Here is a 72,089-nt window from a genome sequence, read left to right as displayed (position 1 = left end):
ATAGACTCCAACTCCCTGTTCACCTATGAGAAGCAAGACAAAATCAGTACATTACTACCTGCACTATTATGTATGGTAATCCACGCAAACTCATACAGATGAGGATCCACAACTGCATTACATGTCCCACATCTTCTCATCTCTGATCCCCTGCACAACACACACTCACAACAACATACCCAGACAACCTAGGCCCTCTATAACATGCATGTCACCTACATCCGGGTAATGTTGTCAGTACAATACACCTGTGAGGTATGCAATATGACAGTGTATGTGACAGAACTACAAATAACACCCAGTACATCTATTGTGACAATGATATGCCAGCTGTAGCAGCAGTCCCTCAGGTATGTACCTTCTTCCTATTGTGTTTGAATGGACATCCTGGAGTAATTGCTGCCTCATGTACAGCAGGCTGTGTAGTTGCTCATAACTATAAGTGCAAACATGTTAATGTTTTTAGAAATACAAACCTGTCATTCCCTAGGCTATACACTTTAGTTAACTGCTCTGAAATGGAACATGCAATTATTTTACTCTGGCTAAGCACAACAGTTGTGCATAAGGCAAAATGGCAGCCCTTAATATTCATAGGGTATATCTGATCTGGCAAAACAACAGTATCATACTTAGCAGGTACAGGGCCATGAACTCCAGCCACACCTGACATACCTATGAAAAGGTGAGGGAAGGTATTGTCAGCAACACCAAATGTTGCAGTTTTACAAGGTAATATGTGCATATATCCACATGTACAATAGCTATTGTAATACTGGCTATATTACTGACATTCTGAGTATGTGTGCAAAACTGTGGAAAAGCCAGCCCATCCCTCCCATGCAGATAGAACTGACACCCATGTACTGGTATGTAGAGCCTGCCACAATGATTGCTAATGTATTATACTGATGAATAAGTAAGTTTACTTGGACATTCCTCTGATGTGGATGCTGTGGCACCCACCTCCAACCATCCATGATATGATGGTTGGCTAGGAGCTGTTGGTTGATCCTAGGTGGGGTTCATTATAACTGTACAAGCATAACTGTTGTGACCTTTTAGATGCGAATTACGTCCTTTGCACATGGCAGTTTGAATACTCTATATTATACACATTCAAGTACCCTCAGAAACATTTCTTTTTACATTTATATATATTTTCCCCTTTTGATGGATTGGAGACATTTTGTGTTTTGGCACAAAAACTAAATGGACATTCCTAATGGAACTTTGTATAGTATAATTATAACTTGTGATTTTTAGAATGCTAATCACATTTTTCGCGTTAGGTTGTTTGATTACTTTATACCACATAAGTCAAAATCCAGTTTTGGGGTGCTTTCATTTGTGTGTAATCCATAGTAACTTGGTCCATCTAATATTTTTGCTTTCAGTGTGCAGTTGATGTATACTGTTATATGATGATTCTAGGCATGATATAAGTGCTTCATTCATATCAGTTAATATATATGTCGTGTCAACTGGTATATAACAATTGATGTTTCGGTGGTCCTGTATTAAATGGAGTGGGCATTTTTATATAGTACATCAGTTATGATAGAAGAGAGCTGCGGTGGTACAGCGGTAGCGTTGTTGCCTCACAGCAAGAGGTTCTCCTATTCAATTCTCAGCTGGAGTGCCTTCTGTGTGGAGTCTGCATGTCCTCCCAGCGGTCGAGTGGCCTCCAAAAATCATGCGTAGAATGCCTTTGTTGAAGGTTGGGCATCGAGTTGGCACCTCGGCACCCATAAAAAATCTACTGCCAATCATTAGCAGACCAGAGTTCTGCTGTGGTGACCCCTAACTGGGAGAAGACAAACAACATCAGTTATGATAGAACAACTTTAATATTTGTAATTTTAGGGCCGTGACATCTTTTGTCTATGATTATTCTACTATATACAGGTATTTTTGTGGGCTTCCCCTGATTCCATCCAGAGTGTCAGCAATATTATATCCTATATTTGACTTGGTTCAAAACAATATTGGTTCTTTTAGTGTCTATTTGGTGCATGATTTCACTACACAAACTTCTTTGGGCATGATACATTTCCCTTAGTTTTAATTTAATGGGTATACCCCTTGGATTATCTACACTATAGTTTTTGACAAGCAATAAATCCTTTTTTATTGGTGTGGGCTATGCAACAGACTGATTATTCATTTGTGTTTTCTTGGGTATTTAATGGTCATTTCTTAACAACTGGGGCTGGGTTTTTTCTATTTGTGTCAGATCTCAGATATATAATATTTGATATACATTTGGATTCAGCACTGCTTGATTTGATTATGCTTATTACAGGGGCTGATACTGTCCTTATGATGATTGCACTTTGATTTGGATATGTTTTACATTGGGACTCAGCACTGTAGACCTTATAGGGGCCATTGGTATCATATTTTCAAACCTCTACAGCATTTGTTTATTAGTATGGACTCAGCACTGTAGAAACTACTGTGGTTCTTCTTACAGGGGCTGATATTGTCCATTATGGTTATACACTTTTTTGTGTTTTAGCTTTAATGTTGGTTTTGAACCAACCCTATAACATGTTCTAACAGGGGCTGACTTTGTTCCATATATTTTTGTGGTTGAATCCGGCCATATGGAATATACTGCATGCCTCCAGTTTGGTTCTCTCTCTCTTTCTCTATACATATATATATATATATATATATATATATATATATATATATATATATTTTTTTTTATATATATATGTTTTGCAAAGTTTTGGTGGTTTGGGGAGGCATATGGAAAACAATTGACTTATGATTGTGGTGTGTCACCCTCACCTGATTGACAATTAATCTATCAGTTTTGTTGCATTAACTTGGACACCAACACCTTATTAGGATAATTGTATACTATATTCTTATTGTTTTGTGGATTTTGCTTGTTCAAGAAGTGTTGGTTGTGATTTCCAATGGATATATCTAATATATTATGGGGGATTTCCTCCGATCGTGATGACCTAACCTTTTTTCAGTCTGGGTCTAAATAATCAATCTGGGAATGATACTGTATCATTACCGATGGATGATAGTTGTGAGTCACTATTTTCTAAGCTTAATAAGAGTATGAGGTCACTCTGTAGCAATGTTTGGAATCTGAAGTTGTTTAAAGCATATATTGCTAAGGACATTATGCCCAGAGGCTTAACGGTCCACATACAGCCTCTAGTTAATAATTTGGATGATATCCTTATGAAACAATGGATGGAGGCCCAGCATAAGGCATACATGAATTTTGTGGAAATTCTTGCTGGACACTACAAAAGAACAACTGATAGTGATATAGAGAATATTACCAAAATGTGTGAGAATGTCAAGGTTTTTGAGGGCCAGTCAGTATACAATGCATGCCTCAAGAAACTAAGTCAGGATTTGCTGAATCTTGAGGAACAGCTGAAGGATAGGAAGAAAAACAAATGTCTTAGTGACCTGGCTGATTATGATAGGGGGGACCCCTTTACCAAAGAGAAGGACAAACAAGTCTGATTTTCACAACCCTATAGGAATGTCTCTAAGAGAAAACGTCCCAGATCCATACTCAAGAAGGCCTCAACATCTAGTTATGAGTCGGATTCATCTTCGGCTTTGGAGCCTGATATATCTTATCCAACAGGCTCTCCAGTATCAAAGAGAAGCAATTATAGTGGTCCTTTAGATCTGCACAAAGGGGGGGGTAGGAAACAGAGATCAGGTAGACACTATGGTAGGTTTGTTAAAGATGTTTGTATGGAAACAATAAATCTTTCACCCACTGAGATTGGTATTTTGAATAAAGGAATGTCTTTTATACCTGTTTTTTTTTTTTTGTGTCTGAGGACAGTTTTGTGGATGATGTCACAGCATTCTGTAGAAATCTTAACCTTAAGTTATTTTTTCAGGGAAGAGACACTTCTGATTTTTGGGATGAATTTAGATATCACAGATCAACATTTATGCCACTGATGCACCATAATGTCGTTATGTTTCAAAATTCCATTCTTAAGGACTTGCATTTTTACTCCAGGGAGACTAGGGCTAGATCCAGTAATATCTCTAAGACCAAGATGGAAGCAATTTCCAAACTAAGCAATAATCACCAACTGGTTATATTGATGGGTGATAAGAGAGGTGGGGTGGTTGTCCAAGACTGGACACAATACGATACTGAACCACTCAGGCAGCTTTCTGATGCATGATATTATTTATATTTAACACTCAATCCGACCCCCCTTTTCAAAAAACAGATTGATGAATTTTTACCCCTAGCCAAGGAGGAGGGCATTATTACAGATACTATTATGTGTCAACTCATGTTATCTGACCCCTGTAATCAATATATCTATTTTCTTCCCAAGATTCACAAAGACCCATAAAATACCCCTGGTAGGCCCATTGTTTCCAGGAGGGGCTCTCTAACTGAACCATTGTCCCAATTTCTAATTATACATCTTAAACCATTACTTAAATGGGTACGGGCCCGACTACGGGACACGACAACATTTCTTCAGGTCATCTCTGAAATGTAACTGGAGCCGGGTTGATTACTCTGTACTTTGGATGTTACAGCATTATATACTAGCATCCCCCACTGGGCTGAGATTGATGCCTTGGAGTATTGGTTGTACAAGTCTGAGTTATACCAACCTGGCATCAATACATTTCTTATTTGTATTGCATATTCTTACTAAGAATGTTTTTTTCTATCAAGATAGATGTTACCTCCAGATTCAAGGCATGGCTATTGGGGCCTCATTTGCCCCAATTTATGCCAATTTATTTATGGCTTATATTGAGGAGCAAATAATTTGCAATAGCTCACATAATCTGTTTCTGGAGGAAACTGATATCTGGAAAAGATATTTGGATGATTGCTGGATGGTATGAAGATCGGATGTGGATTACTTGCAGGAATTTGTCAGCTACCTCGAAAAGAACAAATAGAAGATACACTTTACGGTAAACTATGACATGGATTGGATTACTTTCCTGGGTGTCTTGGTGACCAGGGCTCATAGGTTCATAGGTTCATAGGTTCATACTAGGCTATCCACCCTAGGGCATTTATAAGCCTAGCCAGAGTGTGTTTAGCTTTCACCACCCATTTTAAATTAATTTTGCTATGCCCTTTTTCGAGGTTAGTATACTGTGCCTCTGTCTAACAGTGACACAGAAGTGATACCCGGGGTAAACCTACGATCTCCCATCCACTCATCAAGATTCCTCTTGAAGAGAGTCAATGAGGGACTCTGCCTAACCTGGACTGGGATTTTATTCCAGAGTGAAGGGAGCCTCTGGGTCATGAATCTGTCCCTCCAGCATGTCCTATTTATTTCAGTGCTGAGGTTCAAGTCTCTCGAGCGTGTAGCTCGATGGGATTTGGATTTTCTGAGGTGCAGCATGTCCATTAATTCCAGGTTGGACATGGCTTTATACGTCAGGCACAGATCACCTCTGAGAAGGGCAGTATGCCACTGAGTAGAGCTGGAGTTTCTTTAACCGGGCAGCATATGACATCTGTTTGAGCCCTTTGATCCTCTTGGTGAGGTACTTTTGGGGTCTTTCCAGTTGCTGCAGGTGTCTGGTAAGGTACATCCCAAAAGGGGCATTGTACTCAATTACGGGCCTGATGAGGGATGAGTAAAGAGGCACGATGACCTTCCCTAATCTAGATGTGAATCCCTTCATGATTAGGTGGGCTGTATAAAATGTTTTTCTAACCACTTTGGCCACGTGGTTTTCAAATGAGAGATTGCTATCAACTTGGGTCCCCAGGTCCCTAATTACTTCTCCCATACTTAATGGATTACCACCTATGTGGTAATTTGTGGGCACTTTGTTTTTGCCAAAGGGGATGACTATACACTTTTTGGTGTTTAGCTTGAGGCCATGGCTCTGGCACCAGTTGTCTGTTTCTATGAGGCCCTTTTGTAGGATGCTTGTGTTGGATGGAGAGTCGATTATGGTGCCTAGTTTGCAGTCATCTGCATACTTGGTCAGCCACAGTCCTTCCGTGTTGGCCTGTACCCCCAAGAAATATATACCGAACAAGAGAGGTCCCAGGACTGAGACTTGTGGGACGACACTTGTAACTGGTTTGGAGTCTGACATGGCTCCAGCAATTCTAACCATGTGGGTTCTGTCCTTGAGCCAGTTTGCAACCCATCTAGTAACATAGGGGTTTATATTTAAGCTGGTGAACTTATCTATAATGCCCGAGCGGGGTATTGTATCGAAGGCTTTTGTGAGGTCCAGGTAGGCTGTGTGGACCACCTTCCCCTCGTCAATGGCCTTGGTGACTGTTTCAAAGAAATCGACCAAGTTTAAGAGGCAGGATCTGCCCTTAACAAAGCCGGACTGGGTAGGATCCAGTATCTGTAGGTCCCCAATATCTTTATTTATGAGGTCCATGATGATCCTTTCCATAGCTTTACAGACCAAGCTAGTCAGGCTTATGGGGCGATAGTTTCCAAGATCCATTGAGGCACCACCTTTGTGGAGAGGGACCACTGTTGCTGTACGCCACTCTTTGGGTACATATCCTGTAGTAAGGCTGTGATTGAACAGTAGATTTATGTTTGGGTTTAGCTCTTCTTGGAGTTCATGTAGGATGCAGCCTGGGACACCGTCTGGTCCCATTGATGCTGTGTTTTTTGCTTTGGAGAGGGCGGCTCTTACTTGAGCATCTGTGATGTCAGGGGGGCAGCACTCTGCTGGGATAGATATTTACCCTATTGGTGGGGGGGGAGACTGCGCTCAGCCTGTCAGCTAGGATGTTGGCAATGTCTGTGGGTTCAGTGTATTTTTTGTCATTTTGGACTAATTCTGAGCATATCTGGGAATTCCCACCCAGGTTCCTAACATAACTAAAGAAAGCCTTGTGATTATCCTTAGTGTCCTGTGCAATTTTTCTCTCGAAGCTGGCCTTAGACGATTTTATAAGTGCCCGTAGTTTTTTGCTAATACTGGTCAGAGATGCCTTCCCTTTTTGGGATTTTGGGATTTTGCTCTATCATGTAGTAGCTTCCTCCTTCTATTGTATAGTTTGTTTATGGCTGGGATCCACCATACAGGACGCCTGCCTTTGGAGGATTGGGTCTTGGTTTTATTTGGGATTGCATGATCCATGCATTCCTGAAGGTGTTCATAGAATTCATTTATAAAGGATTCTGCAGTCTGAGCCGTATTTTCCACAGGCCCGGGGGCTTTGAAGGATTCCACCTCGGTTTTGAGGAGTGTGAAATTTGCTTTAGAGAAGTTTTTCACTGTGGTTTTCTGGGCACTGGGTGGGGTCGAGATGTGAATATCCAGTGAGAGTAGTTTATGGTCTGATCTTACCAGTGAGGGATTCTGGTCTGGAGCATAGAGCCCCCATGTTGGTGATGATCAGGTCCAGTATGTTTTCTCCTCTTGTGGGAGTGGTAACAAGTTGTTCCATAGCATTTGAGTTTATAAATTCAAGGAACCTTTGGGCTAGGGTGTTGGAGCTAGAGTAATGCTCCCAGTCTATGTTTGGGTAGTTGAAGTCGCCCAATATAATGGTGTTTGGAGAGACCTTCATATTTTCCAGTGTTCTCAGGAAGGCCGAGTGGGGTTCATAGGTTTGGGAGGGTGGTCTGTAGCAGGCTATAAACTGGAAGGCAGTTTTACTCACTGTTAGTTGCACATGGATAATCTCTGATGCTTCGTGCTGTGCCACCAACCTGGAGGTGTGGGTATCTTTGATGAATATTGATACTCCCCCTCCTTTTGTGGTTCGGTCCAAGTTTTGGGGCAGAAAACCATGGTATGAGGTATAACCTGGTAGTGCTAGGGTGCTCTCGGGAGCCTTGAACCAGGTTTCTGTTACTGCACAGATATCGATGTTCTCCATGCTAAGGAGAGTTTTGAGTGCGTGCATCTTGAGGTTTATACTTCTGGAGTTGAGTAGCAGTACTCTTAGTTTCTTATCCCTTGTGATACCTATGGAGGTGGGTTTGTCTTTTGAGCCTTGCCTAAAAATGGCACTATGGGGGTGGCAAGAGCCTTTGCCAATATCCGAAAGCCCAGGGGTGACAGGTGCAAGCCGTCCCTAGCAAAGCATCATGGCTTGTCGAGCATGTCATCCCAGGCTGACAGGCATTGGATCCCCTTTTGAATGACACCAATACTTAAGCCAATTGTTGAAATTGATCATCTTGTCTTCATATTATGGCATCATTCTTGGTGAGGGTAAGATGCTACTCAAGGTCAGGGTCATACCGGCCTGGGCTACATGCTCAGAGAGCTCCTCTATGTCTCTTTTCATGTAGTCCAGGGAGGTACGTCTCAGGTCATTCACACCAGCATGGACAATGACTGAGTCATATTTGTACTTGCCTTGGAGTGGCCTGAGTGCTTGTGTTATGTGGCGGATCCTAGCGCCCGACAGGCAGCTCACCATGACCTTCTCCTTGTTCAGCCTGGTGAGCAGGACGTCAGTGTGCCTGACGGTAGAGTCACCTATTACAAGTGCATCAGGTGTGTTGTTTAGCCTTAAGGGCTGTGACTGTTCGGCACACTGGCTTTGTGAGCTATATGTTGCACGTGTTTTGTTTTGGGGTAGAGGTTGCTTGGGTGTCTGCTTTGGAGGTCTCTGCTGCTTAGGCAGATTTTTATTTAGAGCCTCTGAGTATGTTTTTGTGTGTTTATGTGTTTGGTTTGCTGTCGTGGTAGGTCTATGTGAGACTGGAATTGTAGTGAGTGTGGTTTCCTTCTCCTCCTGACTGGTTATGCCAGTACTGAGCTGAGAGAGCTTAGCCTCCAGTTTGGCTATATGGTTGCATCTCTCACATGTGTTGGAATTTGTTGGGAGGAGGAGAGGGTTGTCTGTGTACATGAGGCAGTTTTAACATTGCCTCAAGATTCCCAGATTCACCAGCTGGACCGGAGAGGAGATTGACAACTGACCTTTGGACATGCTAGAATAGTATTGGGAATTCCTTTATAATTGAAAAAAAGGGCCAATGGGGAACAAGGTTCTGGTCATGTGCAATTGTTCAGCTTTCTATATAGATCAGACCTCACAACCTGTTAAATTTAGGATTTCTAAGCATTTTTGTGACAATACTTTAACATTTGAGGTTTACAGGAAGTTCCCAAAATACAATTCCCTTCTCCGTGCCACCAGCTATCAACCTCCACATATCTGTAAAAACATCCTGAAGTCTCAATTTATGAGAGTTAAATGCATATGCTCGGACAACAATAGTTATCTGCATTTCAGAGATGACCTCATTACTAGATTCAAGAATAGAGGGTACAAGGCGAGTTATGTTATCCAGGCCAAGAACAGGGTGAACAATATTGATAGAGACAGTCTTCTTCAGTATAAAGATAAGACAGGTGATGGACAATCTATCATATGTTTTGTCACAACATATGGCAGAAACACTGGAGCACTTATGAACAGTGTTCATTGCCATTGGACCACCCTGTTGGCAGACAACAAACTCTCTGAACTCTTGGAAAACAGATGCTATTTTTCCTTTAGGAAGGGCAAAAATATGAGCTCCTACTTTAATCACTATAAACATGGGACCTACCATAAGAAGGAATATGTCCAGACTACACTCCAGAGGGATCAAGTAGTTGGCTGTTTTCCTTATGGTCATTGTACATACCGCTCTAGGGTTATGAAGACCAAGTCCTTCAGTAGCAAAAATACCAGTCAGGTTTATAACATCTCATTTTTTGCTAATTGTCAAACAGATTGGGTGATATATCTGGTCATGTGCAATTGTTCAGCTTTCTATATAGATCAGACCTCACAACCTGTTAAATTTAGGATTTCTAAGCATTATTGTGACATTAAAAAACAAAACATTGTCAATGCTTTATAAAAACATACCACAATACATAAAAATGCCTTTTTCAATTTTACTATTATCAGATTTTGGGTATGAAAACCAATAAGACAGGCTGGCACCAAATATTAAATAGAAAAGAGAGGGGTTTGTTTGCTCATGGACTAAATGAGCACCTTTAACCAGTCACATGTTTATGCTAATATAGTATTGACTATATAAGGAGTTTGTTGTACATAAGATTTTTACACTGATGAAGGCTATGTGATTTGTCAAGCTGAAACTGGTTTGTTCTTCTTTATTCTCATATATGCTTCTTAGCAACATATATTAAATATCATTTATCTGCCACAGTCTGCTGGTTTCCTCATTTTTGTTTTTTTGATCCTAGGTTTGCCAGGAGTTCTTCTGTGGCTGAAAGTGGTTGTTCTGTTGTAGGACCTCTACCAGTGGCAGCACAATCCCTGGCTACAGCAGCTGCCCTTTGATGTGTGGCATTGACCATGTCTGTTGCCCAGTGTCAAACCTGCTTGTAGGTCCTGTCATGTTGGCCAATATCATTAAGAGTCCTCACAAAGTCAGCCCACAGTGCTGCAGACCTGTTCATGATTGTGGTGACCCCTTGAAAGCAGGATGTGATGGTTGAGTCTGAGGGCATCCGGTATAGTGTCATTTTCAGCAGATGAAAATGGAGGATGCCTCCACTGGTACATCATTCCTGCAAGATAACAAGAGGGGAACACATTACAGACCAGATACATGGATGTCCACTATGTACAGACTCTACACACCCATAATGGCCTGCACTATCCACTGCTCCCTCACATGTCATATCCCACAGTTTGGTGACACACTACATGTGTGGCTATCACATATAGCATAGTAGCAATACTGAGTAATGTGCCAGTGTGCTGTGACAGATTCTGCTGTTTGTCTCTACAGCCATCACTGCAGTATACTGCAGTGTGTCCCCTATGGGCAAATGCCCACTAATATGTGATATGGCCACCATCGGACAAATAGCAGTGTGCTATTCCAGCAACTGTATGGAGACAGTCTAGCCACACCAGTGTGCCACAATGACAGACAGCAATGCAAACCCGCTATCATATATGTTCCCTGTAGGCATCATACCTCTCAGCTATGCAGATCTTTGTAAAATGTCACCATGTTTGCCTCATAGCTGTGGTATTCTTTGCACAAACTCATGCATGCCTGACAAATGGTTGTCCACCGATTGATGGTTGTTGTCAGAAAACTGACACAGAATCTGTCACCCCTCAGACCCTCAGACAACACTTATGCTACAGTAATATATGTTACTCTAATCACATTCTTACTTTGTATGGCCAATATGTATTCTCTGTCAGTGAGTTTTGGCCTTTTCCCTCATTAAATATGGCTTTATCCTGATGTCTTACTGTAGGTGGATGAGAAGTATGTTAGGCATAGCTCTCAAGTAGACAGGGATGAATGTCCATGAAACAGGGACTTAGCCAGAGTATATCAGGTGCATTCAGGGACACTTTTACAATGTTAGTACTATTTATGTATGACATTGACAGACTGAGAGTAGGTGAATTACAGTACGTAGTTTGATGTTACAGGAGTGTACACCCTTATTTAGTGTCACTATGTCTTACATATAATCTACTATCTTTACTAAGAGGTGCAGCGGTTAACGTTGTCGCCTCACAGCAAGAGGTTCACCAGTTCGATTCTCGGCTGGGGTGCCTTCTGTGTGGAGTTTGCATGTTCTCCCTGTGTTCGCGTGGGTTTCCTCCGGGTACTCCGGTTTCCTCCCACATTCCAAAGACATGCGTCTGGAGCGTTTCTCCCTGGGCCTCCGCTGAAAACAGGCTCTGTGGAACCTAGTCGGACATTCCCGGTCAACAAATGTTAAATAAAATAAAATAAAATACTATAACAGCTGACCATTGTAGGAGAGATGGACAGGGACAGAGCAGAGATGTGATTCAAAGCAGAGGCATTTGAGAGGCATGCCTGTAGGTGTTGGACAACAGAGTATCACTGACATCATTGTCATAGATCTAATACAAGCCTACTGTTTTAATCCCTTTTCCCCATCCCTCCATCTTCCCATCTGCCTCCCTTTTTATGGGGAAATGTAGTACATACCTGGTAGAGTGATGTATTCCTTCTATTGAAGCATTCCTCTGCAAATGCTTCACAAATGCACTATCTGTGTGAGTAAAACCACATACAGACCTGTTCCCCATAACCAGTTCCTTGCCTTTTGTAGGTAATGCTCATTAACAGGTAATTGCCTGTGCACCAATCTGTGGCTCAGAATTGCTAAGTGCATCCAAAACATCTGAATTGTGGTATCATTAGCCAATGACATGGTACCACAGTGCAATATATAAGACCTTCATGTAGTCCTTGGCCCCTTTCTTAGTTTTTGAGATGGCCATTACTGAGGTGTGGAGACTACAGCTTCACAGAGGGTAAGTAAAAATACTGTCCACTGTAGAGATGTGTGCTGTATGTCCACAGTTTTGCCTCATATGTTTGGTCAGTGTCCCATGACAGTGTGGTCATCTGGCAGGTCACTGGGAAACATTGTGGGTTGAGGTCAGAAGGGGAGAGAGAGACATGTGAGTATCATAACCATCAGAATATGCATGGCAATTCAGTAGCTGCTATTCTATCAACTTACTATCTTTGTAGGGGCAAATTGTGATACATGTACCTGTCTCTGGGCCTTTTCCCCCCTTTATGTATGTTTGTGTTTGAAGCCCTTGTTATAAGGGGTTGGGAGGTATATTTGGTCTGTAGCAGCTACCTTAACATATAATTATGTATGCTGCTGCTGCAGCCTGGGACACAATGGGGGGAGCGTGAACACCTTGGAGGCCTGCAAGCTGTATGTGTAACTTTGGCAGCTGTGGCAGCCCTATCATTACAGCAGACCCAGGGTAATGGTACCCATTACTGTCCAATCAAGGTATGTGCTTAAAGTACATCTGTTATGTAACAGTGCCAATAGCAGAGCAGTAGGTGAGATGAAGTTAGACTATATGAATATGCGCAGTGTGTCTCTACCTGTAGGCCTGTGACTTGCAAAACTGGGTAGCTGATAATTCAGTAGCAGTAACCTCTGGAGATTAAAATTGCATAACTCAGTTATTACTTGCTGTGTTCATAACAATGTAATTGAAGTGCAACACACTGGATTCAAACCCAGGATTGTGTGTGACAAGATGTTCTGTAAGCAAGGTATTTAACAGACTGAGCTACTGAATCAGTGCTGCAGAAAGTGTATTTGTCAAATATATGTGCTGCCATACAGGCTGTGACATGTTGTCTGCAACCATCAGTATGTGCATGTGTCATAGGAAAAATATACTTTAAAAATGATCAAAACACGGTATGTTCAGGTTAAGGCACTTTAATCTTGCAGCAAGGAGACAAAAACGTGCTAATACAGAGTTTGTCTAACCAGAAACAGGAAATGCATTCATTTTTATAGGTTATCAAATTAATCCTGTCCTACCATGCTGATGTAACGAATTACCACCTTTTGGTCATCATCTGCTGACCATCTTTCCCATGATTTTCTGCTGATTTAAACAATTTTTATGTGAAACATCCTGAGGAAAACAACATGGCCTTGGTTACTTTCAGTTAGATACTTGTTATGTTACATTCAAGATGCTATAGCTAAATCGAACACAATGCCAGCAGTTCATTTCTCTAATAAGCCTTTGTCTAACTTATTTCTAAACTACTGCAGCTGCAGAGGTTCCCATCCTCTGAACAAGGCTGTCTGTCTGGAATCATTACATTTATTCAATGGTATATTGTCTATTCATATGCTTCTGACCTAGCAGATTAACACCTGCTTCTCAAGTACATTTTCACAAGGCAAAAACAAGAATATTGCTGTGCTAGCAGTTACTAGGTCAGAGGGCAACTTACAAGTTTCAGTAAGCATGCTGCAGTTTCAATAAGGCATATTTTTGGTCTCATATGAAACTCAATTCATATAAATCACAGTGCATAAGAAATAGAATGAAAAGCATATTAAAACATTTGATTATTAATTTATCATTAAGCATACACATATTAATACATATTTTTCTAACATCTCCCTCCTGTTAATACTTTTTATTCTATTTTCAAAAAAAGATAAACACTTTGCTTCTTTTCCTAACCTCTTCCATTTAGGATTTGCAGTTAAGAAAGTCATTTAGTTTAACCTTTTAACCTTTGATACATAGTTTCAGATACGGATATATCTATGAATTCCTTAATTAATTTCTTCATGCAGGGGATTCCACAACAAATGCAAGCTCCTATTAGGGGTAAACCTACCCCAACAGCAATCAGTATGTTCATAAAGATGGAGCCCCACCCCCCAAAGGCATTCTGAAAAAACTCTGTCAGAGGGTTTGGGCCTGGTTTGGTCATGGCCGACACTTGCTGAATCACCTCGAGATGGTCGTTTATCTCATGCTGGTGGTCAGGAATGAACGCACAGCACTCTTCTTTGATTAAAGCGCAAGTTCCGCCTCTCGCTGCTAGGGTGAAGTCAAGAGCCATTCGGTTTTGAAGCACTACAGTTCTCATGGCATTCAGTTCATCAGTTATCATTTCAAGGGCAGAAAAAATTGCATTACTCATTATTTTGAGAAGTTTAGACAGTTTTCGCAGTTCCCATATTGATTTGACTCCGCCATACATGGGTGATATACAGCATCGCTCAAGTCCATGTGCACAAGTTTGGTTCCCACATTACGATGGTCTTTCCACCCTGCTTCGATTCGTCCCACTGGATTCTCTGGTTTTGGTTACGTCTCGAGTATTTCGAATACTCCCTTGAGGCAAAGCTGCAGTGTGTCAGATGGCCGGAACCAGGTATCCCAAAAAACAACTGCCAGACCAATTCTCAGGTAACCATTTATATGCCTTTTTCCCACATACAAAATAACAGTCCTCTACTTTTGTCATTACTTTGTTACGAAATGACTGCCCTGCATGAAACATTTTCTTATCTATCACTGATAACTGTTTGAAAAGTACAGGATTGTGCTGTACCTGATCAAGAGTTTTATGCATAGATTTCAAAAATGAGTCATAATCTGTACTACAAGATCCGCTCAAATCATTTTGTTTTCTATAACATTTGTATTGTACAGTAACATTACATTTACTCCACCCAGCTTGGATGGAGTCATTCTTATAAAAGCATACAATTCCTTTTTGTGTCACAGGCAAATACAGTGCTACCTTATCTTGTGCTTTAATAGCAACTGTATCAAAAAACAGATTTTCCCAGGTCTCATTGACCCCTGGGGGGATAGCAGTCATTAACAAACCCCCATATGCTGTTGGTATGGCTGTACAGACCCAGCAGTTCGAAACACTGAAAGTCTCTGTGTATACACGTGTAATTGCCTGATAATTGTTAAAGTTCGGATGACAGTCTATGTTTGGTTCATTACGTCTAATCAGTTCAACCTTTGTGGCAGGAAAAAAGTATGGCCAATGCAAAAAGAACAGTGTGATCAATATTGCAACAAAAACAATCGTACAAGTTTTTTGAAATTGCTCAGTGTCTCTACTCACTCTGTATCTGGCCATTTTGTTCTTGTTGTGCGACAGTAACAAAGTTTTTGTCCAGTTCAAAGTTTTTAACCAGTTTACAGTGTGTTAAATGGATCCAAGAAGCTTGTTCCGTGATTTTGGTGGGTGTTGACAGAAGTACCTGGTACAGACCTTCCCACTTCCGAGAGCTCCAATTCTTTTGTTTTGTAATCTTCACCCAGGCCCAAGTGCCTGGGGCTACTGATGCTTCCGATTTCGGTTGCTCTTTATCTGAAACAGAATTTAACTGCAAAAGTTTGTTATTCAAAAATCTCCTCATATATCCTGCAAGTGAACTGTCAGCCTCCTGCTCTGTAGACATGAGAGGTTTCCACTGAGGTGTATAATATGCCCTCCCAAACAAAGTTTCAAAAGGAGTTAATCCCTTTACATTTGGAACAATTCTCATACTCAACACTGCTAAAGGCAAACAGTGCACCCAATTTTTCTGTGTTTCTTCTATCAATTTCCTAAGTCTATTCTTCAGAACCCCATTATGTTGCTCTACTAGCCCTGCAGATTAGGGGTGATACGCACAGTGATTCTTTAACAATATTCTGAAGTAACGACTAAGTTGTTGGATTGTTGGGTTCACAAAATGTGTCCCGTTATCACTATAAATCTTTTCCGGTATCCCAAATCTGGGTATAATTTCTTTAACAAGGAACTTTGCAACCGTAGCTGCATATGGGTTTTTAGTTGGAACATGTCTGTAATAATTAGGCAGTATTTCTTATTCTCACATTTATTCAATTATATGAAGTCCATACAAATAGTATGGAACGGATATGGTGGTTTTGGAAAATTCCCTCGCTTAGGCTTCAATGCCCCTTGTGCATGATGCTTGTTACAAACATGGCATACTGCACAAAATTTTTTTGTATAGTTTGTAAACCCATAGGTTGTAAACACTCGATTCACTAACTGTACCATCCCCCCATGTTAAGACATGGCTCTGCCCATGGCTCAACAACGCTGCATATCTAAATAAATTAGATGACAAAATCGGTTTCTTTTCCTTGGAGATGTACAGTCCCTTCTCGAGGATTGCTCCTCATTTTATCCACTTTTGTTTCCCAAGATTTGTAGTAAGTGTCTGCATTGTTTTTAACATTTCTAAATCTAAAGTCTCTGAGGGTTGTAATTCCTCACTCAAAAGAAAAGTTTCTGTGGCTGAAGCTGCCTGATTTGCAGCTGTGTCAGCCCGTGCATTACCTTTTGAAATTCTATCCTGTTGTTTTGTATGAGCTACGCATTTGCAAATAGCTACTTTCTTAGGTAACTGAATTGAATCTAACAAGTCTAGAATAAGTTGCGCATGATTAATCGGTTTACTAGTAGATGTTATCATTCCTCTATTTTTCCACTGTTGCGCAAAAATATGTACAGTAGAAAAAGCATACTGGCTGTCAGTATAAATGTTCACTTTCTTACCTTCTGCTAAGGTACATGCCCTCATTAAGGCAATCAATTCTACTGCTTGTGCAGATAAGTTATGTGGCAAAGATTTTGCTTCTAAAGTTTCAGTATCAGAAATGACTGCATACCCCACTAGGTTCTGTCCTGTAGGACCCCTCCTGCACGAGCCATCCACATAGCATGTCACCTCGGCATCATCCAAGGGAACATCCATAAGGTCTTGTCTAGGTAATGTCTTTTGCTAAATCTCCTGCAGGCAGCAGTGCGGTTTGCCATCTACAGGGGTCGGAAGCAAAGTTGACGGATTCAAAGTTGTGCATCGTTCAATTGTCATATGAGGTTGGCCCAACAGAATGGTCATACAGTAAAGATGCCTAGCTGGAGAAAGATATGCTACTTTTTCTTGCAGTAAAATAATTGCGACTGCATGAGGCACTCTCAATATGAGAGGGTGGAATAATACTATTGAGGCTGAACCCTGCACTGCCATTGCAGCTGCAACTACTGCTTGTACACAGTGGGGCAAAGACCGCGCTACTGGATCTAACTGTGATGAATAATAAGCTATGGGGCGTTGTTTGTCCCCATGTTGCTGTGTCAACACTGATGTCATATAACCTTGCTTACAATCTACAGTTTGAATAAACTGCTTGTTATAGTTTGGTAATCCTAAAACTAAGGATGATGCTATCAACTGTTTCAGATTACAGAATGCTGCTTCTGCTTCAGGTGTCCATTGTAATAAATCCTGTGCAGCCATCAGCTTTTTAAATATTAAATCAGCCAGCGGAGCAGATTCCAAAGCATAGTTTGGTATCCAACTCCGACAAAAATTAGTAGTTCCCAGGAAGGACATCATTTCCTTCTTGGTAGATGGTCTGGGTGCTTGTAAAATCGCTGTTTTTCTATCTTCATCTAATATTCTACCTTCTTTGGATATTACATATCCTAAGTATTTAACTTGTTTTCTCCAAAGCTGTAACTTGTCTTTGTTCGCTTTGTGACCTTGAGTAGCTAAAAATTGTAACAAAGCTATCGTGTCTTCTTTGCATTCTTGCTGGGTGGGGGCTGCCAGCAGAATATTGTCTACATAAAGTAGAATCTGACTACCTTTCAGTGGGATAAATCCCGCCAGGTTGCTTGCCATTTCTTGTGCAAATATCGTTGGACTTTCACAATACCCCTGCGGTAATCTGGTATATGTGTACCACTTTACCTGAAATGTAAATGCAAACCAATATTGGCTGTCAGGGTGTATCGGTATTGAGAAAAATGCATTACTTAGGTCTACCACTGAAAAATATTTCTGTTCCTGCTTTAAATCATTCAATAAGGTGTGTGGATCTGGCACCGTTAGTGCTCTGGGTATAACTGCATTGTTCACTGCTTGTAAATCTTGGACCATACGCCATTTCCCATTTGCTTTCTTGACAGGAAATAAAGGTGTGTTACATGGTGAATCAGGGGATTCTATTAAGACTCCTTCCTTGAGTAAGGCTGCTATGATAGGTTTGATTCCTACCTCTGCATCCTTTCTCAAGGGATACTGTCTTTTCTGGGGTCTAAAAGCTGACTTTGGCATTATGGTAACTGGCCCTGCTGTTCGTATTAGTCCTACATCAACCTTTGGATGAGTCTGATGGTCGATCACTATCAAAGATTCTGGATTGCCTACGTGAGCTTAAGATATGGATGGTGGAAAATTTCTTGAGTCTTAATGAAGGAAAGACAGAAGTGGTGCTTTTTGGTTCAAGGCATTATAATGATTCCATTATGACAGATTGTGGTGAATTGACTCCCTATTTGAAGGATTCTGTTATTAATTTGGGGGTACAAATGGATAAAGATCTCTGTTTCAGAGGTCATATTAACAGGGTAGTGGCATCCTCTTTTTATCAGTTAAGATGTTTGGCTAAGGTTAAACCTTTTTTGTCTAAGTGTGATCTTGAAATTGTGGTGCATGCTTTTATAACTTCACGTCTAGATTATTGTAACTCCATTTTATTTGGAGTGAGTCAGGGTGCCCTGTCCCGTTTGCAACTTGTTCAAAATGCTGCTGGGAAGTTTTTGGAAGGCAAACGTAAATTTGATCATGCTATGCCCACATTGGCAGTCTTACACTGGTTACCTGTTTTCTATAGAATTCGCTTTAAAATTTTGTTATTGGTATTTAAAGCCCTAAAGGGGTTGACCCCAATTTATTTATCAGAGATGTTGCATCCTTATGTCCCTGCTCGGGCACTTCGTTCAGAAGATTTGTCTTTACTTGAGGTCCCAAGGTCACGATTAAAGACGAGGGGAGATAGAGCTTTTGCTGTTGCAGCTCCAAAACTTTGGAATGAGCTTCCACTTTATATTCGGCAGTCTTCTTCAGTGGCAGTTTTTAAATCAAATCTTAAGACTTATTTTTATGATTTGGCTTTTAGTAATGTATGTTGATTGAATTTGTATTTTATTTTTTGTAACTTTGTAAAGCACTTTGGTGGCATATTTTGTCTGTAAGGTGCTATATAAATAAAATTTGACTTGACTTGACTTGACTACATCCAATTTCCCTGCTGATCAGAGAATGTCTGGTATGTCTCGCAAGGCTTTTTCCTCTTCGTCCAATAATAGTAATACTCAGCTATCCTCACTAGCCTGTGAGTGTACAGCTGGGTATGTCTGTGTGATCCAATTCAATTTCTGTTTCTGTACTCCTTGTTCTGAGAGTTCTAGTTCTGTCTGTTTTTCCCACCTCGTGACTTTCTCACCTTAGTCTGCCCATTTTAAAGTTTTATTCTTAGTCAAACTAACATGGGGCAGTCAATTAGATTTGTAGAGTGTTAAAAATTCCTGGGGCAATGAACAGCTTGCTACACTGTTTCCTTCTGCATCCCAGTACAAATTTTGCAATACCAGCCTGTTTGCATGGTTCTGAAACAATTCTTGTTCATAATCTTTATCAGGACCTGGTCTATTGCAGTAATATAGAGTACAATGCAACAAATGCTGTTTGTCAATGTCAAGGGAGGGGAACTTGCTGATAGCTACATTCATTAGTTCTTCGGTTACTGCCCCAGGACCAGTCATAACCAAGTCCTGGCTGTACCAGTAATGCATTTCACCCTCCGGTCGCACTACAAAAGTGTCCATTTGTCGCTGTGCTTCCATACCCTGCATGGTTGGTACTACTGCTATACCAAATATCTGCATTAAATCTCTACCCAAAAGATTCACTGGGCATTTTGCAGAAACTACAATTTTACTTTTCTGAGCCATCCCTGAAACAGGGTCTATTATTGTAATGTCATGGGAGAGTGGCTCCCGATATAGTTGTCCATTAGCTGCTTTCACTAGTATATAGTCTGGTGATTCTGTATCTTCTGGTAGTTTGGAAGGGTGTATCAGGGTGCGTAAAGCCCCTGAGTCACACAAAAATTTAACTTCCCTCCCCTCTACCAGAAGTGTCACTTCCGGTTTTGTGTCTGCTAAGTAAAGGTCTAAGCTCAAAAGAGCTAGGTCCAAAATTTCATTTTCTTCTACGTCTGTGTATTCATATACATCCTCTACCCCTTGTGTCACATCCTCTTCTCCTGCTATCACATTTACACTTACCTTTCCCTGCTCACTTTCACCCAATGATTACTGACTATCATATAGTCATTCCTCATCTTCCTTATTTTCTGTAGTCGCCTTCTTATTTAGCCTGCAATCCCTTGCTAAATATCCTTTTTTCCCGCACTTAAAACACTCACCCTTTTTCTTTCTTTCTTCGAAATCTTCTGATCGTTTGTCAGATTGTTTATTTCCCTGGGTATTTTTCTTACCCTTTTTCCCAGTTTGTACTACAAATACTTCTGACCCATCTTCTGCTGAAAATACTTGGGTTTTCTTTTTCTTTTTACTATTAAAATGCCTTTCTGCATGTCTAACATATTCAAGTAAGGCTTGTAACCTACTTGTTCGGTGATCTATCATATGCTTCGTAATGAAGCTACTAATAGGTGCAATGCACCCTTTCAAAAATGCGTTTTTCAATTGTTGTTCATACGGGGAATCATTCGCTTGATTTTCAGGAACTGTCATGCCACTATGATTGTTAAAGCATTCTAATAATCTGGCATAGTATCCATCTACTGTTTCTTTTTCCTGCTGTATGCATTGATTAATACAAGTCCAATCAGCCCTAGGCTTCCACTTTTCAGAGATTCGGTCTGTCAGACCTTTCACTCTGCCATCCAGTTCTGCGTCAGTATGTGGGAGTGGTCTAAGTTGTGCGTCACAAGGATTCCAGCTGCCACAAATCATGTGCCAATCTGGTCCTACAATTTGTCTAACTACTTTTTCTACTTCCTCTCCATTCAAATGGTAACTTAATCTCATACCCTGTAAATCTTCTAAAAATTTCCTAAAATTCACTTTTGGGTGGGGAATATCTTCTGTGGCTTTCCAGATATCTTCTGGTGTCCACGGTCTATAAACTAAAAGAGTCGGATCCTGTCCTGCCTGTCCTGCCTGAGGATTCGGTACTTCTATGAGCGGACATATCTCTTCTTCACTCATAGCTTGTGATGCTCTATTTAACTCATTTAATTCAATTTCCCTCCTCAAGTCGTGTGTTCAAGACCTTGTCTCGATGGGATCCCTGACAAACGGTTGTGCAGGGACAGCTGGGTATAGTGGAGGTGGATCAGCTCGTCCACTCGTTTCATATTCTGGTAACGGAAGTGGAGGGGGTGAAGGTGGGGCCGTTGCTATTACTAAATTATTATCTTCTTTGTCTAAAAATATCGTTTTTGAATTTTTAATTCTTTGCTCCCTGCGATTTGCTTCCTCAAGCCACCTGTGCACCTGAGGGACTTCTAATTGTCTCTGCTTTTTTAATTTTCCTTTCGCATCTATTTTTAACTGTTTTACAAGTTTCATAAGTGCGAGTTTATCTAAATTACCCTCAAATTCGTACTTATCGACCCATTTGGTATAATATTTAACATTATCGGAACACTGTAATTGCATATACTTCATGTCTTCAGTTAGGGGCGTGTCCCGGGAACTTTTTGTACATTGATTTCCCATTGGTGTCTTAGCTAAGCTGTAAATTGTTACGTAACCCTTTCTGTCATGTGGTACCACAAATCTACACCTTTTTCACAGTTTATCTAGAATAACTGTCTACCTATTCTGTTTCCCTGATCTATGACAAAAAACAGTAACACCTTCTTCTGTCTCTTATTTGCACAAGCAATTTACCTGACAAAAAAAGAATAGTTCTGTAACTAGTCCCTGATCTTGAAACAAAAATAAAGTAATTCCTCCTTACCTGACCCTCCATGAGTTGATCCACCAGATCATTGACTCGTCCTCCAATCCCAGATCAAAAACAGTGGCTGGCCTCTTTCGAACGACAATTCAGTCGGAGGTCTTTCAAAGCAGAAGAACCGATTTGGCCTCTTCTCCGTACGGATGCATGCCACCGGGCCCAATTCTGACCTAGGTCCAGAGCGACAGATGCGTATTCTGGTCCGAAGGACCAATTTGTCAAAGGAAAAATATACTTTAAAAATGATCAAAACATGGTAGGTTCAGGTTAAGGCACTTTAATCTTGCAGCAAGGAGACAAAAACGTGTTAATACAGAGTTTGTCTAACCAGAAACAGGAAATGCATTCATTTTTATAGGTTATCAAATTAATCCTGTCCTACCATGCTGACATAATGAATTACCACCTTTTGGTCATCATGTGCTGACCATCTTTCCCATGATTTTCTGCTGATTTAAACAATTTTTATGTGAAACATCCTGAGGAAAACATGGCCTTGGTTACTTTCAGTTAGATACTTGTTATGTTATATTCAAGATACTATAGCTAAATCGAACACAATGCTAGCAGTTCATTTCTTTAATAAGCCTTTGTCTAACTTATCTCTAAACTACTGCAGCTGCAGAGGTTCCCATCCTCTGAACAAGGCTGTCTGTCTGGAATCATTACATATATTCAATGGTATATTGTCTATTCATATGCTTCTGACCTAGCAGATTAACACCTGCTTCTCAAGTACATTTCCACAAGGCAAAGACAAGAATATTGCTGTGCTAGCAGTTACTAGGTCAGAGGGCAACTTGCAAGTTTCAGTAAGCATGCTGCAGTTTCAATAAGGCATATTTTTGGTCTCATATGAAACTCAATTTATATAAATCACAGTGCATAAGAAATAGAATGAAAAGCATATTACAAATATTTGATTATTAATTTGTCATTAAGCATACACATATTAATACATATTTTTCTAACAGCATGGCTTTCAAAGGCAGTTGTTCTGCAGCAAGGTCCCATTTGAACATATGTACTCTGCCATTGACACCTTAGCAGATGTATTTGAAGATGTTGCAGGTAAAAGCATACATTTACCTGCTATCCCAGGCCTCACATAATGTCATTATTATTTACTTGGCTGTCTACTGGTATATTTCTGCATCAGAGTCCCAGATACACTCCCATTTGTCACATAAAGTTTGATTTCAGTCTGCCAGTGGTAGTCAGTATGTATTGCTGTAAACACCTGCTTTAATTAAGATCTGTGTGGCCTAGTAGGTTAGGAAAGTAGCCTGTAGTTGACAGCGGCCTGGGTTTGAAACATGGTGGAGGATATTATTATATACATGTGCCTAACACTGTGAAAAACACAACATAGGATCATTAAGGCACTTTAAAGCTAATTTAAGTGGGTCTGCATGGTGCGGTGCATCACACCATATCACAGTGCTCCTATTAGCTTCATGCAAACCCATGCTAACAATTTAAAAAGAAAAGAAAAAGGGGGTAATAAGGCAATGGTGAAATGTGGGCAAGCAGGGGGGGGGACATAGTGAAAGGCAGGTAGGGACATGCAGGATGGGTGTAGGGAAGGATCACAGCTTTCCATGTGCAGTTTGACAGATTGTGTGGATGAATATGGACTCTCAAACCCCAGATAGAGGGATGAGGACAACATAAGTGTGTTGTCAAGGCAATTGGACCAAATTAGTTGTGTCCAGTGGACATACAAAATCTAGAGCACTTGATAATAGTTTTCAATCTTACTCCCAAACACTGGCTAATCTACAATGTATGTAGTGTACCTGTGTACTATGTATGTATTCTACCTATGTTCCAAATTTCAGCTGTACACCACAAATCTATTAATTACCTTTATTTTTAAAATTAATATTTTTTTGTTTGTTCTCTCCACTGTAACTCTTTATGTGCCGCATACCACTGTAAAAACATGTCTCTTGTAATTTGTGTGTATACTGATCATGTCTAAATAACTAAATGTGTCTGTAATTTTTCTTTGTGGAGCTTTTCTCCCTGGGCCTCTGCTGAAAAGGGGCCTTTTCGGCTCAGTCAGACACCCCTGAATTAACAAATGTAAAATAAAATAAAAAATAAAATAAAGTGTGAGAAATGGAGAGCTACATATAGGGCGATATTTTTGTGGGACAGATGCCCATTTTTTTTCTGTACGGTAAGAGCGGAATGTTGGGGAAGGGATATAAGTATATGTGGAGTGGGAAGTTTGGTACGTGAGGATGCAATTGCAGACAGACAAGACAAACAAGACAGCAGACAAGGGTGGTGTGTGACACATGAGTGGGATAAACACCTTGGATGGGGAGGGTGTTGTAGAATCCGAAGTGCATGTGCCTCCAGATGGCAGCAGCATGACTGAGGTCATCACCCATGGGCAGTCCTCTCTGATCTTTCACTGTCCCAAAGGTGGTTGTGCTGGAGGCTGGGCACCAGGGCCCGCATGTTGTCAAGTCTGCCCTCAATATGGTGCAGGTGACATTCATAGCTCCTATAAAAAAATCCTGTGCACCAAGGCCAGGAGACAATCCTGGGTGGATACCACCCCCTCTGCCACCGCTCCCAGGGGGGGCCTGTCCCCTGAGGTGGTTCTACCCAAAGGTGGTGCAGGGCCAGTGGAGGGGGCACCACTGGCTTTGGTCCCATATATGCTGGGACCCAGTGCCATGGCTGGCTGAGGTAGAGTAGGTAGATCAGCAGGAACCGGCATACCCTGATGTTATGGAGGTGAAGCAATACATTTAGGTTAGTTATGAACAAAACCATTGTTAGTAATAACAGCATGCCAGAACATTGGAAATATCTGCATTACATTTCAATTCATATTATGTAAAACACATCAATGAATAACAGAACAGGCAGTATATTAACAACATGCCAGTAACAGTTACTGCATATGGCCAACAGAATAGGTAATTCAATAAGATACGTTAACATGCAACCATTGTAATACATAATAATAAAACACATGCCCCAAAATAAAGTTTATGGGATAACATATGTTAATAGTAACCATAACCAATGCATAACAATAATTGACATTTGAAGATAAGGGGTGGAGAGAGAGAGAAATGCAGTCCATTAATACTGTTATAGGCTATATAGTTGACAGCAATACTGTTATCTACTCTACAGGTCTGTCCTTTATTTATGTGTGAAAGTGCCCTGTAGCTGCTGCAGCATGTACTTACCTCTCAAGCTATCCACATGAGACAGTATGGGCCAAGCAGTAACAACTGCAGGTACACAACTACACAGAGCACTTTCACATCGGGTGTACCTATATAACTACCAAGGTGTACTATGGGCTGATATAGTGTTACTTTGCTATTCATATAATCATGTTGATGATACATCTGTGACAGAGGGATTACACAACAGTAATTACAGTCCATGACAGTGTGACACTTGAGAGATATGTATATGTACAGTACAGACAATAAATAACTATCATGCCTTGCTTGGCAGGTGTGGGGATAGAACCCAATAGCAGTGACTACAGAGGACATCTGCATCAAATGTATTAATTGACTGCAGCTACATTTAACACACACTCCAGGTATGCAGCCATACCAAAGCTTACACATTTTATTTATTTTATTTTACTATTATTGCACTTATATCCTGTATTTTACGCTGTATTTTCACATTCCTGGTAATGATTGTTACAGTCTGTGACATGTAAATACACAATAATGTACTCATAATATGGGATACCTCACCCCGTTAATGGTAGTTTCTGTGAAGAGAGTATCTGTAAACATTACGTGACTGATACTGTATTATTTAGATCTACATAGCACTAGATTTGAACCCTGGTCTGTGTGTGGCAAAAATTTACTTTATACATAGCATTTAGCAAACTGAGCTGCTGAGTCACTGCTGATTACTGACTGACTAATATTTGCCTAGAGCTCACCTGCCACCAAAATATGACCTGCTAATAGTGTACAGTTTTATACTTGACTGCAGTGACAGTTGAACATGGATGCATGACATTCAAGCATGACAGAGATACTAGGTAAAGTATACATTACTACATAGAATTCAGGTGTACACAATACATTGTTAGTATGTTGAAATATCTGTGAAGTCAACAAACAGTATCCAATTATGGGTTATTATTTGCCGTCTACAATTAGTACACTGTTATGCCTGACTGCAGCACCGTACCTCACAGCCTTAATGCTTGTAGCTGACATGCAATGGTGAAAACAAGCCAATCCTGCTGTACACGTTTACCTTGGTGTTATTGCTATTGGTACATGTGTTGTTGCAGACCAGTTGTCATAAGTCATTTCTTACAAAACAACTCTGAACCTACACTTATTGCACAACAGACTTTACTAGATATACCTTCATGCAGGTACTGATACTATTTGGTGTTGTAATTGCAGGACAGTTTTAATAATTGATTTATTGCAAAACAGCCCTATTGCACAACAGACTTTATTAGACATACCTTCATGCAGGCACTGATACTAATTCATGTTTTTATTTCAGAACAATTTTAATAATTAATTGCATGCAAAACATCTCTATTGCACAACAGACTTTATTAGATATACTTTCATGTAGGTACTGATACTATTTCATGTTTTTATTGCAGAACAGTTTTAATGATTGTTATCGTGCAAAACAGTCATACATCCACAGTCATTGCACAACAGACTTTATTAGAGAAACCTTCAATCAGTTACTGGTACAATTTCATGTTTTTATTGCACAACAGTTGTCATTATGCAGGTGCTACAACACAGCTGTATTTCCACAGTTATTGCAGTACAAACTTTTATTGCATGTATTTTATTACAGTTAATGCTTTAGTGTTCTCTGCTTATGGCAGTACAGTTGGCAGTATGCACTTCATGCACTACAGGTGTAAATCCACATTCATTGCAATACAGTCATTACTGTATATACCTAATTAGAGTTAATGCTTTCCTCTGTCTTGCTTATTTGACTATAGGCAGCAAAATACACCTATATTCACCACACTCATGGTGCAACCTGGCCAAGCACTCAGCATGCACCTCGATGTTGTGAGCCCTCTCCTCTGCAACTGTTGGGTGAGAAGCACACCATTATGCATACCAGTTTTGCAGACATTCAAGATTAGATATTGGTGAAACACAGCTAATGGTACTTACATACATGTGGGACATTCCCAGCCCAGAATTCTTGGATCCTGGTGTCCAAGACAGCCCCCTTCCATCTTTGTAAGTCATCATGGTGGTTACAGCACTGCTCACCTGTGCAGGGGGATACCAGCTGCACTGGTGAGGTCCCTTGCCAGCTGGTCCCAGGCCTCTGCCTTGCACTCTGAGCCCTAGTAACCACCCTGCATCAGCCGGCCCTAATGTTTTTTAACAAAAAGCACAACCATGATCCTGGACTCCTGAATGCCCCACTGCTGCACCTGAAAGTGAGAACCCTCTATAACATCTGCCATTGTATCCATCAGAGACAGAACTCCAGTGGATTATGCTGTATTCCCACCTATTGGGCTTAATATAGCTTGTTTTCCCACCGTTACACAACACTGGCAATATTTAAAAAATGAAGTACATCACTTAGCAACTCACAAACCAGTACAGCTCGTCTGAGCAGTGCTAAAACCCGTGTGCTTAGCAGTGCTTAGTGGTGCACAAACCAGTTAAGGAGAGATGAGCAGTGCATAAACAATTTCAGCCATTATTGTCTTTATGCAGTGCTTAGCAGGTCTTAACAGAGCTTAGCTGAGCGCAGCAGGCCAGTATTTAAAAATAATTTGCATAATTTCTATTTCGAACAAAAATGCTAAATTACTCTTCCATGTATTCAAACCCTGCACCTACGTCATCTGAGGTCATAACTCTAACCATTTAGCTATGTGGAGATGTGAACTTTTGCTATACCTTTACAAATACCTCTGAGCTACCTTTAAGCAGCGTTGAGCACCGTTGCATGCTACACAAACCCACTCAGCTGCTCTTAAACTTGACCTTTACAGACTACTCAAATATATTCGGTTTATATTTTTAGATCTCTAGCAGGTGTCTTGGCACCATTTAGCACTGCTGCACTCCACCCTGTACAAACATGTTTTTTTAAAAAAAAAATTTTTAAATTAAGTTACATTGCTATAATACAATTGGACAGTGCAGGGAGTGTGTTACTCATTTTGCGGACACAGCACCACACTCTCTACATTGATTCTATAACCTTAACCCATGGCTCTCCCTCAGCAATGCACCATGATTAATATACATAGCATGCTGCCAAGGGGGAACCATGTACACGGACATGGTAACATTCTGTGTAGGCTCTATGCTATGCCAACATGGATTTTATTAAATCTAGGGCACATCTTTTAACTTTTAATCAGATTTCCTAAAGTAAATGTGTACAAAATAGCAAGACTGTGTTATAATATTAAATCTGGATTTAATTTGTGAAAGTAAAAACATTATAACTGCCGTCCACCATTTGTCAAACCACTGAGTCACTAAGTGTGTAAATTCACAATAATAAAAATAAATTAACATTAAAAACTAGACATAATTTCTTGAAATTTTCATTAATATATTATGTTAATCATACATGAAAATAAAACATGTCTTTCAAAAACATCCTGAAATGATCTATCTAAAAGTAAAGCTTGATGACTTAAGATGATTGATTAAAAAAACAATATTGGGATAATAAAACAAGGCTAGAAAATAAATATCCAATATCATCCAGTTGAACACTTTTACTCTCATGTTTTATACTAAAGTATTCCATCAAACACGTTTATCTTGTGTCTGAATTTAAAGTTCTCTTCATCACTGAAGGCCAGAAAAGCTTATGCAGTCATGTAAAAAAACAAATATAAGCTCGGCTCCTTGTAATTTGCATTCATCAATTGTTTGTGTCTTTCGGCTTATCCCGGTTAGGGGTCACCACAGCGGAACTCCAGTCCGCTAATGATTGGTAATGGATTTTTATGTGCCGAGTTACCAGCTCTGACGCATAACCTTCAATGAAGGCATGCCCCATTCACGTATGCCTCCACACAGAAGACACTCTAGCTGAGAATCTGGACTGTAATTTTGAACAAACAGTTTGCTTAAGAACCAACATTTTCAGCCTGAATGGATATGAAATTCCCTGATATCTTCTGAATTTATACTTAGCCAGCATGTCCTCAAATTAATATAAAAGTCATAATTTTGTAGTAGTTCTGTGTCTTCTTATATCCCAAATAATGTATTTCACTGCTATTGCACCAACATCTTTCTTTCAGACACTACCTTAGGAAACATTTCAAATTCATTATGAAATCATAACTACTTAATATGTGAATACTATTAGCATGTAGATAAATAAATGTAGGACTTGTATTTATATTTGTTAACTAAAGTGCATTGATCTCACAGACCTTTTTCAGTCTCAGCTTAAGAGTGCTGTCTAAGTGACTTGCTCAGAATCACACACTTAAGCAATGGAGGCTAATGAAATCAAACCCTAAACCCCTGGAAGCAGTTCGTTAACACCAGCTGAATCCTCTGTGCCAACTTCCAAATATTACAAGGGTCGTGATTTTTTAAGTATTAAGCGCCCTGCACTTTTAAGTATACACCACCATATGAGCATGCAGATTATTATAGCAATAACCCATGGCTAGGTATGGATAATGCTGGATTTAATCCTCAAAAATTACATTAAAAGCACCAGCAGTCACTCGAAACAAAAGTCCAAGGTGCCCAAGGAAGCAGGAAACAAGCACGATTTATTGCACAAAACCACAGCACAAAGAAATTCCAATACAATGTATATTGGGATTTCTATGTGCTGTGGTTTTGTGCAATAAATTGTTTTTAAAAGTGCTTGTTTCCTGCTTCCTTGAGTACCATGGACTTTTGTTTCTAATGCTGGATTTACCTACAGTTGGTGTGGTTTGGTCACTTTTCTTAAATAAAGTCTTTGTATAACAGCTCCATGGTGTTCTTCCACTTAATTGGGATAGCCTGCTGCTTTTTTGATGTACTAAGCATGCATATGAGACTTATGTTCCCACGCTTATGCAGTACATCTGTAGTTTGGAATGGAAGCAACAGAGAAAGGAAGCTCTCCTGTGCTTCTTTTTTTCTTTATTTATTTAAAAAAAAAAGTTTGAAATCCGGACAGGTTACAGGTACAAGAGAGATGGGGCAGAAATACAAGGGAAATCAGGGATGTTTCTTTAGATTTGCATGATGTACCTGATTTTCCTGTATTTCTGCCCCATCTCTCTTGTACCTCTAACCTGTCTGGATTTAGATTTTGTACTTCTCAGCCCAATCTGTAGCATATATTAACTGAAGAAAGTCTGGGGAGCAAGACTTTTTTCTATTGGTATATGTTGGATTTTACAACAGGCACACTGGTGGGGCTGACCAATCAGCATGCACGTTTTTTAAATGTTAATGGCCAGTCATTGTATAATCAGAAAGATTTACTCTACAATGCTTTGCTATGGGATAAATGGCGGGTGAAACTACCTGTAATAGCTAGATTCTATTAGTTGCATTGTACATAGATACTGAAAAAGCATTTGACTGCACTGATTAGTCAATTTTTTTTCAGCTTTGAGAGATTCAGTTTTCCCAAACTTTTCATCAGTGTTATCAAAGCCTTATGCACTGATTTCACCTCTGCTGTAAAATTAAGTCTTTATATCTCTATAGTTTATAAACTTATATATGGTTACCTGGCAGGGATGTAATATGTCCTCCATACTATCTGTCATTGTAAATGAAATTCTAGCTAATTATGTATAGCATGACTTCCACCATAATGCAATAGAACCAGGCAAAATGAAGATTAGGAAGGCAAGAATGTATGCAGATAATATCTTATTGACCTTTACTGATTCATTTTTACTATGCAATAGGTATTAACCTGGAATGTTTTCATTAGGGAATCTTCAAACTTTAGGAAAGCATCTGCCTTTAGTATGTGATTTACTCTAATTTAATTTTCTATCCTAAGTCTATAGAGAAACACCTTCTTCACTGACTAATCACTCCAGTTTGAGATCTTCAGACTTGGTCATTAGATGTATCTTGAAATAGAGACAAAACTGAAGCAGAGGGTATCACACTGGCAGGCATTGATACATTTCACTGATTTTTTCTCTGGATTTAAGCCGATTAAAATATAACAATCATTTAGGCTTGCCCTATGCTTAAACTACTTTACCTACTGTAAATACAACAAATTTTTTCTGCAATGCTGAGTTATCAAGAAATAGACATGGAACATAATGAGATTATTCTTGATCCTGTTATAACCTTGAGTTAGGGCCAAAGTTATCATGAGGAGCAAGTATTATGGTCATTATGGTTATTCAGTATCCCAATATTGGAGTGTATTTGCATATAGCCTCCCTAAATAACTTAGCGTTGTTCTGTTCCTCTCCTGTAAGATGGTCTAGAATCTTTTAGATCTAGAATCTTCAGATGAAAGCCCATAGAAAGTTTTATCAATGGATGAAAACCTCCCTCCTAAAGGATAAATGGCTTAAACTATATGTCTTTCCCAGAAGTTCAGTGCCCAGTTAGCAGATAATGCTACTTTACATACTGGAAACACTGAATTAATTATGCACATTTACCTTCAGACATAAGATATCACGGCACTGATTACCTATAATAAAGAAGATTGCCAATACGCTTATGGGTTTACTACCATAAGCAGAAAAAGTGCATGGACAAAGCCCTTAATCATCAGCTATATGCGGCTGAAAAGGAAAGTTTCTTTTGCATAGACTAGTTCACTCTATGGCCTAGAAAAAGCTTACTATTTATTACAATAAGGTTTGAGATAATCATTGTTAGAACAAGCAGCTTATGCCAGAAAAAGACATTCTAGCTTCCTTCTGGGCTTGCAACTTTTGAGAATAAGCCAAGTTTTGATTATACACAGAATGAGAATAAGACATAAAATGTATTCCAAAATGTATTCACACATCAAGCAAACTCAAAATAAGAAACACAAAATATAGAAAGATGAAAGTCCAAACATGAGAAAGCAGTGCACTTTATAATACTGCATAGCATAAGAAGGCTAGTAAGCGACTGGAATACAAGCAATCATTTTTTATACTGAGGGCTGTGCCACATACCCCATGCTAACTATATATCCTAACTCCAAGATCATCCTGCTGTACAAGCAGTCATTGGTTTTGTTTCAAAACCTATTATTCACTTTATATTACTTTAATGTGACCTCAGAATTTGTATCTGTAGTTAGTGGAGGTGTGGTTTCTGCCAGTTCTTACATCAGGGGTAGCTTGTGGGCAAATTCTTCTTGCTAAAATATGTATTAGCATTATCATTTATTGAGTTATTGAATTATGAGTGACCAGTATTAACTGCTGCACTGTACACATTTAATACTTCTTTACCTTCTTTATTTTTATATAACCTGGACAGTAAAGTAAGGATTGTTATATATGTCAAATTAGAAATATATAACATTTGTACACGTCATATAAACTTTACAGCTTCATTTATAAACATTTGTGGTATCTTTATTCACTACCATTTAAGTGTAAAATCATTGTTGCTGAGAGTTTAGTATCTTAAGGTGAGAGGCCAAGTATGAAAAGACAGCTTATTCCACAAATTCAAAATGTGGGGAGGGGTGATGATAGGAAGGTCATTGGAGAGCAGCTGTGGTCCAGCTTCTTGGGGAAGATAAATGCTGTGGATGACTTTCACAGATCTGAACACATGAGACTGAACAGAAAAATATTAATGACATGCCTAAATGGCACTGCAATGAGTGTGTTAAAGGATCTTATGAACTTAGGTTTCAGGCCATCAGTTATAGGTTCATAGGTTCATAGGTTGGTACTAGGCTATCGGCCCTAGGGCCTATACAAGCCTAGCCATAACAATTCCCTGGATATTTCTTCCCACAATATTTACTTCCCAGAACCCCTGTCTAGCAGGGCGACTGACGTGATCCCTGGGGTGAATTTCCTATCTCCCATCCAATCATCAAGGTTCATTTTGAAGAGGGCTAAGGAGGTGCTCTGCTTGACATGTATGGGCAGTCTATTCCAGAGTATGGGGAGTCTCTGGGTCAAGAACCTATCCCTCCAGCATGTTTTGTTCATTGTGATGACAAGGTTAAGATCCCTGGAGCATGTGGCTCTGACAGATTGGGATTTCTTTAAGTGGCGCATGTGCAACAGCTCAGGGTTTGACATGGCCTTGTATGTTAAGCAGAGATCGCCTCTGAGTAGACGATATGCCAGAGAGTATAGTTGGAGTTTTTTTAGACGGTCAGCATAGGGCATCTGCTTTAGGCCTGTGATTCTTTTAGTGAGGTATTTCTGCGGCCTTTCCAGCTGTTGCAGATGTCTTGTGAGGAACATACCAAACGGGGCATTGTACTCTATAATGAGTCTAATGAGGGATGAGTACAGTGGGACATTGACCTCCTTTTTTCTGGATGAAAAGCCCTTAGTGATGAGGTGTACCACATAGAAGGATATCCTGACTGTTGTGTTGATGTGGTTATCGAAGGTGAGACCACTGCACACCTGTGTCCCTAAGTCTGTCATTACACTTTCGGTGTTTAGTGTACTGCCACGTATGTGGTAATTCATGAGTACATGTTTTTCCCAAAGGGAATAACTATATATTTCTTGGCATTGAGCATGATCCCATGGCTCTGGCACCAAGCATCTCTTTCTGTAAGGCCCTTTTGTGGAATATCCACATCATTTGGGGATTCAATAATGGCTCCCAGTTTGCAGTCATCTGCAAACTTTGTTAGCCAGAGTCCCTTAGTGTTGGCCTGTATGGCAGAGAAGTTGATGCCAAACAAGAGTGGTCCCAGGACTTAACTCTGAGGTAATCTGTGTGTCACTTGTCTGGAGCTGGAATTGGAGTCAGCTACTTTTATAGTCAGGGTTCTGTCAGTAAGCCAGTTGGCAACCCATGGAATGATGTAGGGATTTATGCCCAGCTTAGTAAGTTTATCTATGATTCCAGAGTGGGGGTGGTGTTGAAGGCCTTGGCGAGGCCCATATAGGCTGTGTGGATTGCCTTACCCTCGTCCACAGCCCTGGAGACTGATTCGAAGAAGTCAATCAGGTTCAGGAGACAAGATTGGACTTCAAGAACCCAAACTGGGTGGGGTCCAGTGTTTGAAGGTTGCCAATGTCTTTGTTTATAAGTTCCATGATAATACGTTGTTCCATGCCCTTGCAGATCAGGCTCATCAGACTGATGGGACGGTAGTTCCCGGGATCCAAGGTGGATGCCCCCTTGTGGAGTGGGATACTGTAGCTGTGCATCACTCAGTGAGCACGAAGCCTGAGGTAAGGCTATGATTAAACATGACACTTAGGTGAGGTGCCATTTCATTTTGTAGTTCATGTAGTACACAGCCCAAGATGTCATCTGATCCCATGGATGCTGTATTCTTAGCTTTGGAGAGTGAGGTTTCTACCTGTGTGGCTGTGATTACCGGAATTCAGCAATCCTTTGGTATTGAGATGGGCCCTTTAGGGGGTGAGAGGGGGTGAAGTTGGCACTAAATCAATCTGCCAGGATATTGGCAATATCCTTGGGTTCAGTATATTTAATGCCATTCTGTTGTAGCTCAGAGCAGATCTGAGCATTGCCATTTAGATTCTTGACATAACTATAGAATGCCTTGTGGCTGTCTTTGGAATCTTTGGCAATTTTATTTTCGTAACTAGCTTTGGAGGATTTTATCAGGGATCTCAGCTTCTTACTGAGGCTTGTAAGGGAGTTTTTTGCATCCTGGGATTTTCCTCTTTTCTGCAATAGTTTCTTCCTTCTGTTGTATAGCTTGTTTATGGTAGGGGATCACCAGATTGGCTTCCTTTTTTTGGAGGAGAGCATCTTGCTTCTATTTGGGATGGCACGATTCATGCACGAGTGGATGTGCTCATACAGTGCCTTAGTGTAGGATTCAGCAATCGAACTTTCAGCTCCTGTCTGCATGGGTGTCATAAAGTTTTACACTTCTGACTTGAGTAGCATAAAGTTGGCTTTGGAGAAGTTTTTTATGGAGGTTTCTTTACTGAGGGGTGGGGGTGGGATGTGGATGTCAAGGTTGATTTGCTTATGATGTATGCAAGTCAGAAAAGACCGAAACTAAAACTATAGACCTGCAAAGAGTGCCCACATTAAGGTCGGAAACCGAGACCACTTGTATGAAAATAAGCACTTTATTCACAAACACCAATATAACGCCAAAAAACAGTAAATGCGTTTTCGACCCAAAATTCAAGTCTTCATCAGAAAGAAACTCACACTTGACAACAATCTCCAAACCACTTAAATAGCCATTCAACTATATAAATTCAAAAAGTAATAATTCAATAATTTGTTCCAATGAGAATTAATAATACCATTCTTAAAAACATTTTACAAACCTTCCAGTTTAAAATGAATGATTTAAAATACTTTTCATAAATTGATATTAATAAATAGTTAAGCAATGGGTTCTTAAAAGCATTTAAATATATTTAATAAAAAACAGGAATACATTTAATAGAAATAAAATTTGTTTTTAGTTGCTCAATAGTTAAACATATGTCACAAACCCATATGTATACTGCCACCATGTGGCTTTAATTTGAAATTACAATTTGGCTGCCCTTAATTTTAAAACTGAAGAAATGGAAATCATATCATTTAAACCTGGTGATTTCGTGGAATCTAAAACAATTTGCCAAAATAACTCCCTATATTCAAGTTTGGCCTCCCACATACCACCTCTTATTTCCTTAGGTACAATTTTCAAAATGAAAAAAAGAAAATTAGCCTGAGGACAAGTCAAAGTATGTCTGTATAGGGCGTTTTTGCTGTTTTGTTTCCTAATCTCATAACAATGCTCATATATACGATTCCTTAGCTTTAATGATGGCAGTATTTTTGTTGCATCAAGAGACAGGGAGATCACCAGTAATTGTTTTTCTAATCGTAACACCAATGGTGTGGTTTACATTGCTACTTGTAAGGTTTGCACTTCATTTTATATCGGAAAAACCGAGAGGAAGCTAAGGAATCGTATATATGAGCATTGTTATGAGATTAGGAAACAAAACAGCAAAAACGCCCTATACAGTCATACTTTGACTTGTCCTCGGGCTAATTTTCTTTTTTTCATTTTGGAAATTGTACCTAAGGAAATAAGAGGTGGTATGTGGGAATCCAAACTTGAATATAGGCAGTTATTTTGGCAAATTGTTTTAGATTCCACCAAATCACCAGGTTTAAATGACATGATTTCCATTTCTTCAGTTTTAAAATTAAGGGCCGCCAAATTGTAATTTCAAATTAAAGCCACATGGTGGCAGTATACATATGGGTTTGTGACATGTTTAACTATTGAGCAACTAAAAACAAATTTTATTTCTATTAAATGTATTCCTGTTTTTATTAAATATATTTAAATGTTTTTAAGATCCCATTGCTTAACTATTTATTAATATCAATTTATGAAAAGTATTTTAAATCATTCATTTTAAACTGGAAGGTTTGTAAAATGTTTTTAAGAATGGTATTATTAATTCTCATTGGAACAAATTATTGAATTATTACTTTTTGAATTTATATCATTGAATGGCTATTTAAGTGGTTTGGAGATTGTTGTCAAGTGTGAGTTTCTTTCTGATGAAGACTTGAATTTTGGGTCGAGAACGCATTTACTGTTTTTTTGGCGTTATATTGGTGTTTGTGAATAAAGTGCTTATTTTCATACAAGTGGTCTCGGTTTCCGACCTTCATGTGGGCACTCTTTGCAGGTCTATAGTTTTGATTTGCTTATGGTCAGACCTGACCAATGAGGGGGTGACCACTGGTGTGGAGCATCTATCTCCCATGTTGGTAATGATCAGGTCTTGGATATTGGTGCCCCTGGTGGGACAATTGATTAGCTGATCCAGAACATTGGAATTTATAATTCCAAGAACCGTTGGAAAAAGGTGTTGGTAGTTTTCCCAGTTAATGGCAGGGTAGTTGAAATCACCCAGTATTAGGGTGTTTGGTTGTATCTTAATATTTTCCAGTATGTTTAGAAAGGTGTAGTGAAAATCTTGGGGCATGGTGGGGGATCTGTAGCAAGCTACAGTTTGGATTGCAGTCTTACCTAGTGTTAGTTGCACCTGCAGAATTTCAGATGATGCTTTGTCTTGGGCAACTAGCCTGGAGGTGTGAATATCCTTGGTGAATATGGACACTGAATATTTTTTGCAACCATTTATATGCTTCTTGAATTGAAATGGTGTAAAATTGAAATATAGAGATGCAGTCTTTTAGGAATACTTCCATCTGAGTAACAGCAATATTGGTATGACTCAAAGGGGGTTGATAAATCATTTGAAAATTGCTGAGTGAATATGCTGGTTATTTCTGCACCATCAGAGAGGATATAACCATTATGTTTCACTCTAAGAAGAAAGGAAGCTTTTGAATTGTGTTTTAAATTACTGAATGCTGACTAGAACCCTTTTAAGGTGTTAAGAAGCCTTTACTGCTACACCTGTAAACAAGTGGCTTAGTTTGCTAAAGATTTTTTTCCATTAGTTTCTTGAGAGCAAAAGTTTATCCAGCTGCTATGAGGATTTCATTTCTTTTTAACCAGAATGACTTTCTTAACTGTGTTAATCCAAGGAGCAGGATTGTGTTTGATTTTGTATTCTAAAAGGGTAAGAAAAGTAGAAATTCTGTCCAGTGAAATGTATACTGAAATGCACAGTCAAGAGAAGCCATACTTATGCATACAGAATCCGAATGTGTTTACAGAACGCGGAATCTGTGTGGCTTTTGGTCTCCTTGATAATATCGTGGTCCAGTTATCACATGCTGATATTATCTTTCTATTAGCTTTGGAAAGGGTTTCTCTGCAACTGTTAACAAATTCCCCAAATGAACATCTTTCTTTAACCACTATGTTTGCTTTTCTGATATCCATTCTGCTCTTGTGTTTTCCCTTTATACAAGGAATGTATTATCGCACTAAACCACTTTATTCAAGAAAGTTTCTTAACTTTTATTTGTAAATTTTCATTTTTTTAAGAGACTGAAGAGGACTGGAAAGATGGGAGTGTATTCAGTTTCTGCTTGGTTTTCTGATGTTAACAAATAGCTTTGCAAGTTTCAGCCTAAATTTTCTGTTTTGAAAAGATGAGATAAAAAAGCAGAAAGTTCTTGACATTTTACTGTCAGATGCTGTGCAGTATCTAAGCTGTATTTGTTCTTCTGTTATTCACTCAGGTTAGAGAATACATAATGTAATATACATATTTATTATCACAAAAATGAAATCACAAAAAATTTGCATTTGATATATCTGTCCTTCTGTCTCACTGTCTCTCTGTACATCTGCCTGTCGTTCTTTTTCATACTTTTGTCTCAGCTTCCCACTGTCTCTCTAATCTATACTCCCACTCTGTTTTTGTCTCCCTGTCTCTCCCTTCTCAGGTAAATTCTTGACAGCCTACCTCTCATCCCATCAGACACTGTCACAGCCCTTTGTTTACCTACTTGTCCTGTTCTCTTATTATATCAGTGACTCATGTAATCTCAGTATGATGCCTTTCTTGGGCTGTTTACCTATCTGTATGAGACATTCACTGCTTGACATAGTTTCTTCCTGTGATAAAGATCCTTGTCATTGTTTCTCACTGCTTATGTCTGTCACACTTTGGTTCAATTAACCTCTCTCCTGACAACTTTCTAGTCATTTCCTTTTGTTTTCTGTTCACGGTTTTTGGATCATTTTTGTCACTCTTTCTTACTTTTTCGCTTGAATAAATTGTTGTTTAAAAGTATGGTATCATATACCAAAGCAAAGATGAATGCATTAACTTGTAATGAAAGTTTTTAAAGTCAACATTTCAGCCTTCCTTTCTTTGCAGCTATCATATGACTAAGGAATGAGATTTTAATGCTAGTTTAAATCCCTAGGCCTAACTCTCTGGGCAAAGCCTATGTAAATAAACCTTCTTTCCCCAATCATTACTACATCATATAACAGTATGCCACTGTTATATTGGGTATAGCCTTTCATACACTCTACAGGTAATCCTAAGGGAACAGCAAAGGATTTAATAGATGTGAAAGTTAATAATCATCTGCAGTGCAGCAAACCGTATCTTAAAAATAAATGATGGGAAATGAAAACTTACTGATACAATGAATTCTGCAAATGAACATTACCATGAATATTATCATCAAGAAACCTACATATATGATCATAATTTCTACTAATTAGCTATGCTTGTTGACATTCCAGGCAATAATTTTAATGTCATTATTTTTTCTTTCACTTATGCTTAGTAGCAACTTAGAAAAGCCTCAGCATAATACTTAATAATGATTCTCCGACAGCCTCACAAATTTATGAAATGATGTACTGCTATACATTCAGAACCACTTACTGACAGTATAAGTGAATTCTCTGGTGTATGTCTACCTTTTATACAGTCATCACAGTTCAATAACTTACACATAGCATGTATACACACACACACACACGCACACACACACACACACACACACACACACACACACACACACACACACACACACACACACACACACACACTCACTCAGTAAGTCTGTTTGAATCCTCCCATAGTCTGACTTAAAGACAAAGTACATATTTAAATGTATTGGAGAATATGCTTAAATGCCTTTGTTTACATTCTGGTAGCAGGGTGACTTCACAGGGCAGGCAGTACCCTTCCCCATGTGAAAAATGAGTTACTTAACAGTGTCAAATGTAAGCATGATAAAAATAAGGACTTAGATTAAGACAGGAAAAGCATCCACATAAATTCCTTTTATTCAAAACAGACATTACAAAATGGGATTCACACAAAATGTCTCTTTTTCTGTAAAAATGTGTGTGTGTGTGTGTGTGTGTGTGTGTGTGTGTGTGTGTGTGTGTGTGTGTGTGTGTGTGTGTGTGTGTGTGTGTGTGTGTGTGTGTGTGTGTGCGCATGTGTGCACGTGTGTGCATGTGTGTGCGTGTGTGTGTGTGTGCATGTGTGTGTGTGTGTGTGTACGTGTGTGTGTGCGTGTGTGCATGTGTGTGCGTGTGTGTGTGTATACTATGGAGTGAACTTTTCATACCACAGGATGAGAGCAAATACTCTTTGATACCCTTACTTAATACAACCAGCTGTGAGGTTGCTTTACCTTAAAAGAAAAACATTCTTCACACAGCACATCCTTGGCTCCCTCAAAAATATTAAAATATTACCCATTGAACGCCTGTACCTATTTAGCTGTCTAGCTGATCGGTATCCTGGTTTTGTGTGTGTGTGTGTGTGTGTGTGTGTGTGTGTGTGTGTGTGTGTGTGTGTGTGTGTGTCTGTGCCACAGAATAAATCATCTAAGCAAAAGGTAAAGAATTGTACATTATCTGTTTAACTGGCATAGGTTATGACCCAGATGAATAAGGTTTGATTAGCAGCCTGTGAACTGAATGAGTTCACTTGGGAAGGAAGGGATTTAAAAGGTTTTACCTGCCTGACTCTGTATGAGGAGATGGATGGACACATGTACCAGAATGATTGCTGATAGACAAGAGACACCAGATGGGCACATAGGCCTGCAAGGACATCAGCCCTTTTTGAGGGTTATATTATCAATGGAAGTGAGTGACTGCCTCCACATAGCTGGATGCATGCCTACCTCTTGTAAGTTACTGAGTATCCTAAGGAGTGAACAGTAGGACTTAGGACCCCTGCCAACAGCTGACCAGATGATGGCCTTAGTATGGAACTGTCAAGTGCTCAAATGGCCAGAAGGTGCAAGTAAAAATAGAGTAAAAAAAAGTGATAGAACAAGTAAGCTGTCTATAAATTATAAAGTTTAAAGAGAAGTAGAGTATATATTTGAACTGAAATACTAATGATGCAAAAACTGTGTTTTGGGAGAGGTGAGTCAAAATAGTAAGGAAAATATATTTGATGACTTTTAGTCGAGGGGCAGTATCTTTTATCCTGTTTCATATCTCTCTTGTTTAAATTTTGGCCTGACCAAGACTCACAGTGGACCTTCTTGCACCGTGATGGTCCTTGGCTTATGCTCTGCATGCACTACATTAATCATCAATGGCCTAGATGTAGCCTCTGCTTTATATTCTGGTGAAATGTAACAAGACTGTGCTGTAGAGCTGCACAAGTACTGCATCCCCTCCCTTTCCCAGTATAACACTCAGCAATGTTCTCAACTACAAAAAATAACAGAAACAGTTATTCTGGACAGAAAAATCCCACAAAAAAACGACCAAAAAACAGAAAGCAGGAGATGTACCAATGCACTCAAAATGTATTATAAAACTTAAAAAAACAATGAAGTAAGCATGTTCAGCAATGATGTACTTTCAAACTAAGACTTCATCAGACTTCTACCTTCACAATGAAATAAATTCATTAAATATTTTAATTGTTAAATCACATGATGCATCAGTTGGTTAAAACTAAACATTTCTGAAACTGTTTTGATACAACTTTAAAGTTAACAGCTCCATTAATATCTTGCCCATGACAGGCATCCAGTAAATTCTGCCATTTGATTTCACAAAAATCTAAGTCTTCTCTATTGCTCTCTCTTGCACTTAACAAAACCTAAAACAGCAAACTTAAAATTCTAAGTACATTTTTGTGAGTGCCTAAACAGTGCATTAAAACTATCATTTCTTTAATTTGCATATAACTATTCTGAAATCCTCTTACTCAGCTTCCTTTTAGTTTTACCTACAATAAAAAAGCTGCATTCTCCCAACATAATGCTATATAAACTACATATGTGGAATCAAAGGGAACTCTACTCAGAGATATAATATGCTTACCAGTGTTAACACAGTATACTGGTCCATTTGTTACTATATTTACAAAACTTGCATCTATTACATTTGAAAATTTCCCAGGCAGCTTTGTCATTACTTGCTACACTTACATTTCTCCTTTCTAAAATCTGTTTTAAATTTCTGTTTCTTTTGTAAGTAAACCTTTGTTTTAGTTTTACTACATTTTGATGACCATCATTTTTTTCCAATTAACTTCTAATACATTCCTAATCAGATTACTATCATCTGAATAAAGTAAACACCATATTATTCATCTTAAAATTCTTCTCTTTTGTTAAAAATTTTCTTTCTCTTAACTTCCATATTTCTACCTACTCAAATAGTAAATATATATATTTTAAAAAAAATCTCACTTAATGACTCGGTCCTTTAACTTTTCTATGATCATTAACCTCTCTTCTGGATCCATGATTAAGTTATCCCCTCTATATTTCATACTTTAATATAAATTATTTTAACCATGGTGGATGCATACTACCATAATGCAAAACTGTATTACTACCTTCTTTTGTGTAACTTACTCTAGTTTCGAGTTTGCTAGCATCTTTACTTTTATACTCCAGAGTGTCTAAAAATTAATTTTGTCTTTATTTCTAATATATTTGAATCTTTAAAAAAAGTAGTTGCAGTATTTAAACAAGTCATAAAATGTTTTAAATCAGACTCCAAACCCTCCCACACTAAAAATATATCATAATAAAGCTACCAGAAAAATAATATAATTGCTGTATAAACTGTTCTTAATATATTTTTCTTCCCAAAAATTCATAAGTGAAATTGATGAAATTCAGGCTACCCCATCACCTGTTCCTTGTTGATAACAGTTATTGTCAAACATAAAAATATATATTTTTAATACTTTATCTATAGCTTCACTAATAAACCTTCCTTCCTTTAATGTATAATTACCCTAATTCAGTAACAAATTGTTGACCCATGCAAGACCTGTTTTGTGTGAAATCACAGTATGTAATGATCTAACATCAACACTTACTAAAATGTCTGTACCTTTTAAAGTTACTTCTCTTGCTTTCACTTTAAAATGGAAAGTGTCTCTTAAAAAAGACGATCTCACTAAGATTAAATCCTTTAATACCACATCCACAAAGATGGACACAGGTTCTAATTTTAATTTTTTGCAGACACTATTGGTCTCATAGTGGGATTGCCAAGCTCTATTTGTATGTCGAGAATATCAAAAATATACCTGTATTCAGACTTTTAACCACAAAACTATTGCACATTTTTTCAGTAACGTTCACCTCAATCAAATTATCATATAACCAGGAATAATCATCCCTCTAACTTCTGTTTATCTCAACAATGGTCATTTTGTTATAAAATTCAGCATCATTCAGCATATCGTACCTTTTTCTTTTATACGCTTCATTCTCCATAATGACAATATATCCATCTTTGTCTGCCTTTATAATGCAGATGCTACTGTCCTTAGAAAGTTCCATAAGGACTGATTTCTCTATAAAAGTCACATTAACACATCTACCTTTGGATTTCTTCAACATGTCTGCTTCACACACATTTTAAAGTGTTAGCAACAAAGAATGCAAAACTGGGTTAAAAACAATCATAACTGAACTTTTTGTCAACTGCATCACTATTAAGTTCCTTTCCTAAAAACAAACTTAAATTTAATTGACAGGAATAAGGCTTTACTCTAATTGAAAGCATATTTCCACTTGTTTTTCCATTTAGATCCATACTGCAGCATTGCATCGATGTACAATTTAGTTAGAAACTAACAGCAGTAGCATAATGTATGATGAGCGCATTTGGTGCACTTCTGTGGAAAATTTGTCTCACTACAGCTGCCATCCTGTTTCTGAATTACATGGTTCATTTTTCTCGATGACATGACAGTGCATTTTAGGAATTCTCATTTGAGTCGATTTACTCTGAAGTCATACTCTTTTAAACCTCCTGTGACTCTTCTTAGGTTGTCTAGATAGTCTACATCATTTCCTTGTCATTGGGATTGTATCCTGGCTATACTGTATGTTAGGAATTCCTTGTAGTCCCTGCCAGATGCAAAATGGCAGATTCAGGCAACATTTCAGAATTAGCTAGTTAGGCTAGAACCTTTTTTTTTATGTGTACCAATCATTGCACAATCTTGGAAGCTTTGTATGTTTTTTTTTTTTGTATGAATATTTATAGGAAGACAATTCTTGTGATTCTGCTTCCTTTCTGGGATACAGAAATGCATTTAGCTCTTGAAGGGGATACTACAACTTCATCTGTACAATGTTTAGACTTCTGCAAAGGTAAACATCTCCTGTCCTCTCTCTGCTAAACATTAGTACTATGACTTACAGTATGGGTGCAACCTATTTCCACTTTATGTAAGAAATTCCCAAATCCCCACTGTACTGCAGTCTTGCATAATACAGCTACTGACTCATATGGTCAGCTGAATTTCAATGTGCTACGCCAGCAGTTTGCCGGGTTTGACAAGTTGCCATTTGACAACTTGTCAGGAATCCAATATACACATATCACAAGCAAATTTCTCTGTTAAGTATGCAGTTTCATTTTATTTGCATTTGTTTTCCAGGGTAGAGCACTGATCTCCACGGACCATTTTCAGACTGAGCCTGGGAGTGATGTCTGGTTAAGTGACTTGCTCAGAGTCACACAGTTAAGCAATGGAGGCTGACGGAATCGAACCTTGCACCATTGAACCACAGAAAAAAAGTTGTCAATAGCACCTTAACCTTCTAAGCCGACTACGAAACTCAAAACTATACTGATGTTCTTATTTCTGATAGTATCATGTGTTATCGCCATGGCTACAAAGTTCAGAGTTCAGTTGTCACAGTGTAAATATTGTACATGTGAACATATCTTGGCCATCGCTTACATAATGTTGACGTGTACCTGTTTTCTTCATTGTCATAGTCCACAATGTCCAAATATTTTGCTTAGGCCAATCTCTTTGTATATTTATGTTGTGGATGTTTTGTTTAGTAAGTTTTGTATGTCTCAAACTTTTCCTACCTGAGCTGCCACTAACAATGGATTCTACTCATTTGGACCTACCAGTCAGTAAACAAAAATGAATGAATACAATCTAATACACAGACCTTTTCATCCTATGTTATATCTTTCTGATATGCCTTCCTTGTTTGAATAATGTCAGAGCATTCATTTAAAAAAATGCTGATATTTTTGCATGCTATACATGTTGCACCATATTGGTATTGTGTATTTTGTAATCATGCAGAATGTTAACCAGTTCGTGGCATGGGGATTGAATAACAGAAACACTGTCTGGCATGCCAACTCTGTATAATTTCAATACAGTTTTAATAAAACATGGGCATAGTGCCCTGCTAGGAGTAGTGGCCATGAGGAGGACATGTCCACTGCCAGCCTGTCATTTCTCAGATTCAGTCTTAAGGACAGAAATGAAATGCTGGCTACAAGTACGTTTCCTGAAACATGACAGCAACTTCTGTAATGGAATAACCTTTAACTGTGTTAGCCAAAGCATTCTGGGTATTCTGATAGTAAAAGTCAATACAATGAGTAAGACATAATGACTGCATTTGCTTGGTTGCTGGTGTTCCCACCTTTCTTAAACTAATGTGGTGAACAGTCGGCCATAGCTGTGAAGGTCTTCGATCCTTTGCATTCTTTATAGACATGATGAGAATGTTCTCTGTTATTCTAAGCCTTCCGGGGAAAAAAAAGAAGCAACATTGACAGTTGGTAAACTCAGAAAATTTGTATGAGAAAGATTTGTTCATAACGAGAGGTACCTTCATTTTGGACAACGTTAGACAATGCTCTTTTCACATCAAGGCTTGTAACAAAAAAAATGTCTATTGAAAGCAATGCCTATCATTAAAAAGTGTCTTCCAAAAATCAAACATCAGGTTAGTTAAAAAAAGAAATAGCTACATAAGGGAACAAAAAAGCCTATCAGTCAGAAAGTTTGGATTCTGATCTGGAAATGGAGTCTTGATAAAGTGTTTTTGACAGAATTGGATTAAAGAACTACTTCACCAATAAAAAATACTAAGAGATAGTCCTTGCATGCACTAGTTTACAGAAAGCCCAAAGGGCCCTAACTGATAATGACTGACATTGACTGCAAACTAAAACATAAATATGAGCATTATCTAAAAATAGAGAGATGGTCCTGAAAGGGCATTGATGGGTGATATTTTATTTAAAGTTTAAGCAAAACACTCCTTCCTCGTGTCATTGTAGATGGGGCTTATGGGTAAAAGGAAAAATGAAACAGGAGTATAGCTTCAAAACTGAAGAAAGAAGCCCTCTATTCCAGTGATTAACACCCAGGTGTTGAACACAGAAAAATGTCCAATAGAGATTAATGAGTCTGAAGCCAATGACAATGAACCTTTCACACATTATAGGCTCACTGGTTTATTGGTGTGCACTAGGCTAATGGCCACTGGGATCTTTTTTAATACTAGCCATGTATCCCAAATCTCTGACAGGTTCTGGCACCCTTGATAGTGTAAGCAGAGGCTTGGGAGATAAAACTTGTACAAGCAGGGGCCTTGGAGATGAACCATTTGCAGGCAGCCTGTGCTCATTAGAGACATGGTTGCCAAACCAGGGGTAAATTTTCTAGCTCCCATTGTAGTTTTCCAAGTTACACTTGAATTGAGTTAGGGAAGAAATCTGCTTCACATGGATGGGAAGCCTCTTCCATAGAAGGGGTAGTCTCTGTATTACATACCTGTCTCTCCAGCAGGTCCTATTTACATTACAGGCATGATTTAAGTCATTAGAATGGGCAATTCTGGTGCTTTTTGTGTAGAGATGCAGAAGGGCCATCACAGTGGGGTCCATAAATGCCTTGTATGTCAGGCATAGATCTTTCCTCAATAACCTGTAGAAGACAGAATACAGGAATAGATGCTGAAAAGGAGCAGTCCCAGAACAGACCATGAGGGACTCTGCTGTTGATGGGACACTTTGCAGATGTTGACGTATTGGTAGAAAATTTCAGCAAGTACTTTGAAGAGCATTAGCACATTCAGTCTTAGCAAGTATAGAAATATTTGTAGCCTTAGCACTTCAGCAAGAGCAAGCAGCCATGTTTCTGACTTTTGAAAATTTGTTTAAAAGGAAGGCAATGCAATCCTCAGTGAAAGCAATGACATGGCATGACTGGATATGAGGACAACTTCTTCCATGTTATGCGGCTATTATGACTGGAACAAGGAAAAGGCTTATAAATAAACATTATGAAGCTCATAGACAGCCTTAGGCATAGGCCAACTAGGTGGCTGCCTAGGGTGCCACTGTAGCAGGGGTGCTTTTTCAGTATTTATTTGGTGTATGTAGACCAGTATGGGGGCACCAGGTAATGTGGTGGGGTGTGCCGTGGAGCCCTTTTGCCTAGAGCACCAGTTGACCTAAGGCCAGTGCTGATGAAGCTGCAGACATCTTGGCTTTGGCTGACCAATAAAAAGTTCCACAATTTAACTGTTTTTTTTTTTCAAAGCCATATTCCCAGTCACTTCAAACACAGTAATTCCAAAAAATGAATATAAACGTTTAGTAACACTAGTACATTGCAGAAATACAACAGTCTTACAAAAAATATTAAATAAAATATGCCACTTCATTGACCTTGCAGATTATAGTACAAACTACTTTCTCTTGTTAATTAATGCTCTATCTAATAATGATAGACATTGGTGATGAATGCATTTCTCCAGAATTTTAGAGATAGGAGAGAGAGTAGGAATGGGTCTGAAGTTAGATATATCTGTATTGTTATCACTTTTATAGAGTGGGAGAATGTATGCTTATAGGTTCATAGGTTCATAGGTTTATACAAGGCTATCTGCCCTAAGGCATTTATAAGCCTAGCCCAAATTTTTGTGGCTTATGCCACCCCTTATATGAAAAAATACTGTGCCCATTAGTTTGTTGTGCCTCTGTCCAGCAGTGACACAGAGATGATTCCCGGGATAAACCTACGATCTCCCATCCACAGGTCAAGATTTCTCTTGAACAGAGCCAGCGAGGTGCTCTGCCTCACATGGATCGGGATTTTATTCCACAGCATAGGGAGTCTCTGAGTGATAAATCTATCCCTCCAGCACGTCCTATTTATATCCGTGCTAAGGTTTAAGTTGCTTGCTCTAGTGGTTTTGGTGGATTTGGATTTTTGAGGTGGAGCATGTCCATTAATTCCGGGTTGGACATGGCCTTGTATGTCAGGCACATGTCACCTCTGAGCAGACGGTATGCAACTGAATAGAGCTGGAGTTTCTTCAATCTGGCAGCATATGACAGATTTTGGAGTCCCTTTATCCTTTTGGTGAGGAACTTTTGGGGTCTCTCCAATTGCTGCAGATGTCGGGTGAGATACATCCCGAATGGGGCATTGTACTCGATCATTGGTCTGATAAGTGAAGAGTACAGGGGAACAATGACCTCACTAGATCTGGATGTGAATCCCTTCATGATCAGGTGGGCAATGTAGAAGGTCTTTCTAACCACTTTAGCAACGTGAGTGTCAAAAGAAAGGCCACTGTCAACCTGGGTCCCCAGGTCCCTGATAACCTCTTCTGTGCTTAGTGGATTGCGACCTATATGGTAGCTTGGGGTTACCTTGTTTTTCTCAAAGGGTATGACTATACATTTTTTGGCGTTTAACTTCAGGCCATGGCTCTGGCACCAGCTATCTGTTTCCGTGAGTCCCTTCTGAAGGATATCCGTGTCCGATGCACTTTCCACTATGGCACCCAGTTTGCAGTCGTCTGCAAACTTTGTCAGCCAAAGTCCTCCCATGTTGGCCTGTACTTCTGAGAAGTAGATGCCGAACAATAGGGGGCCAAGGACCAAGCCCTGTGGGACACGACTTGTGACCGGCTTGGAGTCTGACATAGCGCCAGCAACTCTAACCCTGTGGGTTCTGTCCTTAAGCCAGTTTGCAACCCATCTTGTGACATATGGGTTTACATTTAAGCTGGTAAGTTTTTCTACAATACCCGAGTGGGGTATTGTGTCGAAGGCCTTTGCAAGGTCAAGGTAGGCTGTATGGACTGCCTTTCCCTCATCAATGGCCTTGGTGACTGTTTCGAAGAAGTCGACCAAGTTCAAAAGGCATGATCTGCCCTTGACGAAGCCAAACTGGGTCGGGTCCAATGTCTGCAAGTCCCCTATATCTTTGTTTATGAGCTCCATTATGATCCTCTCCATAGCTTTGCAGACTAGACTTGTTAAGCTTATGGGGTGGTAATTACCAGGGTCCATAGAGGCACCGCCTTTGTGGAGTGGGACCACAGTTGCCGTACGCCACTTCTTGGGCACGTATCCTGTGGTAAGGCTGAGATTAAACAGCTGCCTTATGTGCGGGTTTAATTCCTCATTTAGCTCATGTAGCACACAGCCGGGGACACCATCCGGTCCCATTGATGCTGTGTTTTTAGCTTTAGAGAGAGCAGCTTTCACCTGCACATTTGAGATGTCTGGGAGGCTACACTCTGCTGGGATAGTTATCTCTCCTTTAGGGGAGGGGGGTGAAGTTTGCACTGAACCTGTCTGCCAGTATGTTGGCAATGTCTGTGGGTTCAGTGATTTTTGTATCATTTTGGACTAATTCTGAGCATATCTGGGAGTTTCCACCCAGGTTCCTAACATAGCTGAAAAAGGCCTTATGATTGTCCTTTGAATCCATGGCAATTTTTCTCTCAAAATTGGCCTTAGTTGATTTTATGAGTGCTCGTATTTTTTTACTAATAATGATCAGGGGTGACTTCCCTTTTATGGATTTTGTTCTATCATGTAATAGCTTTCTCTTCTTATTGTAAAGTTTGTTAATGGCTGGGGTCCACCAGACTGGACGTTTGCCCTTTGTGGAAAGAGTCTTGGTTTTATTTGGGATTGCCTGATCCATGCAGTCCTGGAGGTGTTCATAGAAGGCATTTGTAAGGGCTTCCGCAGCTTGGGTTGTGGTTTCCACTGGCTCAGGGGCCTTGAAGGATACCACACCAGTCTTGAGTAGTGTGAAGTTTGCTTTAGAGAAGTTCTTCACTGTGGTCTTTTGTGTTGGGGTGGGGGCGATGTGGATTTCCAGTGAGATTAGTTTATGATCAGATCTCACCAATGAGGGATATACTTCCGGTGTGGAGCATTTTGTCCCCATGTTTGTGATAATGAGATCTAGTATATTTTCTCCTCTCATGGGAACAGTGACTAGCTGTTCCATGGCATTTGAATTTATGAACTCCAGGAACCGTTGGGCTAGAAAGTTAGGGCTTGAGTAATGTTCCCAGTCTATATTCAGGTAGTTGAAGTCACCCAATATGATGGTGTTTGGAGATACATTTATACCCTCCAGTGTCTTCAGGAAGGCTGTGTGGGGTTCCTGAGTTTGAGAGGGTGGCCTGTAGCATGCTACAATTTGTAGAGCAGTTTTGCCTATGGTTAGTTGCACCGGATGGTTTCGAAGCTTAGTGCATTGCCACCAACCTGGAGGTGTGGGTATCCTTTATGAATATGGATACACGCCCTCCTTTTGTGGTGTGGTCCGGGTTTTGGGGCCGGAACGCATGATATGAGGTAAAACCTAATAGTGCCCGGGTGCTCTCAGGAGCCTTGAACCAGGTTTCAGTTACAGCACAGACATCGATGTTCTCCATACTGAGAAGGGCCTCGAGTGCGTGCATTTTGAGATTTAGACTTCTGGCATTGAGCAGCATTACCCTCAGTTTCTTCCCATTTTTGTTTTCTAGGGTGGTAGGTTTAGAATTTGAGCCTTGCCTAAAAAAGGCACTATGGGGGTGGCAAGAGCCTTAGCCAATATCCGGAATCCCAGGGGTGACAGGTGCAAGCAGTCCCTTGCGAAGCAGCGTGGCTTGTGAAGCATGTCATCCCAGGCAGACAGACACTGGATCCCCTTTGAATGACACCACACATTAAGCCAATTGTTAAAGCTGATCATCTTGTCTCTATATTGTGGCATCATTCTTGGTGAAGGAAGGATACTGCTCAGGGTCAGGGTCATACCTGCCTGGGCTACATAATCAGAGAGCTCCTCTATGTCTCTTTTCATGTAGTCCAGGGAGGTACGTCTCAGGTCGTTCACACCAGCATGGACAATGACTGTGTCATATTTGTACTTGCCGTGGAGTGACCAGAGTGCTTTTGTTATGTGGCGGATTCTAGCGCCCGATAGGCAGCTTACTGTGACCCTCTCCTTGTTCAGCCTGGTGAGTGGGACGTCAGTGTGTCTGACTATGGAGTCACCTATGACAAGTATGTTTGGTGTTGTATTTGGCCTTAAGGGCTGTGACTGCTTTGCACACTGCTTTTGTGGTTTATGTGTTGCTTGTGGGGTGTCTTGAGGTAGCAGTTGTTTGGGTGTCTGCTTTGGAGGCCTCTGCTATTTAGGTAAATTTTTACTCAGAGCCTCCGAGTATGTCTTTGTCTGTTTATGTGTTTGATTCAGTGGTGTGGTAGCATTATGTGAGGCTGGTTTTGTGGTGTGTGTAGTTGCCTTCTCCTCCTGTCTGGTCTTGCCAGTCCTGAGTTGAGAGAGCTCAGCCTCCAATTTGGCTAAATAGCTGCATCTCTCGCAAGTATTTGTGTTATGTGGGAGGAGGAGAGGGTTGTCTGTGTACATGAGGCAGTTATAACATTGCCTCAAGATTCCCAGATTCACCAGCTGGACCAGAGAGGAGATTGACAACTGACCTTTGGACATGCTAGAATAATATTGGGAATTCCTTAATAATTGAAAACAAGGGCCAGTGGGGAGGGAGGGTGTAGTGCTTTTAATTTTTAGTGCTGACTTATATAATTGCTATAGTGAGCAAGTGCCAGGTAACTTGAGTGCAATGTGTTACAAGTAACTAAATGCAAAAACGACAAACAGTAACTTTCTTTTAAGTGAAACAAGGAACTAGTACAGTAAGCAATGCAGATATCACTAGTGATCCACAGAAGCGCTGAGAAGCCGCGTATTAGGTGGAATTAGCTTCCAGGAAATAACAAGCAAACAAACAACAAGCATATAAACAAAGCTAGATTCAGCAGGCCTGGATCTAGTCTATGCTAGAGCAAACAAGGTGTACCAATTTCAGTAAGATACAGTTCAAATATTCAGGCACTATAAACCTTTAACCAGAAATTCCCAGCTCAGAAGGGCAGAGTCCAGCCTCTTCTCCCACAAGAGTGCAGACCATGAACCTTCTTAATGTAAAATAACTGGCCTGAAGCCCAAGTGCCTAAACCAGAACTAATACCCTTGGACACTGGGCTCTCAATCAGCAGTTCCCAACTTAGAAGGATGAAAGCTACCTGTCCTGCCACCACAGTGCTTGCCACAAACCTTCCTAATGTAAAACAACTGGTCTGAAGCCCAAGTGCTTAATCCAAAAGACTTAGAATGATAGCTACACTTTAATCAAGTTACAACCAAGCAGTAATAAATACAATTGAATACTTTAGAGAATGTCTGGATTAGTGCTCAAGTTACACAAACAAAGCCAGATCCAGCAGGCCCGAATCCAGCCTATGCCACAGCAAACAAGGCACACCAACTTTGGTAAGAAGCAGTTCAGATATGCATGCACTATAAACCTTTAACCAGAAATTCCCAGCTCAGAAGGGCAGAGTCCAGCCTCTTCTCCCACAAGAGTGCAGACCACAAACCCTCTTAATGTAAAATAACTGGCCTGAAAGCCCAAGTGCTTAAACCAGAATTAATACACTTTTAGAATAACAGACACTGAGCCCTCAATCAGCAGTTCCCAACCTAGAAGGATGTAAGCTACCTGTTCTGCCACAACAGTGCAGACCACAAACCCTCTCAGTGCAAAACAACTGGTCCGAAGCCCAAGTGTTTAAACCAAAAGGCTTAGAATGAGTTACACCAAGCAGTAATAAATACAATTGAGTATTTTTAAGATGATGCAAAAGTAAAATGAAGTAGGTAGAAACACAAGTACAGTAAAAGCACATAAAAACATTTTTTTTTTTTTTTTTTTTTTATCTGAACAAGTGCTGAGATCAAAGAAACAGATTTGAGTGCTGAAACTAGAAAACTGGCTAGTTATAAGAAAAAAAACAAGCTAGAAGGCTTCCCTCAAACACCGAAGGGCTTGGGGGCTCAGAAACCTACAAATAGTCTATACCACTTAACAGGAAAGGCAGGAAATAAGCTTAATTTTTTTTGTCTGTTTCCCAGATGCTCTCTTTGTACACAGTAGGAGTGCCTGAAATCAGAATACGATCTCACTGCACTCAGTTGAGTGAGCAAATGAGATGGGCCCAGAGGCAGGCTGAGGGGCGGGCAGTTTCAAGGCCACTAAGATTAACACCAAAACAAAAACAGGGAGGGTGGGTGGGAATAACTGAAGAGCAGAATAACTGCAACTTGAGTTCAATATTCCTTCAACACAGTTTAAATCAAATTAAATACTGTATTTTTTTTTTAAAAAGTACAGATAAAGGTACTTAAATTCTCTTATACGTCCAGTGGAATATAACCAAGTTCTTAGCTGGCCAAAGCTGAGGTTTTTAAGCAATAAAAATTTCACAATGCACCACTTAAAAAGGCAAGGACAGGAAATCAAAGAATGTGGCTACACCCACACCTGTAATTACTAGCAAATAACACACTAGCTTCAGTTCAAGTTACTAAAGAGCAGAATAACTGCAACTTGAGTTCAATATTCCTTCAACACAGTTTAAATCAAATTAAATACTGTATTTTTTTTAAAAAAAGTGCAGATAAAGGTACTTAAATTCTCTTATACGTCCAGTTGAATATAACCAAGTTCTTAGCTGGCCAAAGCTGAGGGTTTTAAGCAATAAACATTTCACAATGCACCACTTAAAAAGGCAAGGACAGGAAATCAACGAATGTGGCTACCCCCACACCTGTAATTACTAGTAAATAACACACTAGCTTCAGTTCAAGTTACTAAAGAGCAGAATAACTGCAACTTGAGTTCAATATTCCTTCAACACAGTTTAAATCAAATTAAATACTGTATTTTTTTTAAAAAGTGCAGATAAAGGTACTTAAATTCTCTTATACGTCCAGTTGAATATAACCAAGTTCTTAGCTGGCCAAAGCTGAGGTTTTTAAGCAATAAAAATTTCACAATGCACCACTTAAAAAGGCAAGGACAGGAAATCAAAGAATGTGGCTAACCCCACACCTGTAATTACTAGCAAATAACACACTAGCTTCAGTTCAAGTTACTAAAGAGCAGAATAACTGCAACTTGAGTTCAATATTCCTTCAACACAGTTTAAATCAAATTAAATACTGTATTTTTTTTTTAAAACGTGCAGTTAAAGGTACTTAAATTCTCTTATACGTCCAGTTGAATATAACCAAGTTCTTAGCTGGCCAAAGCTGAGGTTTTTAAGCAATAAAAATTTCACAATGCACCACTTAAAAAGGCAAGGACAAGAAAGCAAAGAATGTGGCTACCCCCACACCTGTAATTACTAGCAAATAACACACTAGCTTCAGTTCAAGTTACTAAAGAGCAGAATAACTGTAACTTGAGTTCAATAATCCTTCAACACAGTTTAAAACAAATTAAATACTGTATTTTTTTTTAAAAAAAGTGCAGATAAAGGTACTTAAATTCTCTTATACGTCCAGTTGAATATAACCAAGTTCTTAGCTGGCCAAAGCTGAGGTTTTTAAGCAATAAAAATTTCACAATGCACCACTTAAAAAGGCAAGGACAGGAAATCAAAGAATGTGGCTACCCCCACACCTGTAATTACTAGCAAATAACACACTACCTTCAGTTCAAGTTACTAAAGAGCAGAATAACTGTAACTTGAGTTCAATATTCCTTCAACACAGTTTAAATCAAATTAAATACTGTATTTTTTTAAATAAAAAATTCAGATAAAGGTACTTAAATTCTCTTATACGTCCAGTTGAATATAACCAAGTTCTTAGCTGGCCAAAGCTGAGGTATTTAAGCAATAAAAATTTCACAATGCACCACTTAAAAAGGCAAGGACAGGAAATCAAAGAATGTGGCTACCCCCACACCTGTAATTACTAGCAAATAACACACTAGCTTCAGTTCAAGTTACTAAAGAGCAGAATAACTGCAACTTGAGTTCAATATTCCTTCAACACAGTTTAAATCAAATTAAATACTATATATTTTTTTAAAAAAGTGCAGATAAAGGTACTTAAATTCTCTTATACATCCAGTGGAATATAACCAAGTTCTTGGCTGGCCAAAGCTGAGGTTTTTAAGCAATAAAAATTTCACAATGCACCACTTAAAAAGGCAAGGACAGGAAATCAAAGAATGTGGCTACCCCCACACCTGTAATTACTAGCAAATAACACACTTGCTTCAGTTCAAGTTACTAAAGAGCAGAATAACTGCAACTTGAGTTCAATATTCCTTCAACACAGTTTAAATCAAATTAAATACTGTATTTTTTTAAAAAAAGTGCAGATAAAGGTACTTAAATTCTCTTATACGTCCAGTTGAATATAACCAAGTTCTTAGCTGGCCAAAGCTGAGGTTTTTAAGCAATAAAAAATTCACAATGCACCACTTAAAAAGGCAAGGACAGGAAATCAAAGAATGTGGCTACCCCCACACCTGTAATTACTAGCAAATAACACACTAGCTTCAATTCAAGTTACTAAAGAGCAGAATAACTGCAACTTGAGTTCAATATTCCTTCAACACAGTTTAAATCAAATTAAATACTGTATTTTTAAAAAACAAAAAGTGCAGATAAAGGTACTTAAATTCTCTTATACGTCCAGTTGAATATAACCAAGTTCTTAGCTGGCCAAAGCTGGGGTTTTTAAGCAATAAAAATTTCACAATGCACCACTTAAAAAGGCAAGGACAGGAAATCAAAAATGTGGCTACTCCCACACACACTAGCTTCAGTTCAAGTTACTAAAGAGCAGAATAACTGCAACTTGAGTTCAATATTCCTTCAACACAGTTTAAATCAAATTAAATACTGTATTTTTTTTTTTAAAAAAGTGCAGATAAAGATACTTAAATTCTCTTATACGTCCAGTTGAATATAACCAAGTTCTTAGCTGGCCAAAGCTGAGGTTTTTAAGCAAGAAAATTTTCACAATGCACCACTTAAAAAGGCAAGTACAGGAAATCAAAGAATGTGGCTACCCCCACTCCTGTAATTACTAGCAAATAACACACTAGCTTCAGTTCAAGTTACTAAACAGCAGAATAACTGCAACTTGAGTTCAATATTCCTTCAACACAGTTTAACTCAAATTAAATACTGTATTTTTTTAAAAAAAAGTGCAGATAAAGGTACTTAAATTCTCTTATACGTCCAGTTGAATATAACCAAGTTCTTAGCTGGCCAAAGCTGAGGTTTTTAAGCAATAACAATTTCACAATGCACCACTTAAAAAGGCAAGAACAGGAAATCAAAGAATGTGGCTACCCCCACACCTGTAATTACTAGCAAATAACACACTAGCTTCAGTTCAAGTTACTAAAGAGCAGAATAACTGCAACTTGATTTCAATATTCCTTCAACACAGTTTAAATCAAATTAAATACGGTATTTTTTTTAAAAAAAAAGTGCAGATAAAGGTACTTAAATTCTCTAATACGTCCAGTTGAATATAACCAAGTTCTTAGCTGGCCAAAGCTGAGGTTTTTAAGCAATAAAAATTTCACAATGCACCACTTAAAAAGGCAAGGACAGGAAATCAAAGAATGTGGCTACCCCCACACCTGTAATTACTAGCAAATAACACACTAGCTTCAGTTCAAGTTACTAAAGAGCAGAATAACTGCAACTTGAATTCAATATTCCTTCAACACAGTTTAAATCAAATTAAATACTGTATTTTTTTAAAAAAAAGTGCAGATAAAGGTATTTAAATTCTCTTATACGTCCAGTTGAATATAACCAAGTTCTTAGCTGGCCAAAGCTGAGGGTTTTAAGCAATAAACATTTCACAATGCACCACTTAAAAAGGCAAGGACAGGAAATCAAAGAATGTGGCTACCCCCACACCTGTAATTACTAGCAAATAACACACTAGCTTCAGTTCAAGTTACTAAAGAGCAGAATAACTGCAACTTGAGTTCAATATTCCTTCAACACAGTTTAAATCAAATTAAATACTGTATTTTTTTAAAAAAAGTGCAGATAAAGGTACTTAAATTCTCTTATACGTCCAGTTGAATATAACCAAGTTCTTAGCTGGCCAAAGCTGAGGTTTTTAAGCAATAAAAATTTCACAATGCACCACTTAAAAAGTTAAGGACAGGAAATCAAAGAATGTGGCTACCCCCACACCTGTAATTACTAGCAAATAACACACTAGCTTCAGTTCAAGTTACTAAAGAGCAGAATAACTGCAACTTGAGTTCAATATTCCTTCAACACAGTTTAAATCAAATTAAATACTGTATTTCTTTAAAAAAAGTGCAGATAAAGGTACTTAAATTCTCTTATATGTTCAGTTGAATATAACCAAGTTCTTAGCTGGCCAAAGCTGAGGTTTTTAAGCAATAAAAATTTCACAATGCACCACTTAAAAAGGCAAGGACAGGAAATCAAAGAATGTGGCTACCCCCACACCTGTAATTACTAGCAAATAACACACTAGCTTCAGTTCAAGTTACTAAAGGGCAGAATAACTGCAACTTGAGTTCAATATTCCTTCAACACAGTTTAAATCAAATTAAATACTGTATTTTTTTAAAAAAAGTGCAGATAAAGGTACTTAAATTCTCTTATACGTCCAGTTGAATATAACCAAGTTCTTAGCTGGCCAAAGCTGAGGTTGTTAAGCAATAAACATTTCACAATGCACCACTTAAAAAGGCAAGGACAGGAAATCAAAGAATGTGGCTACCCCCACACCTGTAATTACTAGCAAATAACACATTAGCTTCAGTTCAAGTTACTAAAGAGCAGAATAACTGCAACTTGAGTTCAATATTCCTTCAACACAGTTTAAATCAAATTAAATACTGTATTTTTAAAAAAAAAGTGCAGATAAAGGTACTTAAATTCTCTTATACGTCCAGTTGAATATAACCAAGTTCTTAGCTGGCCAAAGCTGAGGTTTTTAAGCAATAAAAATTTCACAATGCACCACTTTAAACGGCAAGGACAGGAAATCAAAGAATGTGGCTACCCCCACACCTGTAATTACTAGCAAATAACACACTAGCTTCAGTTCAAGTTACTAAAGAGCAGAATAACTGCAACTTGAGTTCAATATTCCTTCAACACAGTTTAAATCAAATTAAATACTGTATTTTATTTAAAAAGTGCAGATAAAGGTACTTAAATTCTCTTATACATCCAGTTGAATATAACCAAGTTCTTAGCTGGCCAAAGCTGAGGTTTTAAGCAATAAAAATTTCACAATGCACCACTTAAAAAGCAAGGACAGGAAATCAAAGAATGTGGCTACCCCCACACCTGTAATTACTAGCAAATAACACACTAGCTTCAGTTCAAGTTACTAAAGAGCAGAATAACTGCAACTTGAGTTCAATATTCCTTCAACACAGTTTAAATCAAATTAAATACTGTATTTTTTTTTTTTTAAAAGTGCAGATAAAGGTACTTAAATTCTCTTATACATCCAGTTGAATATAACCAAGTTCTTAGCTGGCCAAAGCTGAGGTTTTTAAGCAATAAAAAATTCACAATGCACCACTTAAAAAGGCAAGGACAGGAAATCAAAGAATGTGGCTACCCCTACACCTGTAATTACTAGCAAATAACACACTAGCTTCAGTTCAAGTTACTAAAGAGCAGAATAACTGCAACTTGAGCTCAATATTCCTTCAACACAGTTTAAATCAAATTAAATACTGTATCTTTTTTAAAAAAAAGTGCAGATAAGGGTACTTAAATTCTTTTATACGTCCAGTTGAATATAACCAAGTTCTTAGCTGGCCAAAGCAGAGGTTTTTAAGCAATACAAATTTCACAATGCACCACTTAAAAAGGCAAGGACAGGAAATCAAAGAATGTGGCTACCCCCACACCTGTAATTACTAGCAAATAACACACTAGCTTCAGTTCAAGTTACTAAAGAGCAGAATAACTGCAACTTGAGTTCAATATTCCTTCAACACAGTTTAAATCAAATTAAATACTGTATATTTTTTAAAAAAGTGCAGATAAAGGTACTTAAATTCTCTTATACGTCCAGTTGAATATAACCAAATTCTTAGCTGGCCAAAGCTGAGGTTTTTAAGCAATAAAAATTTCACAATGCACCACTTAAAAAGGCAAGGACAGGAAATCAAAGAATGTGGCTACCCCCACACCTGTAATTACTAGCAAATAACACACTAGCTTTAGTTCAAGTTACTAAAGAGCAGAATAACTGCAACTTGAGTTCAATATTCCTTCAACACAGTTTAAATCAAATTAAATACTGTATTTTTTAAAAAAAAAGTGCAGATAAAGGTACTTAAATTCTCTTATACGTCCAGTTGAATATAACCAAGTTCTTAGCTGGCCAAGCTTCTTTGGGAAGTTTCTTAATCAAGTGTCTTGCAAAGGGTTTCTTTGAGTTTGTTAATCCTTGAGACTAGTTTGAGAGGAAAGGTCATTAATTTAGGAAGAAATATTAGGCAGGAGGCATTTATGGAGACACTAACTGGGCAGTGATCACTGATGGATGGTGGGTGGATATTAATGTCAGTGACTAGGGAAGGGCTGTCAGTGAAGATTAAGTCTTTGAGGATGTGGTTGTAGGTTATGACGTTATGTTGGATGAGACCTTGTACTAGTTCTCTGAGGCTGTATTTGGTTAAGATGGCTGTGATTTCATGTTGGATGGTATGAAGCAGATTTAAATTTAGATCATCTAATAGAATGAAATTGGTTTTATCACCTGTGTAGGAGGTTATTTCATAGATAGTGATTTGGTACTTTTCTAAAGTAGATGGAGGATAGAGATAGGATACTGAGATTTAAAGGATTTTCTTTTTATTGGTGGAAATTTTTATTAGAAGCCACTTTGAGAGAATTATCTGAGTGTGTGTTATTCTGGGCTATAAGCAGCACATTTATATGTGATTTGTATGGAAAGAGAGTATCACCACTGATCTTAGGTCAGGTCTAGCATCTAAGCAGAACTTATGTTGTAGGAAAAATTGTTGTAAGAGTGGGTTGTCCTTTTTAATCTAGGATTCAGTTACAGTATCTGGATTGTGCTGTGAAAGTAGTTTATTTACCTGGATTAGTTTGTTTTGGTGGGGTTTTTTTGCATTTATCAGCAGACATGAGAGTATAGAGGGACCTGGGTTTAATTTGATATTGTTTTGCAGGAGTAATACTAGTATAATTGGTCACAGGCTATATTTAGGTTGCTGGAATGGGTAGCTATGGCCTGTGACTTGAATAGGATGTGCTGGAGGATCAGATTTGTTTCCCAGAGACTGACACATCTTTGGAAATAGGCTGCCAATTCATGTGTAGCAGAGCACCTCTATGAGACTGTTCAAAAGAAACCTGAAAGACTGCATGGTTAAGGTGTTTACCTTGCCAACACAAGGTGGAAGGTTTAATTCTCACATGGAATAATTGGCTAGGCTTAAAATGGCCCACAAGGGCAGTTAACTTAGTACTAATCTATGAACCTACAAAAAACATTTGATCTTCATGTATGATGGGGCACCATGAATTCTTACTGGGGATAGTGCACACAACCCTCCTGGACATGGGTAGTCATTATTAAATACAGTCCTGGATATTGACAACAGGACCTGGATGTTATACCTCTGCTTATGAGCTGGGCAATATAAAATGAAAAACTCAAAACCTGAAGATTAAAGAGCCCCAAGATAAAACAAGCCAAAACCAAATAAAATGACAGGGCACTCGGAAACTGCGGAGTAAAAATTTAAAGTGATAGAAGTTAAAACATGGCTTTGCAAATGACTTCCATGAACCTTATTAATGATGAACTGTTATCACCACATTTTCATCTAAAGCATAGGGAAAGGTAAAGGAATAGTATTTAAAGAAGAAGGCTGTGTTATGGGTAGATATCTGATGAAGTTCTGTGCTTTGGATGCAAATGTGGTGGCAACAGTTAAGTGTTAATAAAATTTGTGGAAGTCATTTGTGAAGCTGTGTTGAATAGAGTTTTAATTTGTGACTTCCATACCAATCATTTTTTGTGTTAGATCCTCTTATAGGAAGTTGGTGTCATGGGAGGAAACTATAGTTCTCACTTTACAGTTATCTGCGAACTCGTCGAGCTAGAGGACTTTGATATTAACCTTAACTTCTGAGAAGTGGCTGCCAAACAGGAGTATGCCAACTTGAAGCAAAAGAAGAGGTACCCCACTGGTGACCAGTCTCTTGGTGGAGGTGGTCTCACTGTTCCTGACTTCTTGGTTCCTATCTGTGAGCCACCCGGCAATAAAGTAAGTTATGTAGAGATTTATGCTTTGTTCTGAGTGTCTGTCAGCAATACATACATACATACATACAAATATTTCAAGCATGGGCATTAATGCCCTTCTATCTTGCCAATATACCAGAGCACTTGTTCCCATAATAAGTGTCCAGGCTGTTCTTAAAAATATCTTAACTAGTACTTGCTTTAATGTAATTTGGTAGTCTGCTCCATGCATCAGCTATTCTGTTACCGTTTTTCTTCCATATAAAATATAATTAACCTTCTGTGCATTGGTTTAGATTTCAGTTTGGCAGAATTATCTAGCAACAAATTAACCTTTATAACCCCATGATCACTGCCCATCAACAGTGGCAAAACTTGAATTGCAATAACAGTAATTGCTTTAGAAACACAAACAGTTTATAGTATGCTCAATTCCTTGGTAGTTTTTTTTTACAATCTGAAGCAATTGTTGTTCCTGAATATATGTTGTGAATAATTTCATTACTAACATTGTTGAATCAATATTATTCCAGTCTGTTTCTGGTAAATTTAAGCCCCCAGCTAATATTATTCTTCCCTCCTGTGTTTCATGTAAGAAATGTATGAATTCCTCTAGGTCATCTGCACTTGACTTTGGTGGTCTATGCACTCCAACAATTGTTATGTGTTCCAGGGTTGTCTTTATTGTCACAGTTACGCAGGCTATAGTATTGATGTTATCATTGAACATGTAATAATCACAGGTCTCATAACTATCTTTAACCCCTGTCATAACACCTCCAGCTGATTTTTTGTTAGAATGTCTGTTACAGTAAAAACGTTTACAGTATACCCTGACAGAACTGGTTTCCAGTCATTGTTCTTTAAACATGTTTCACAAACAATAACATAAATCCTGGTGGGAACGTAGCAAATATTCCAATAAAAAAACTTTATGATTAATGCTCCTAGCATCAACAACCATCAGAGATGCATCAAATGTTGCTATCTGTGAACTGTTACATTTTTGACCTGGCAAAAATCCTGCCTAGTGTTTGCCAAATATCACAAAATAGGTAGGCAGTATGCACCATTTCCCACCCAAACACGGCCATGGTGACTCTCTCAAAGAAGTCTATCAGGTTAAGCAGGCAAGACCATGTCTCAACAAAGCCAAACTGGGATGGGTCAGTGTCTGTAGGCTGCCCATGTCCTTGTCGATCATTTCCATGGTAATTTATTCCATGGCTTTGCATATTACACTTGCCAGACAGCTGTTTCTGTAGTTCTCAGGGTCATTTGATGGTCCACCATTATAAAGATGGATGGCTACTGTGGTCCTTCATTCACCTGCCATGTAACCTGTTTTGAGGCTGTAGTTGAAGACTGTCTCAAGTGTTTCTGCTAGGTCATGTTTTAGGCTATCTAGGAGAGAACTGAGGATATTGTTGGGGCTCATTGAAGCAGTGTTCTTGTTCTTAGCAAGCAGCTCTAGCACCTGGTCCCTACTGATAGTTGGAGGGGACATGCTAGAAGGGATTTCACATGGGGTAGTGGGGTGATGTTAGAGCTAAATTTATCAGCCACTAGATTTGTTATGTCACCCTGGTCAGTGAAGGTTCTGCTGTTTACCACTGGGTCTACTCACTGCTGAGTACTACTCTTAAGGTTCTTGACATAGCTGAAGAAGGCCTTGTGATTGTCTTTAGCCAGGGAGTCTAGCCTTGTTAGACTTTATTAGACCTCTTAATTTCTTGTTTAGTTGAATCAAAGAGCTCTTGTCTCTGTGAGAGTTGCTGTTTCTGAATTTGGCCATGCTTTTTTTATTTTGTTATATATAGCCTGTTAAGGTAAGGATTCCACCAGTGTGGTTTGTTTTTTGTTGCTAGATCTGGGCTTACTTCTGGTAGGTACAGCAGCCTCAATGCAGCTGCATACATGCTTACATGTAGTTTAATATAATGTTGTCTACCATGTAGAAGTAATGAGTAATATAACATAGCAGGTGATTGGTCTGGAGTGGTTCATGGTAGTTGTATATGCTATACATCTATGAATTCAGTTTTATTTTCTGCAGAAATAAAGGATTTTTTGACTGACAGTTAGTCCATAATCCATCTATCCATCCAGCCATCCATAACCCTCTTTTTTTCCACCTTTGCACATGGGGTCGGGGTGTCACATCTGAAGTGCCACCATCTAGAGCAAATGTTCACACCACTGGGTGGCCAGCCCGGCTGTGTTTGTTCTTCCATTCCACACCCATGCACATCTATTGCCAATTTAGTGTGTCCAGTCTATTTACTGCACACCTGTGGAGTGTGAGAGGAAACCAGAGCACCTGAACAAAACTTATGCAAACACAGGAAGGACATGCAGACTCTGCACAGAAGGGACCCCAGGTGAGAATTGAATCAGAAAACCTCTTGCTGTGAGGCAACAATGCTAACTGCTGTGCTACTGTTCCACCCAAATTGGTCCACAATGTTGTTACTCAATTAACACTACCAAAGAAAAGCGGCAACCTCCTTCAACCAAAAACCAAAACTGTACAAGGAAGGAATGCCAAGGAGAAGCGGTCCAAAGATAGAAACGTTTAATGCACAAAATAAATGAATGAACGCTGTTACAAAATCATGCGTTTTCGTCCTCCATGGACTTCATCAGATACAATATGTTTAAAAACAGTTGACTTTTATATGTACATGCCTATACTCCAACCAATCACAAATTCCATTCAATTAAATAATTTAATAAATTGATTAATTAATTAAATTCTTAAAAACTTGTAAATATAAATTACTGTAATATTTTAAAATCCTAAGATGTAAAATGTAAAATATAAATTTACTCTATTATTTCTAATCTGTTCAAATTAATTGTTGCTTGAAAATCTGCATTGTGAAAACATATTCTTAGTAAATAGATATAATGCCATCTAGTGGCCATATGGATAACTGTTATTCCCTACTAGCTTTCAATTTTAGAAGTGGCTGAATTGAAATGTATTCATTCAAACCTGGGTCTTTGTTTGCTTCAAGAAATAATTGCCACCATAACTCTCTATAACCAATACTTTCTTCCCAGGGCCCACCCCTCAATTCTTTTTTGATTTGTTCTAGGACAAAGAATCTAAATTTATATTCCTCACATATTATGGTGTGCCTGTAAAGTGCATTCGTCCCCTTACACTTTTTTATGTCGTACATATGTTCATATATACGTCTCCATAATATGTGAGGAATATAAATTTAGATTCTTTGTCCTAGAACAAATCAAAAAAGAATTGAGGGGTGGGCCCTGGGAAGAAAGTATTGGTTATAGAGAGTTATGGTGGCAATTATTTCTTGAAGCAAACAAAGACCCAGGTTTGAATGAATACATTTCAATTCAGCCACTTCTAAAATTGAAAGCTAGTAGGGAATAACAGTTATCCATATGGCCACTAGATGGCATTATATCTATTTACTAAGAATATGTTTTCACAATGCAGATTTTCAAGCAACAATTAATTTGAACAGATTAGAAATAATAGAGTAAATTTATATTTTATATTTTACATTTTACATCTTAGGATTTTAAAATATTACAGTAATTTATATTTACAAGTTTTTAAGAATTTAATTAATTAATCAATTTATTAAATTATTTAATTGAATGGAATTTGTGATTGGTTGGGGTATAGGCATGTACATATAAAAGTCAACTGTTTTTAAACATATTGTATCTGATGAAGTCCATGGAGGACGAAAACGCATGATTTTGTAACAGCGTTCATTCATTTATTTTGTGCATTAAACGTTTCTATCTTTGGACCGCTTCTCCTTGGCATTCCTTCCTTGTACAGTTTCAATTAACACTACACTGCCAAAGAATATTTATAACCTTCTACAGGTAACCCAAGAAACATGCGTCTGAAAACTAAACTGCTTTAAAGTATTTAGTCTTGGTAACTCTGATCAGTTTTTGCTTAATTATGAAAAATCAACTATCAGAAAAAGAAGGAGAAGCCATGTTTATTACAGACTCAAAATATCATAGAAAGCAGCATTCAAATAAATTATTTTCAAAGCATTTCCAAGGTACAGGAGTGTATTCTTGTCTCCTCTGATGATATACTCACCACAAAACATTAAAAAGACTCACTGCATAAACAAGTTTGCAGTAATGATTCATTATATCATCAGTATGAAAGCCTAGGTGTTTTAATATGACATTCCAGTCCAGCCAGGTAACACATTCTGTAATACTATAGCAATATCATCAAATATTGTACATATGCACTAAAAGGAATAAACACTGAGTCAACAGCTAGTTTATAATTATTTTGCATGGCCAAAAGTAATAATAATAATAATAATCTTTTTTGCAATTTTCTTACAAATCTGCAGTATGTCAAATTCAGGCCTACTTTAAACAGTATAGGCTTTGCCTTTCTTGCAGTGCCATTGCATATTGAATCTGTGATTTCTTGATTAATATCTTGCCTATCATCGTATGTTTTAATGCACTGCCATTTGCTGATAGCATTTTAGATACTAAAGTGAAAACTACTGAACTTGCCCCAATAACTGACTTATTAATAATGTAGTTATTAAAAAAGTCACAAGAAAATATAAGTAAATTGAATCTCCTGTAGTATTATATAAATAGAAGAAAATGAAATTAATAAAAAATGGCATTTTTGCACTGGGTGCCTTTAGATTATGAAATCCCCCCTCCTATGCTAAGATATTTTACAACTGAAAACTAATAGTCCCAGTGCAATAAGTCTGATCTGAACTTCAGGAAGTAAATTAAATATGAAAGGCATTCCTTTCCAAGTTAACTTTAGTTCATCTTGAAAGTTGAAGATTGAGCTGACATTTTCCCAAGGTGTCCTGTGAATTGAAACAGATGAATGCATTTGTCATACATCCTCAGAGGGAAGATCAGTGCAAAGGGAATGTGTTTGTTATATATGGATTGTTACTGTCAATTAAAGAGCCTTATTCTACAGTTTTCATGAATTTTACTATCAGCGAACACAGACTGGAAAACTTCACTGCTGAGAGGATATAATGAAATGTAACAAACTGTATAGCTTTTGAAGCTTCCTCTATGGAAACATTTTATTTCTTTCTTAACTTGATAATGACAGTCTCAAGACAAAATCTGGATTCTAAAAGTTTAGAAATTCATACTACATGTAAGTTTTTGCATCTAAGACCTATACTCCTCAGCTGTTGAAAAGTTCACGAAAGCCCAGATTTCCCTGTAAAAATGTTTTGTTTTCTGGCAAATCCTTGAGGACTGAAATTACTAAATAATGACAGACATTTGAATTTCAGACTTCATATCCTTCAGAAAATGCAAACAAAATCTTTTATTTGATGAACTTTAAGAGTAATATTTAAAACCTGTCACTGATTTGGGGCATTTGCTACCCCTCATTATTTTTGCCTTTCATCCAGAATTCTTATGCTAAGAGGTTGAGAAGTATGTTTGTACCTCATAGTGAAGATCCTTGAATTCAAGATCTCGTTGAAGTTTTTTGCTTGCATTTATTTCTTCCTACAACTTTTCCTGTTAAATCACATGCTTTTCTAATTTATACGTAAGCTCTGATAGCTTGTGTATGTGTTGGTGCTAGAATACAGTTTCCTGCTACTCCTCTTTTGTGGCTAGAGTATTTAATTCATGATAGTTCAATTTTTGTCCCAGATATTAGGCATTTGCAGAGTTAAAATCTTCAATAAAGGATCATATGGGAAAATTATTATATTAAAGATCGTTACTGCATCAGAGTATGTTTTGACTTTTTGGGACTTTGTTGCATTATAAAATAAATTTGTAGTACCAGGAAAATATCACTCTGGGAAAGGAATGTGATATAAAGGAATATGAGTAGGAGGGATTGAATAAATATTTTGGAATTGTTGAAGTATCAACTGTGACACTGCCAACCCAGCTATCTGAAATTTTGTGAATAATCATATGTCATTTGTGAATATTAATATGATTCATATGCTTGTCTTACAAATATAAGAGAACTGTATGTTATGTGTATATTAATCTACTGGTGCAGAAGTGTGTGTTGAACTGTATCTTATGTACTGAGCTTCAAGAATGTATGTATCTGTGCAAATGTATGTTTTAATAGTAGAAGCTGGAACATACAGAGTTAACTTGCAAACCCTCAAGGAAATAATTTGAAATTGTTTTACGATTCTGTTATCTCTCAGTTACAGCAAGAAGACATGATGTCTAGAGATAGAAGTTTTTTATTGTCTTGAAACAGAAATGATTACTAGATTTAAAATGTAAAACTGTTTGTTTTACGACTTCCAGTTCTAAGTAGACATCTGAGAGATATGTACTTCTCATACAGAGATGCTAAAATTTTGCTAAGTTTTTGTTAGCCTGGGAGCTGAAGGCAGGTGACAAAGAGTGATGTCATCCGAGCTGACCCAGAACTAATGTTTGATAGTAATTTAAGAACTCTCTCAGAGACAGATTTTGCATTTTGTATTTTTTTTACCTGGAAACGTCCATCTTCAGCACTTCTACCTTGTTCTGTAAGTAAGTCTAGGGTACAGTAATTTATTTTAGATATAGTTAGGAATATAGTAAAGATTAGTTTAGATGTTTTCTGTATTTATTTGAGACTGTCCAGCAATGTTGTTTTAAAATATTCCTGTGATTCTGAACTCTGTAGTCACTGTGTTGAGTTATTGAATATTGTCTTGTTCTTTTATTATTTATTATTAAATATATTTAAGCTTTATAATTGTGGCTGGTTTGTTTAGAGATATTTAAGCTCTTAGAGTACTTGCATATGTATTTGGTGACACTGTACAGGCCACTCGTAAATAGCCTGACTCTTGGTCACACTTACCATTTGGATAATAGTAACATCATACAGTAGGATTGGTCACCCTTTGGGAAGGGCCTTATAGTAGCTGATAAACAGCTGGTTGGTGGCAGTGATAACTACCTCTTAGTCTGGGGCATCACATCAATAATAAAGCATTAACCAATGCAAACAAAATTCAGTATGAAATATTTTAGAAGACTAAAATTAATACCAAAAAAACAGTCCTGGCATCTAGGAACAAAGTCTAAGCTATAAACCAATTTGGTCTTCCTTTTCTGACTGACAGTTTTGTAGTGATTGATTGGTCCCAAAAGGTATTGGATCAGTTTGACAGGAAAAAAGAAAAATGCTTCACTTTTACCAATAAAAATCAGTGCATACCATAGGTTCATAGGTTCATAAGTAGGTACTAGGCTATCGGCCCAAGGGCCTAAGTAAGCCTAGCCAACAAGGTTTCCTGGCTTATGACACACTTTGCTGGACATAGATGGGTAGCTTGTTACAGAGTATGGGAAGTCTCTGGGACAGGAATCTATCCCTCCAGCATGTCCTGTTTATTGTGTTAACAAGGTTTAGGTCCCTAGAGTGTGTAGCTTGGAGGGACTGGGATTTCGATTAGGTATAGCATGTCCAACAGCTCTGGGTTTGACATAGCTTTATATGTTAGGCAGAGATCACCTCGGAGTAGGCAATATGCTATGGAGTACAGCTAGAGTTTTTTGAGACGGTTGGCCAGTAATCCTCTTTGTGAGGTACTTCTGTGGCCTTTCTAGCTGCTGCAGATGTCTTGTGAGATACATTCCAAAAGGGGCATTGTATTCTATAATGGGTCTGATGAGTGTCGAGTAGAGGGGAACAATGACCTCTTTTTTCCTGGATGAGAACCCTTTTGTGATGAGGTGTGCCATGTAGAAGGACTTCCTGACTACTGTGGCAATGTGATTATCAAAGGAGAGACTGCTGTCCACCTGGGTCCCAAGGTCTCTTGTCACACATTCAGTGTTAAGTAGACTGCTGCCTATGTGGTAGTTCATGGGTACAGAGTTTTTACCAAAGGGGATGACAATGCACTTTTTGGCATTGAGTTTGAGGCCATGGCACTGACACCAGGCATCTGTCTCAATGAGTCCCTTCTGTAGGATGTTCACATGATTTGGGGACTCGACTATTGCTCCTAGTTTGCAGTCATCTGTGAACTTTGTTAGCCAGAGGCCTTCTGTGTTAGCCTGTACTTCAGAGAAGTAGATACCAAACAGGAAATGTCCGAGGACTGAACCCTGTGGTACTCCACTTGTCACTGGTTTGAAGTCAGATTTGGAGTCTGCAACTTTTACAGTGTGGGTTCTGTCAGTGATACAGGTGGCAACCCATCTTGTGATGGTAGGAATTTATACCTAGTTTAGTGAGCTTAGCTATAATTCCAGAATGGGGGATGGTGTTGAGAGCCTTGACAAGGTCAAGATAGGCTGTGTGAACCATTTTACCCTTGTCTACAGCTTTGGTAACTGCCTCAAAGAAGTCGATCAGGTTCAGGAGGCATGAGGTGTCTTTCACAAACCCGAACTGGGTGGGGTCCAGAGTTTGGAGGTTACCAATGTCTTTGTTTATAAGTTTCATGATGATACATTCCATCTCCTTGCAGACCAGGCTCGTCAGGCTAATAGGGCGATAGTTCCCAAGATCAGTGGTGGCTCCCCCTTTATGGAGTGGGATAACTATTGCTGTGCACCATTCAGTGGGCACAAAGCCTGATGTGAGGCTATGCTTGAACATGGTGCTTAGGTGGGGAGCCAGTTCGTTCTGAAGTTCATGTAATATGCAGCCTGGGATGTTGTCCAGTTCCATGGATGCTCTGTTTTTGGCTTTAGAGAGTACAGCTTTTACCTGCGTAGTTGTGATTATAGGGACTCTGCATTCTTCCTGTATAGATATGGGCCCTTTATGGGGTGAGATGGGGGTAAAGTTATCACTGAACCTATCTGCCAGGATGTTGGCAATATCAGTTGGTTCTGCAATTTTCATGTCCTTGTGCTGTAACTCACAGCAGATCTGGGTGTTGCCATTGAGATTCTTGACATAGCTATAGAATGCTTTGTGGTTGTCCTTAGAATCAATGGTGATTTTGTTTTCATAGCTAGCTTTGGAGGATCTTATAAGGGATCTCAGCTTCTTACTGAGGCTTACCAGGGAGCTCCTCCACTCATGGGATTTACTCTCTTTTGCAACAGTTTCTTTCTTCTGTTGTACAGTTTGTTTGTGGCAGGGGACCACCAGATTGGCTTCTTTTTTCTGGAGGATAGTGTCTTGGTTTTGTTTGGGACAGCACGATCCATGCACTCTTGTAAGGGCTTATAGAGTGCATTTGTGTAGAATTCAGCCATAGCCGGCCTTAGGCATAGGCCAACTAGGCGGCTGCCTAGGGTGCTGCTCTAGTAGGGGCGCTTTTCCAGTATTTATTTGATGTAGGTAGACCAGGATGGGGGCACCAGGTGGTATGGTGGGGGGGCACCATGGAGCCCTTTTGCCTAGGGCACCAGTTGACCTAAGGCCACTCCTGAATTTAGCAGTCACGTAACTGTATTGTCCATCTGCATTGGTGTCATGAAGTTCGCCAGTTCTGTCTTAAGAAGCATGAAGTTGGTTTTGGAGAAATTTTTTACCATGGTTGCCTTAATGGGGGGGTGGGAGCAGGATGTGGATATCTAGGGTGATTAGCTTATGGTTGGATCGAACCAACGAAGAGTTAACTTCAAGTGTGGAACACTGGTCACTCATGTTGGTAATGACTAGGTCTAGGATATTGTTGCCCCCGGTGGAGGTGTGGATAAGTTGATCCAGGGAATTGGAATTTATGAATTCCAGAAAGTATTGAGCATTGAGTACATGAGTAGTTTTCCCAGTTAATGGTGGGGTAGTTGAAATTGTCCATTATTAGGGTGTTTGGTTGAACCCTAATATTTTCTAGTATATCAAAAAAAGAAGTGGGAATCCTGGGGCATGGTGGGGGATCTGTAGCAAGCTACAATTTGGATTGCAGTTTTGCCCAGAGTTAGTTGAACTTGGATAACCTTGGATGCATTATGCTGAGCAACTAGCCTGGAGGCATGGATATCCTTAATGAATATGGACACACCTCTGCCTGTGGTGTTCTGGTCCAGGTTACATGGCTGAAAAGTGTGGTATGAGTTATAGCCTGGTAGTGCAGGGGTGCTCTCTGAAGCCTTGAACCAAGTCTCAGTCACTGCACAGATATCAATGCTCTGCATTTTAAGGAGTGCCTCAAGTGTGTGCATTTTGAGATTTAGACTTCTAGCATTGAGTAGCATTACCCCTCAGTTTTTGCTTGCCTGTTCCTGTTACGGTGGTGAATTTGTCATTTGAACCTTCCCTAAAAAAGGCACTACAGGGATGGCAAGAGCCTTAGCTAGTATCCTGAATCCCAGGGGTGACAGGTGCAGGCCATCTCTGGCAAAGCATCGTGGTCCATCAACCATGTCGTCCCAGGCAGACAGATACTGGATCTCCTTAGAATGACACCAGAAGCTTAGCCAATTGTTGAAATCAATCATTTTGTCCTTGTAATGTGGTATCATTCTGGGTGATGGCAGAATTCTACTCTGGGCTAGGGTCATACCTGCCTGGGCTACAAGATCGGAGAGCTCTTTCATGTCTCTTTTCATGAAGTCCAGGGAGGTACATCTCAGGTCGTTCACACCAACATGGACAATGACAGAGTCATATCTGTACTTGTGGAGTGACCTGAGTGCGAGGGTTATGTGGCAGATCCTGGCACCTGACAGGTAA

This window comes from Protopterus annectens, chromosome 1.part1 (assembly GCF_019279795.1).
Source record: "Protopterus annectens isolate FY-2018-M chromosome 1.part1, PAN1.0, whole genome shotgun sequence".
Lineage (NCBI taxonomy): Eukaryota > Metazoa > Chordata > Ceratodontiformes > Protopteridae > Protopterus > Protopterus annectens.
This window is presented reverse-complemented; position numbering follows the sequence as displayed.